Genomic DNA, 72,089 nt, shown 5'->3' on the forward strand with positions numbered 1-72,089 from the left:
CATTAGAAATGTTTTATGAACGTTGGAAAAATGTTGAAATGAAATTACTTGGCTCTTGTAAAAATGTTTAAAGAATTAGGTAAAAAGGTAATGGTTATGAGAAGATGGTAAAAATAAGATTTAAGTATTAAGTTTTAAGGTTTTTTATAAGATAAGATGAAAATAGAGTAAGGTAATGTAATGACAGAATATTATGAATTATGGAAAGGATTTGCTGTGACAATTATTAATCAAGACACAAGAGATGGGAGGAGGAGGAGGTCATGGAAAGAAGGTAAGGAAAGTGGAGAATTTGAAAATGATGGTTTTATTTTTTCTTTTTCTGTCTTTTTTCTTTGTAATTTAAAAAAAATATCATTTTTTTAAAAAAGAAACTAGAGTGCATGGAAACGCCGTTTACCTTCCCGCTGCTGTGGTACCTATTTATCTACTTGCACTGGTGTGCTTTCGAACTGCTAGGTTGGCAGGAGCTGGGACAGAGCAACAGGAGCTCACTCCGTCATGGGGATTCAAACTGTTGACCTTTTGATCAGCAAGCCCAAGAGGCTCAGTGGTTTAGACCACAGCGCCACCCATGCCCCTTTACCAATATTGTTCTAAGACACGGGAAACATGTGGCATGTAGTCCAGTCCAAAGCCCTTTCTTCCTAGAACAGCCATTGGTCAGGCAGCAGAAGGAGACAGGCACTGGGGTGGGCAAAACTGTAAACTTCCATTTATTTCATTTTCCCACTCTTAACTTCAGTTCTCCACATTCATTTGTGAATTTTTGTTGGAAAATGGTTCTCATGAAAATTCAGCAGCATTTTAGTACAATTTTCTCCTAATGGACACATTTTTGTATTTGTTTTTTTCTTAATGTATGTAATTTTGCAAGGCCATTTTCTCTTATCCAATGCTTTGTGTGTTATTTTCACGAATATATGCCTCTATATGCAGATTTTATGCTCGGCTACGTGCATTTTGGTACACACTACTTGGCTGGAGAATTGCAATGCAAAATTAAGAGAAATGCAGATTTTTGGCTGTATCTCAGTTCTCTTGCCGTTTCATGAAGTGTGAATTGGGTAAGCTCACCTTTATTATGAGAATAGAATCAGATTCCTTCCCCATATCTACAAAGCACTTGCCACCCATATGACTGTAACTTGACTTCTTAGCTCTAAGGATCTTTTCTTTCCAGAAAGGCAAGCCCAGCTATGATGTATCCTCTTACCTGGAACCATTAAAAAGATTAGAAAGTAATTTTGACCATTTGGGGGCTGCTAGGGACAAGTACGCAGATATTACAAAATACAAACCAAGCCATAATTCCATCGTTTAAGAATTGCTTGAACTTCAGTGCATTTGTTTTGAATTAAATGCCACTGATACTTCCCTGCAGTAGCATTTTCGTATGCCACATTGCCCTGTGGATGGTAAGTGACCTGAAACTAATAAGGTAACTCACGAAAGCTGACTTTCAGTTACTTTGAACAGTAAACACATTTTAGGTTGTTGGCACAACAGCCAGGCAGTGATCTTAAACATGATTGATTCTTAGTGCAGAAGAGACATAATTTTAATTTTTAAACTGATATTGTTAAAATCTTGTTGTGTGTATATATATGTATATGTGTGTGTGTGTGTGTGTGTGTGTGAGAGAGAGAGAGAGAGAGAGAGAGAGAGAGAGAGAGACCCTTTTTTTACACTGGAGTCTCACTTTCCAGATGTTAAATGCATTTCTAAACGTGCTCATCAAAATATCCATGAATTATAAATAATTATTTTAATTTTGCAGCTCATAACTCCCGGTTGTCTGGTAGTTTTGGAATCACTAATTCATTAATACTAGAACACATATGCCACAAATTTCAGTAACATAATACGTAGCCTAGCAATTCTGTGTTTAAAAATTCATTAAATGCATTTTTAGATTGGAGCAAAATTGGTTTAGCATCCAGCAACAGGGGCTTAATCTGAAAAGAAAGCTTTTCATTTTCTGGGTTGTGCATCGGCAGCGATTGTGAATAACTAATAACATCAAGCAGATAGAGCCAAATGTTGGTCTTGGCTAAATTTGGGCCTTGAATATAGTGATGGAATGATACTAATTATGTTGCAGGGCAAACAGAATAGAATAGCTGCTGCCAATTTAATGTTGAAACACATGCAAAAATACAAATGTAATCATAATTTAATAAATAGAGAAAATGCCCATGAGGAAGATAGATGGAGGGAACTTTCCCAGATCCCTAGTCCATCATCTAAACCGTAATGAGGATGGAATAAGTCCAAGGCTAGAACTGTCCTAGCTTGCCCTACAGCTGTGGCCTGGATAATGAACAACAAAGGAAGGAGGGGACAGTTCCCATTCTTATATTCGACAGACTGTTATGAGATAGGGAGCTGCCTTACATTGATGTCAGGCAATTTGCCTATTAGTCTCAGCATTTTTACTGGTAGGCAGTGCTTGTCCAGGGTTTCATTTTTTTTAAATAAAATATTTATTGCAGATTTTGAACAAAAAACAAACCAACAAACATATACAATACCATCACCATACAACGAAACAAAGAAAACAGAAGAAATTTAGAGAATAAACATAAAATAGAAAGAAAAAAGTACAACAAAGTCAATTTATCCTTAAATCATATTTTCATAATCTTTGGACTTCCTCACATCACCTCTTCCTGCGTTCTCAGTCATATAGTTATAAGCAGCAATTTATTACCTTATTTCAATTCTTATTTTGTAGTTCTCGAATATTATGTCCCAAATTTTCAATATTTTTATCATATAGACAGGAGTCCTTCCACACCTGACCTGGAGATAGCAAAGACTGAACCTGAAACTTCCTGCATGTAGAATATTCACTCTACAACCAAGCTTCTCCTTAATAAATTGTGTGTGGTCTGTATTTCAAGGATAATACCATTCTGCTAAGTGCATGTACACACACACATGCTGTCAGATGGCTGTTGCGGTTGCTCGAGAGTAACCAGGCAGGACTCCAACCTGTCTTTTATAGGCTTTATTTTGGTGCAAACTATTTACAGTGAAGCTCATGTCTGGCTCAATTGCTTGCAGAATCCGGGAGTGGCCGTCTTTTGGACCTCCCCCAACATAAGAGTTTCATTACCGCCAGCTTTCTCTTCCCCTCTTTGCGCCTTAGACTACTGCGCAGGATGGGCAATGGCAAGGGCGTGTTTCCCTCCTGTCCAGCTTCCCCAGGAGCGGTGTTAAGGCTCCCACTAGCACCCTCTGGTCCTTGCACCTCTTCCCCACTGGAGGTGGGGCTTTCCTACTCCCTGGAAGAGGAACTGCTTCGCATGATTTTCAGAGGCTCCCTGTAACACAACTGCCCTTCTATTTCTCATCTCTGAGCTGATGGCAGTTCCCTGACACACACACACACACACACACACACACACACACACACACACACTGGATCACATCAAAATACAGCATAATGAGAGAAGACCCTTGAAATCAAAGGACTTATGCTTGCCATGGCTAACGTAAGACCATTTATTTCCATGGGTCTGCTCTGCATATGACTTAGTTGCATACGACCCTAAATCTTCATCACAGAGAGTACACAACCCATCAACCCACCTACAAATGCAATGTTATGGTTGCGCTGGTGCTAAAGCTTTCTATGGCTGTGGAGAGGGACCCTGTTTGGGTTTTTTTGTATGTTGTATGAAAAAACAACATGTGTGATTGGTTTCTTTTTCTATGGTATAATGTAACTGCATTTCTGTTTTTAAATGTTAGTCATTTGGAGACTATTTTAGGAAACAAGGTATTATCATCATCGGCCTCGGTTCAGTATATTTGAAAAAGCGTCTCCACCCCCATCGTTCTACCCAGACACTGAGGTCCAGCGCCGAGGGCCTTCTGGCAGTTCCCTTGCTGCGAGAAGCCAAGTTACAGGGAACCAGGCAGAGGGCCTTCTCGGTAGTGGCACCCATCCTGTGGAACGTCCTCCCACCAGATGTCAAAGAGAACAACAACTACCAGACTTTTAGAAGACATCTGAAGGCAGCCCTGTTTAGAGAAGATTTTAATGTTTGATGCATTACTGTATTTTAATATTTTGTTGGAAGCCGACCAGAGTGTCTGGGGAAGCCCAGCCAGATGGGCGGGGTATAAATAAATCATTATCATCATCATCATCATCATATTTTATCAAGACATTGCATATGTGTTGTGAATATCTTCTAATGCACTTTTTTCTTATCAGTTCTTAAAGATAATTTAAAGAAAGATAAAGATGGAAGTAAATGTGTTTACCTCTCTTTACATTGCTTAGTTAAGGCTAGATTCAGATATGATTGTAAGTTCGGCAGTTTGAGTCTGCGCAACGAGGTGAGCTCCCATTGCTCTGCCCCAGCTCCTGTCAACCTAGCAGTTTGAAAGCATATCAGTGTGAGTAGATAAATAGGTGTCACTTCAGTCTGCAATCCGCTGTGGATTTTGCCAACAAATCATAAAAGTGAAACTGGCAAAAGATTTTCAAATGCTGTTACTTTCAACATGAGAGACTTAAAAACATGCTTAACTTTTTTCATTGATTTGCTTTAAAATAAAATTTAACATGAACAGCTTTTAGAAATGTTCTCAGCAAAGTTTTCTTTGTCCTTTACACAATGGGTCATTGTGAGTGAGAAACTGCAAACCAAAGTATGAGCTTTGTTTCAACCATATAGGTTAAATACTCTTAACTTGAAGTTTGATTCTATAATTGGGTTTCTCACAAGTTCAAAGGTGAAGAGACCTGAGAACTCACCTGTGTAGAAATTTGCTTGTAGCCAGTTTCCACACAGGAGTGCTACTGTCAGTCACATCAGCTAATACAGAATATCCCAAAGTTGAATAGGAAAATACTGTAGTTTTCAGGTGAATGGTAGAGATTGCACTCATATATATTCTTATAAACCTTTTCGTTTGGCTCAGTAAACTAGGAGAATAGATTTTATACCCTACTTTGTTTGTTTGTTTTGTATGGTGCTTATCCCTTTGTTAGGTTTCTGTTATGCCACTGTGCAGTTCTTGGAGTCACAAGACTCTGTTGACATTCCAGATTGTTGGAAGTCTCACGAGAGATGGGAGATGGATGGTGAAGTTACTGGTTTCCTGTTTCTGTGTCCTGTTGTTTTCTGTCTCTCACAGAGAGCAGACGCATATTCTTTTCTGTCTTGCATAGTTAGAAATAAAGTAGCAATGTAGCACATATTTCTGGCTCCTTCTGCTGCTGTCTGAGTACTCTGCGCAATGGAAAACGTGCCTGAAGTCTCATTCAAAGGCTTAGGTCATTAATCACCATCGGAGGAGAGCCTAGATGGGGTTCCGAAGATATGGCCGGAGGAGTAGCTATTACAGCTTGGTCGTACGGAGGCTTTGACACCCTTATGGGTGTGTGTGTGTTTGTGTGTTTATATATATGAATTCATATGACTTCATATATTCATATATATTCATATATGAATTCATATATATGAATTGGTGAAAGGGTTGAGTACATTAGGTCACAACAGTTTATTGGGTGATAGCTGAAGTAAATGTTGAACAACCATCGTCTGACAAGAGGCGCAGTAATAGCGCATCATTCAGTATCACAAAGTCAGAAAAAAGTTACCTTCTCGAGCCACTTCTGCCTGGTTTTAGCTTAAAGGTTATGTCGAAATCAGGTGAGTCAGCAAAATGGAAAATAAGTTCCAACACAAGCAAATGGAAATTCATCCATACATTTGGGCAGAATCTCCCAAACTAACATACTGTTAAGAAAGTTGGGTGCCACCCCTAACCTTTGCCAAGCGATTGCAAGATTCTAGGGGGGTTCCGGGTGCTCATCAGGGTCTGTGTTCCTTTCAGAATCAAGATGCAGCAGAATCTAAATGCAGGGTGTCCGAATGGAGTCCAAGGCATTTCTTTCGGCTGGCCAAAGATGGATCTCTCTCTCTGTTCTCCAGCTATCCCAAGCCTTGTGCCACAGGCCCCCAAACTCTTCATAACCAGTTACCCTGGCAACCTCCCAATTCTCCTGTCTCTCTTCACACCTCAGGGCAGGGGGGGACGACAGTTCTCTTGCATTGCCAATGACCCTCAGTAGCTCTGTATTGTTTCTTAATGACCCAAGCTCAGCCAGGTCTTTTGCATAGGCTAGACCAGAAATTCCTGAGCAGCTTGCATTTCCCCTTTGTATCCCTAATAATCAAAATCCTACCATTTATTAATTTATAGGGTTTGGGATCGTGTGTTCCTCCCCCCAGTCCCCCCCAGATCTTTATTGAAACATAACATATATACATAATAACCAAAATCCCCAATGATTCCCTCACATAAAATATAATATCTAAATTACAACAGCTGCATAATTATACACTTAATTATAAAACCCACCACCAACCCTCTACTTCCCTCCACAGCAATTTGAATTCTTTATATTTCTACCTTTCCCCCCTTGCATTCTATAATAAATTATTTTTGTTTAATTCTGATTTTTCCTTCTTTCTTTATTGGTTTTGTTATTGCTTGCATTTTTTATTCTAAGCCTATTAGCATGCCATTTTTAGAACAATATTTTGACATATAAACTTCGAAATACTTACAACAATACTATAAGGGGATCTGCTGGTGATGACAAACCAGTCTTGGGATCACAGTAGTGAAAATTCCCTGTTAGAGACTGCTGACATTCAATGAAACAGAGCGGAAAACTCCCGCAGAACGACACAGCCATTCTGTCCACATACTATCTCAGTGAGGACCACAACACTCTGAATGGTTACTAAACAACATTTCAATCATCCCCTCTTTGTTTAGTTGACATTAACACTGATATAATTAACCCTTAACTTACAAACTGAATGATCCCCACTGTTGCACTTTCAGCAGGTTGTTCACATTACAATAAAATATCACAAGTTCAGCGTGCCATTAAAACACAGCGTATCAAATAAAACAAAGGAATGCAGAAAGTCGTAATGCACAATAAAACAGCTACCCTGAAAAAGTGCACCAGCAGCCAAGACTTCAGTTCTATAAATCAACCACCCCCTAAGCAAAGAAGAAGAAAGTCCTATTTTGTTCAGTGGGATTTACTCCCAGAAAGGCTGCCTGGGATTTCAGCCTAGGAATATTTTTGTACACTGAAGAAAGGGAAGGGATAACTTGACAGATTAATAGGTGATCCTCACTTTCTAAGTAATCAGGGAACTCATTACTCATTACTTTATATTTCCTATCTGATGTATGCATTATTTAACTAGCATTTCTGTGAATAATTCTACATGCTAAAACTGATTCCCATTGTGAAAGAAAAGTTCATATTTATTTTGTGTACATCAACATATTTAACATTTATTTAACGGCTTAATATAAATTCACAGAAGGCAAAGAAGTCATAATGTATTAACATATGGAAATGCTCAACTTTTTTTCTGAGATGAAGTAAGGACAGCTTGTGATTTAAGAATGTTCAATTCACAAGATGAACTCAAATTATCTGCAACAAAAATGCTTAGGTTCTTACCTTAAATCAAATTAATGCAAGGAGAAAAGAGTGCTATTATTTTAATATATCTTTTGCACTGGAAGAAAGTGTGCATATTGAGCGAGGAAAAGTTTTTAAAGTTCAGCAATACTGGTATGATTGAATTTCATTGTTAATGGAATTTTCTTCTAGTAAATTAAACAGAAATTGCTGAATTAAAATGACTTTTTGTCCTTTATTTTCATATTTCTTTCCTGCTTGGCATACATCATACATCGGGAAAGCTAAAAATAAAAATGTTTCTAATCAGTTGCTGAGCGTTCTTGCCTTTTCCTTATTGAACAAAGATATGAGCAACAGGGGCAGAATCCATAAGTATTTAACATTATTTCCAAGACTTTTCTCTCTCCTCAACCCCATTTTGGGCTTAGAAATATACTTTTCCACTTCCCTTTCTTCCCTAGTATCATATTTTCATGCATATAAATGTTGAGTCATCACAGCATCTCCTGACAGGTGGTAGTTGTATAATAAATTGGCACTCCTTGCAACTGCCTTCATAAAATAAGTTAGAAGTAAAAACTGAAAATGCAAGGTCACAAAAGAGATGTGTTTCAGCTGTCTTTGAAAAACACGAGAGCCAAAAACAGACAAAAAGTAATGCTGTTTCTCAGTCCACAAATGTGGCTAGGTAACAGCTATATCTACTCAAGGGTTAAAGAAAAACATACTTCTGAACCCTAAACACTATCTAAAGCACAGGTATCAGTTTGTTACACATGAGGGCAATGGAACCCTTTTGGGAATGGGTGCCCTCACCCAGGTGGTGACAGTGGTCCAAAGTGCTGAAGGAGGATATTGGCAGCATGGCACTCTCTCACACTTCCTCTTTCATCTCTGTGCCCTTTTCAAGGCTCAGGTTAATTGTATTGGATCTGACTTCTATCCAGGTACTAAAACTGTGTCTTTCTGTCTCTTAGGAGGGCTGTGTCCTTGAAATTCTACTCAATGTTGATCCAGAGTAGATTCCAATGTATAGTTAGCAGAGTAACAACTTAAACACATTGCAGGATTCCCAAAAAACAGACCAGAGGCAATGAAAATTTCATCCAGCAGAGCTTTACTGCCACTGAAGGCAAATGAGCATAATGGTCACAAATCCAATACAGTCAGGACTGGCACTGTCCATAAGAAATCCAGTTGCAGCAGACTTAACTTAAACTTACAATAACTTATAATAAGTCTAAATCCTTAACACTAAGCATACTGTGTACAGAACACCACACCAGAAGGAAAAGAGATAGAAAAGAATGTGAAACCCAGGCTCCTTCTGGCCCTACTTTTATAGTCAGCAGGACCTTGACAGAAAGAGATAACAGAACCAGTTTAAACCAGCTGTACTCAGCTTCTCTGAAGGATCCCACCCATCCATCAGGAACCTTCTGCTTGCTTCTTTTACACAGAGAAGCTTCCAGAATTAAGTAGAATAGGAAAGATCGCTACACATCAGATCAATACTTTCTGCACTTAGAAATGCAAACTGTGAGGCTTATCCAGGAGAGTGACTCACTCAAAAACCCAAATGTCCCAATGGGCCTAAAGTGATTGTCCGCTCCTGATCTAGAAAATACCTGCCCCTTGGTAATACAGTGGTACCTTGGGTTACATACGCTTCAGGTTACATACGCTTCAGGTTACAGACTCTGCTAACCCAGAAATAGTGTTTCAGGTTAAGAACTTTGTTTCAGGATAAGAACAGAAATCGTGCTCTGGCGGCGCGGCAGCAGCAGGAGGCCCCATTAGCTAAAGTGATGCTTCAGTTAAGAACAGTTTCAGGTTAAGAACGGACCTCTGGAACGAATTAAGTACTTAAGCTGAGGTACCACTGTACAAAAGTTTGTCATGCTTGATCTAGGACCTACCCAAAATAACAAATTAAAAAGTGCATGGAGCTACATTTGAAAACTGCTTGCTACAGGCCTCTTGTTCCATTCCATTGAAGGGATTTCTAGCACTCAGTACAGGGTTTTTCCAAGAGCTGCAACTTACGTATTGTAACTCCAGCTTCTTTCCACCTGAATAATTCCTTCTTTCTGGTTACCTTCCAGTTTTATTTCACACTGGAAATTGCTAATAATATGGCATGGATGTAAACATTGCAAGCTGTTTCACGCGAGACAGGAATAGGAAAGATTGCATTTTTTTCAACATTCAACCTCATATTCTCTCCGCAACTGAGGTGAAGCTCAGTTAATAAGTCTGAGAGAGCTCCTAGCTGTGCAGGTAAACCTTTGTTGTTGTTGGGGGATATTACAGAATTATAGAGTTGGTGTCAAGAACTCATCCTACACTTGAGTAGGACCCTGGAAGAGATACATGCCCGACTGGCATGTTCTCTCCCTCCTGGTCAATCGTTCGGGAGCTTCAAAAGCTTTCTTCAGCCCGAACATCACAGCGACTGATGCCAACAGACATCAGCACGCTTAGGGATCCGCAGAGTCTTCGCAGCTGTAACAGACCTCAGCAACTCAGCATTTTGGCTAATCTACTTTTATTTACATATAAACACACACGGAGCACTGCAACATGGCTCCCTCTCTCTCTAGCATCAGACAGCAAAGAGAAAAAGACAAAGGACAATAGTCCCACTTCACGGAACACAGGAACACAAACATCCTGTCTCCGTCACTTCCCACTTTGTGGAGTCAAAACAAACACTGTCATGTGACAGACAACAATCCCATGACTGCAACACAGAGCAGGAATTCTAACAGTTGGAAGGGACCCGAAGAGTCATTGAGTCCAGCCCCCTGCAATGAAGGAATCTCAGCTAAAGCATCCATGACAGATGGCCATCCAACCCCTGCTTAAAAACCTCTATGGAAGGAAAGTTCACAACCTTCCCAGCGAGACAGTTTCACTGTTGAACAGCAGTTACAGTCAGAAAGTTCTTCCTGATGTTTAGTCAGAATCCCCTTTTTTATAGCATGAAGCCATTGGTTTCAATCCTATCCTCCAGAGCAGGAGAAAACAAACTTGTCCCCTCTTCCATGTGACAGACCTTGAGATATTTGAAGTTGGTTGTCATATCTCTTCTCAGTTTCCTCTTTTCCAGGCTAAACATACCGAGCTTCTTCAACCATCTCAATGGAGATGGACTGTGAAGATTATTGGTGATTCTGAATGGCTAAACAACCTGAATTAGTCCAGGGGTATCCAATGTTCTGCCTTTTAGAGGTTGCTGAACTGTGACCCCCATCCTCTTTGATCATTGGCCATGCTGGCCATTGTTGATGGGAGTTCTAGTACAACAACATCTAGAGTGCACCACATTGGTTTCTGCTTTGAAAATTTGTTTAGGCTTCAAAAGAAGGGTACAGCAGCTGCTTTCAGACAACCGCAAATGGACTTGTAGAAAAAGAACTGAGCTTCACCTAACTTTTGCTATTTTAACGTCTCAGTGTGATATCTCAAACAGCACAGGCATGGTGCCAAGTTGCTGCAGTGTGTGGGAAGAGAATCAGACCAACAGATTGTCGCAGTTATCAATATAGCTGATAGGAAAAGCTGAGCAAATCCCAGTGTTCTGCTGTAATATTCTTGCACAAAGGAGGTCAGCACTGTGGCTTAATCAATAAATGGCACTTAAACCCAACTGTGGCACTTCAAAACTCAGTTGCATCCATTTAAGTTAATTCTGTGTGCTCGTCTGGTCAAAGTCAGGGCACACCCAAATGGCTGTACAGTGCACATACGTAGACTCAATATTTGAGATTGGTTTCCTTCCCTGGAGAGTTCCCACATAAGTCAAGCTTCAAGGCAGGCAAGCAAGCAAGCAAGCAAGCAAGCAAGCAAGAAAGAAAGAAAGAAGGAAAGAAAGTGTTATGTACCGAGTTGAATGGGATACAGCGGTCTGATTGGTCCTAGAACAATAGGATCCAGAATGCAGCAGTCTGATTGATTCATAGGAGCCACCCAATCCAGCTCCAGGTGGAAGTGAATCCACAACCTGATTGGCCTACAGGAGAATCGTGGAATTAGCTAATCACATGGGGCCCATTGTGTAAATAATGTATATAAAGCAGACATTCTGGGGGAACTTCCATTCTTCCTCACCACTATGAGCTGAATAAAGAGCATGAAATCCACTCTTGACTCCGAGTATATTTAAGAAAGAAAGAAAGAAAGAAAGAAAGAAAGAAAGAAAGAAAGAAACTAGCTGTCTGCATGGTTAACTCCCTATAGTGAGCATGAAATTGTCCTGAGGGAACAGACTCCTGTGTTATTTTGCTGAAGAACCTGTATAATTCATCCAATACTGAGCAACAAACATCAACTCTTCTTGTTTGGTTCAGTTCATAATGGTCCTTTCTTCAAGGTCAGAAGCTGTCATAAGCTGTATGCACACAATAGCCTTTTCAACACATTCAACTGATGGCTATAGTTCTGGGACATACCTGTGGGTGGAGTTTCCCTCCCTCTTTTATGTGTTTAACAAAAGAGGCAGAATGAATAAAAATGAATTGCTGGAAGGTACTTGATCCATGTTAGCTGAAAGACTGGTATACTTAGAATCATAGAGTCATAGACTTGTGGACTCATAGGACTCAGTGAGACTGGTAAAGAAAAAGCGATTTATATGCGTTGCATATGCGATATAACATTGTGCCACCAGATGGCGATGTGGGGTCCCGTTTTTCTCTACCTGTTTTCCCTGTTTAAATTTACAACGCTTTAGACTGAAACGCTTCTTTGATGTGTCTAGATCCAGCCATAGAGTCATAGAATTGTAGATTTGGAAGGGACTCCAAGGATCATCTAGTCCAACCCCCTGGAATGCAGGAATCTCAGCTCAAGCATCCATGACAGATGGCCACCCAAGCTCTGCTTAAAAACCTCCAAGGAGAGTCCACTATCTTCTGAGGAAGTCTCTTCCACTGTAGAACAAAGTTCTTCCTGATGTTTAGTCAGAATCTCCTTTCTTGTAACTTGAATCTATGTTGTTTTATGTACAAGTGAAACCTTAAAAGGTAAAGGTAAAGGGACCCCTGAACATTAGGTCCAGTCGTGGCCGACTCTGGGGTTGCAGCGCTCATCTTGCTTTATTGGCCGAGGGAGCCAGCATACAGCTTCTGGGTCATGTGGCCAGCATGACTAAGCCGCTTCTGGCGAACCAGAGCAGCGCACAGAAACGCTGTTTACCTTCCCGCCGGAGCGGTACCTATTTATCTACTTGCACTTTGACGTGCTTTCGAACTGCTAGGTTGGCAGGAGCAGGGACTGAGCAACGGGAGCTCAGCCCGTCGCGGGGATTCGAACCGCCGACCTTCTGATCGGCAAGTCCTAGGCTCTGTGGTTTAACCCACAGCGACACCCGCATCCCTAGGTGAAACCTTACCTTTATGTCATTTAAACATCACATAGGATCTAAATAGTTTTCTGAGGGAGTCTGAATCTTTATGATGACTGTAAGAAAAGACTGTACTTAACATACCATACAAACACTTAGCAGTAGCAATGACTTTCCCCCATAAATTTTCGTGTGCATTGTGGTTTGTTTGTTTTTGAAAGAGTGATGAGTGAGAACAGATTTCAAGATACTTTTAATTTAGGCATTCTGGTATTGTGATTGGTTACATTCCAGCCCAATGGGCCTAAATATTAAGATCCACGCACCTTGAATTTGATGAGCTGCTTCAGTTGCCGAGCAACTAGTTTCATGAGTGTGGCAATTCTGCTGTCCGTCTAATATTGAAGACTAGAGAGCACTGTTATCTCGAGAGTGAGTGACAAATATAGGAAGGAATACAGGCATACATATAATGGCATATGGGATGCCTTCCTAGAATACTTTGATTACAACAATATTGCCACCAAACATCAACTGCTGAGACTTGATGCTCTGACTTGATGCTCACACAGAAAAACATATTCTTATTCATCCCATTCTGTCCATTTCATGTTTCCCTTTTATCTTCACTGTCTTAGGATTCGCATATGCTCCCATTTACTCTGCATCTTGTGCCCTCCCATTGCTGGTTTGGAACAAGATGTAGACATGATGTTAGCTTAAATCCACACCTATTCTGTACATACTCTGTTGTTTTTCCAGGAAACACAGTGGTATCTTGGTTGTTGAACTTAATCTGTTCTGGGAGTCCGTTCAACTCCTGGAACCATTTGAAAACCAAGGCGCGGCTTCCGATTGGCTGCAGGACTTTCCTGCACTCAATCGGGAGCCGCAGAAGCCGCATCGGACGTTTGGCTTCCAAAAAATGTTTGCAAACTGGAACACTCACTTCCGGGTTTGTGGTGTTCGGGATCCGATTTCTTCAGGAGCAAAGCCATTTGACAACCAAGGTACCACTGTACCGCATTTTGATGAGCTTTCCCCTAAACCATGTACAATCCAAATAGAGAAAAAGAACAGCCCAGCTGTGTTTTATGCTGGTAATGTGTGCATAGCCTTATTCCTAATCTTCATACATATATGTTTGATTGCAAACAGAGCAATCAAAGGTTTCCAGTAATTCTTCAGAGTGCCAAGATTGTAAATTTATTAATTTAGTACTTTTCTCCCCAATAGCTTTGTGCCATTCAAAGAGATGATAATATATCTATTTTTTTTAAAAAATCATTTACAGAGGCAGTGCTTTAGGTTCAATGGGTGGGTATCAGGACCTGCTTTCCCTAAGCCTACCTAGGGGTGGGTTAGAGGCTATCAGAAAGGCCAATATACCTGTAGAAAAGCCTCTTCAGTGGAAATGTATAAAGAGAAAGTCTGCTTCCTGGGATCCACTTGTTTTTGCCCATGGATGCAAAGGAGCAGCTGTAGTAGCTTAAGGCAGCAGAGATGCATCTAAAAATAACACAAGCATCCTGGCTGTGTTCTTGTCAATGTCTTCATAAAGCACACCCCCCCCCAACACTTTATATAAACTCAAAGAATCAGGCAGGGAGAAGAGGGAAGGTTGTTGATCATTTCTTCACTTTTCCCAAACTGCTTGTAAAATTGTTCAGAATGTCCTGTTTAATCACCGTAATCAGTGTAATATATATGCCAGCTTTATAGGGGGAAATACACAGATGCTTCCTAGTAGGGCATCACCACCGTTGTGCCAAGTGGTTTAATCGGGTTCTTCCTCTTCACAGTGGCATCTTTTACTTGTGGCAACAGACAAATGACCTGCCATCAATTTGCTCTGCTGGGAAAAGGTTTTTGCCACCTTTGGCCTTTGGCCCCCAAAGTGATTTCTAGAGCAAGCATAAGACTATGCAACAATGTCTCCAAACCCACTTCTTTACCTAGGTATAACCTGCTTAGGAGACATAGAATGTTTGCTTTTATTTTGATGTAATGGAAAGTGAATGTAACTCAACCTAGTACTGTTATTTATTTTCCTCTTCACCCCACCCTCTCCCCTCATTTATGCATTATTTTTTTGGATTGCTAGCTGTTGGGTTGTAACTGGGACCTCTCTGTTTTATTCTTTGTACAGTGGTACCTTGGGTTAAGTACTTAATTCATTCCGGAGGTCCGTTCTTAACCTGATACTGTTATTAACCTGAAGCACCACTTTAGCTAATGGGGCCTCCTCCTGCTGCTGCCGCCGCACGATTTCTGTTCTCATCCTGAAGCAAAGTTCTTAACCTGAAGCACTATTTCTGGGTTAGCGGAGTCTGTAACCTGAAGCGTATGTAACCTGAAGCGTATGTAACCCGAGGTACCACTGTATAGCTGTTAGGATGTTGTCAGTGGCTACCGGCTGGTTGCCCAGGAAAATATAAAGGCAAGGAAAAGTTTCTTACCATCCTTTTTTTATTTCAAACTTTACAGAGAGAGGCTATAGAACCCAGCTTCTTGGATAATGGCGTCCCTAGTGAATCTCCACCCCACCCTCTCCAACTTCATCATCTTTTCTACGGATGTTGCTGTGCTCTCTGTCTTTGAGCGCTTTGCTCTCCTACTTTTAAGGTTCACCGGGTTCTGGGAGATGGCGAGTCTGCAAAGCTTTCTAATGACAACATGTCAGCCAGCTGCTGCTCTGGCTCTCCCATTATTTCCAAACTTTCCCCCTCGTCTGTCTCTGGGCTGTGACCTCCCTCAAACCCCTGTTGTAAATGGATACTGTCTTCCTCTTCCTCCTTCCTGGAAAGGTCAGGATGGGGAGGTTATCTCTACCACTCCTCCTGCTCCTCTGACCAGCCCCTGACATCAGCTTGTATTAATTTTAAGCACTATAGTATCATATGCCCATGACTTCTGTGAAATGCTTGCATCATGTAACTGTAGTAAGAAATACCACAACCCCACAACTGGATCATCATCACATCATCATCATCATTTTATACACTGCCCATCTGGCTGGATTTCCCCAGTCATTCTGGCTTTGGGAGACTATTTTTAGGGATGGATAAAGCTCCCATCTGACACCTCAGAGAGCTGCTGTCAGCCAAAGGGTACAATACTGAGCCAGATGGACCAACACAGTATAAGAGTTCCTAACACCCCAGAGGACAGGATCACACTTCAAAACGACCTTGACAGATTAGAGAACTGGGCCAAAACAAACAAGATGATTTTTAACAGGGAGAAATGTAAAGTATTGCACTTGTGCAAAAAAAAATGAGAGGCACAAATACAAGATGGGTGACACCTGGCTTGAGAGCAGTACATGTGAAAAGGATCTAGGAGTCTTGGTTGACCACAAACTTGACATGAGCCAACAGTGTGACGCGGCAGCTAAAAAAGCCAATGCAATTCTGGGCTGCATCAATAGGAGTATAGCATCTAGATCAAGGGAAGTAATAGTGCCACTGTATTCTGCTCTGGTCAGACCTCACCTGGAGTACTGTGTCCAGTTCTGGGCACCACAGTTCAAGTAGGACACTGACAAACTGGAACATGTCCAGAGGAGGGCAACCAAAATGGTCAAAGGCCTGGAAACGATGCCTTATGAGGAACGGCTAAGGGAGCTAGGCATGTTTAGCCTGGAGAAGAGGAGGTTAAGGGGTGATATGATAGCCATGTTCAAATATATAAAAGGATGTCATATAGAGGAGGGAGAAAGGTTGTTTTCTGCTGCTCCAGAGAAGCGGACACGGAGCAATGGATCCAAACTACAAGAAAGAAGATTCCACCTAAACATTAGGAAGAACTTCCTGATAGTAAGAGCTGTTCGACAGTGGAATTTGCTGCCAAGGAGTGTGGTGGAGTCTCCTACTTTGGAGGTCTTTAAGCAGAGGCTTGACAACCATATGTCAGGAGTGCTCTGATGGTGTTTCCTGCTTGGCAGGGGGTTGGACTCGATGGCCCTTGTGGTCTCTTCCAACTATATGATTCTATGATTCTAATTCAGTTGTGTATGGCTCCTAGCTCAGTCTGCTCATTCACACAGATGCCTGTAACTTTTCAGAGACAGTAGCGCACTGGTCTGTGTAACCCATATTTTATCCATTCCAGTTAGGCTACAGTGACTTCAGTGGGGTTTATGTGCCCAAAGATAAATCCTCATGTTGCATCATTCATACTATATCTTCCAGCTAATAGCCTGAATGTGTGGAACTGCCTCATAATGAGGCAGATTGTCATATTGAGGCAAACAACATGGGCAGAGTCAGATCCTGACATAGCTACAAACCCTGAGGGAATTACCCAGGTAGTGGCGAGGATGATGTGAAGAAACTTTATGCCAACCTTTTTCAACATGATGCCTTCCAGACATGCTGATTGCGGCAAATGGGTGCTGTAGTCAAAGGGATGTGGTCAGCACAAGTGGAAGGGGAGGAAATCTGAAGGAGAATGAGAGAGAGAGAGAGAGAGAGAGAGAGAGAGAGAGAGAGAGAGAGAGAGAAATCCCCTCTTCCCACCCAACCTTCAGAAGAAGCTGGTTAGACTTTGTATTCAGTAGTGCAGCTAGGTAATGTTTGATGTTACTCCGTGGTCTTATGGAAAGGTCTCTGTTGGTGGCTCCCCATAGCTCAGATGCATGATTCATAACAGCTAGAAGCCATGCATTCAGTACTGTGAAATTATTTCTCCCAGTGTTAGAATGCATCACTCTATGCTACTTCATTTGCCATTTTACCATCCATTCACTCAGTACAGAGAGGAGCTCTTCGCAATCTCTTTTTGTTTTAATGATCCTGAAAAAATTAGCATTGTCGGCAAACTTGGCCACTGTCAGGGAACTGTCATCAGCTCAGAGGCGAGAGGTGGAAGGGCAGCTGGGTTACAGGAAGCCTCCAAAGATCGTGGGAAGCAGCACTTCCTCCGCAGAGGAGGGAAGCCCCGCCTCTAGTAAGGAAGAGATGCTGGGCTCGGAGGATGCAAAAGAGACAAGATACCGTGCATGAGCAAAGCGGGGGGGGGAGGGGGAAGGCAGGTCCCCCTTTACCCACGCCCTCTCTGCACAGTAGGTTTACGCGCAGAGAGGGGAGGCGTCGGATGGGGGTCAAGAGACTACTCTGCTGGGGAAAGTATAAGGACCGCCCACTCTCAGATTCTGCTAGTGACTGAGCAAGACATGGAATTGAGACGTTCTGCACTGTAAATGTTTTTGCACCAATAATAAAGCCTTTGAAAAAGACCAGTGGGGATCTTGCCTGTTCGCTCTCGAGCAACCACGCCAGTGGGCGTAACAGCCACCTCATTGCTCATTCCTAAATCTAGGTCCTTTATAAACAATTTAAAAAGATTTTTCCAGTATCGGTCCTCGAAGGACTGAATTTTCTACATCTCTGAATCCATAGAAATGCCTATTTTATTGCTACTCTTTGATTTCTGCAACATGACCAATTCATGATTCACAAGAGAATCACGGCAACCAGTGTCAGCCCAGGTGGGCATTGGCATGTCCATTATGACCCAGGTACAGATGCTAGTAAGCTCTGTTTACTGCTGACCCCAATATGAGCTGCTTTTTGGATGATCATTTGGATTCCCTGTAGGCGATGGGGCTATGGTCTTTGTCCCCCTGCTCCAACCCTAGCTGCAACACTCTTTAGGGAAGCAAGAGGCTGAGAGGTCCAGCAGACCGGGCATCTATCCTTGCCCTGGGCAAGGGACCAGGCATCACTATTGGTCAGTTGGTCTCACACCCAGGAGAACACCCTCTAAATTCCTGCCGCCATTGGCCACTTTGGTGGCAGAAGGATGATCTGGCCTGCAATAGGCTGGTTCCCAGAAGAGGCCTGGGGCCTATCCGCAAAGCTACCCAAGAAGGGCAAATGGGCTTCTCCTATCAGAACTGAAGCCTAGCTTGGTTTTTTTTGTAAACATGTGCTATTTAATGCATTTTAGGACTGTAAAAAAAAAGTAATTAGAACTGGTGCATTTCCATGCTGCCCGCCTTATTTAGGGATGTGCATATTCTAACAGATTTTTTTTTATATAAAAAAGAGGCAAACAATAGCAAGGTCCACAGCCTACCTATTACATTTTTATCTGTTCTGATCTAAAGCGTGAAATCAGTCAGAGTTCTGATTAATTTAAGCATGCTTGGAAGGTGATCCTGATTGGTTTTCAAAAATTAACCGCTCTGGGATTGTCAAGCGGAAGGCTATAAAGCTTTCACTTGGCAATCACTGTATATGATACTTTAATGTGTAAGCTTGGGGAGATAAGAGTAGCTGAGGTGCAGGATGTGTCTCCACCCGTTCAAGTTTTATTTCTCATTTTACTGCTGCAGATGCCTCACAATATCTAAACAACTGACAAGTTCTGTTATCAGCTAAGCTGAAATTAGAGCTGCAAGCTTTTTAAGGCGAGAAAACCACACTTTGTTCTCAACTTGCAAAGTGCAAGTGCCTTCACGATCAGTCAGATAACTGTTTTGGGGAGGAGTTGAGGTTGAATGTCTGCAATAGTTTGCAGTCAACCATGTCAACCCTTTCCTTTCTATGGCAATGGTGAAATTAACATTAAGATAACATTAGCTTATCTTAAAGTGTCAGAAAAGAGCTTGGTATTTGTTATTATCTGTGCTCCTGAGAATGTTGCTTTTTCCTGGGAGATAACACATTTCCTTTTATTTATGGCTCCACATGGGGTGTTTTACAGTTGCTATGCATTGTTCAAGCTCAGGATACTACCACGTCCTTTTTATGACATTCTCTCTCATGTGAAGTTTCAGAAGTGGTGAGTCCAGTGGCATTTTCCATCACATGTTACCCAGGCTGTCTTGCAAACATGTGATGTTAGCTGCAAAGATTCCAAAAAAGTTCCAGCTAGCGAAGAATGAAAAACAAAAGTCAAATGCACTTGATGAAATATGAAGTAGTTTAAAAGAAAATGTGAAGACGTTTGGATTATTTAGATTAATGTTTTGAAGGGTAAAACTACTTTAGTTGAGATTCACTTACATCTAGAACATTTGAAAGCCAGTAATTACTCTTAAAGTATCTAGTATAGTTCAAAAATTGTCGCACTGTTTTGCCTTCAGTGTAATCTTGTTATGCAGAAGAGATATTTCTCTTTAGACCATGGGTAGGCAAACTAAGGCCCAGTGGCCGGATGCGGCCCAATCGCCTTCTAAATCCGGCCTGCGGACTGTCCGGGAATCAGCGTGTTTTTACATGAATAGAATGTTCCCTTTTATGTAAAATATGCATCTCTGGGTTATTTGTGGGGCCTGCCTGGTGTTTTTACATGAGTAGAATGTGTGCTTTTATTTAAAATGCATCTCTGGGTTATTTGTGGGGCATAGGAATTCATTCATCCCCCCCTCCAAATATAGTCCGGCCCCCCACAAGGTCTGAGGGACAGTGGACCAGCCTCCTGCTGAAAAAGTTTGCTGACCCGTGCTTTAGACTGTGCGGCATTATGGAACCAATCCAAAATGCCAGTTTGTCAGGATCTCAGTTAAGTGATCCTGCCTCTTTTACTTTGTATCTAATTCTAATTTAACAGTAATGAAAATGGAGGGGGAACAACAGGACAAATGAATTCATAGGATAGGCTAAGACTAGGTGGCTGGCTCAAGGTTGTCACCAGGGAGATTTGTGCTTGCATGGCGATTTGAAGCTGGGGCTCATCTGTCCAAGTCTGGCTTTGCAACTGGTGCTCCACACTGACTCTCTACAGAGCCACAGGTTTCTCAGAAAGAGCGCTGTGCAAAATTCCTCTGCACTAGAAATCACTAGATCACACATTGCTGAGTCATGAAGCAAAGATGTATAGGTCTTGTCTATAAGTGTATGAAAGATTTGTGACTCTATCCTGCAGGGACCAAGTTCCAAACCATCTGGTCATGACAAAGAAGCCAAATAGCCGTGACTATTACAGAGACACAAACATATGTATCCTAGTGATTATCTCTAAATCTGAAAGCCAGTTTTAAAGCATGGATGCAGATGCTTATTTGGCATTCATCTAAACTGCAAGGCAAAACAAAATGTGTTTTTGTATATGCCTTGCTTCAAAGGTCCTGTTTTGTTAAACAGCATACCGTATTTTTCGCCCCATAGGACGCTCCGTCCCATAGGACGCACCTAGTTTTTTTGGGGGGAAATAAAAGAAAAAAAATTCCCTTTATTTCCCCCCCCCAAAGCAGGTCGGGGAAACAGAACCAGGTCGAGGAACAGCGGGATGGCAGCGCTGCACCTCCCTGCTGTCCCCCGAGCTTGTGGGGCTAGCCGATGTCTGCCCCGCGCGAGGGGCGCTCTGAATCAGGCCGTCCCCCCCTGCGGGGCGGCAGGCTGCTATCTGCAGCGTGGGGAGCCTTGCCGGGAACTCCTGCAAAGCTCCCCACGCTGCGGATGTCTGCCTGGCGTGGGGGGCGCTCTGCTTCAGGGCGCCCCTCGAGCCGGGCAGCAGGCTGCTATCCGCAGCGTGGGGAGCCTTGCCGGGAACTCCTGCAAGGCTCCCCACGCTGCGGATGTCTGCCTGGCGCGGGGGGCGCTCTGCTTCAGGCGCCCCGCCCGCTGAGCGGCAGGCTGCTATCCGCAGCCTAGACATCCCTACCGGACCTCCCGTAGGGCTGCCTAGGCTGCGGATGTGTTCCTGAAGCCTGGAGAGCGAGAGGGGTCAGTGCGCACCGACCCCTCTCGCTCTCCAAGCTTCAGCAAAAGCCTGCATTCGCCCCATAGGACACACCCACATTTCCCCTTCATTTTTGGAGGGGGAAAAGTGCGTCCTATAGGGCAAAAAATACGGTAATAAAAACAGCACACACTGTGAAATGATTTCACTGTCTTGGGCCTGATTGGTGTCTGATTGACAAGGATATTACTTGGAGGTCATGTTGTGCTGACCCAGAATTTCAGTGTCCGCTACCTACAGTCCCAAGATGCGTGGCTTTAGGGTTCTCAGATGGCCTTCCTCCTGTTACAGCATTCTCTGACACCATAGGTTCAGAGTGTCAGTGGCTGCTTAATGTGTTAGAAAGGGGGACTAACGGATTCATTCAGTTTTGTTTCGAGCCACTTGGCAAGCAATGGTTTCTTTTTTCAGAACCCCCCCCCAAAAAAAACCCCAAACATATTTGGGTTGAACTTGCTTATGCATGACATTTTCACCTGGGATTTTATATATGTTGATTGTTTTCATAAGGCATCAAGATGCTTTACCAAACAGCTTCCAATGTTTATTCCTAGTAGCATAAGTAAAAGCAGATCACAGGCTTTTTAATGCAAAGCATTGCTTTCAAAGAGGGACGCAGGGGGTGCTGTGGGTTAAACCACAGAGCCTAGGACTTGCCGATCAGAAGGTCGGCGGTTCGAATCCCCGTGACGGGGTGAGCTCCCGTTGCTCAGTCCCTGCTCCTGCCAACCTAGCAGTTCGAAAGCACACTAAAAAGTGCAAGTAGATAAATAGGTACCGCTCTGACGGGAAGGTAAACGGCATTTCCGTGTGCTGCTCATGACCCGGAAGCGAGATGAGCGTCACAATCCCAGAGTCGGTCACGACTGGACCTAATGGTCAGGGGTTCCTTTACCTTTACCTTTACTATTGCTTTCAACAAATATTGCTAGTGACTGTGCTGTGATGTGAACTTTCACAGCTTGGATGACAATCTTCTTCTTCTTCTTTGGTGATCACTCGTAGCCGAGTAAGATTGCCTTCCATAAACACAGTTTTAACAATGAGTCCGTAAGTGACTGTGGAGGCCAATTCTGGATCCACACGTCCTTCCACAGTGGGGACATTTGTTTCCAGGTAGGAGTTGATCATGGTGTGGATATGCCAAGCGTGCCTTCCTCTTAGCACATTTCTCCCTTGCGTCCTGAGTTCCAGTGTCTTCAAAGCCCATGACACCTTTGGCAATAGCTGTTCTCCAATTGGAGCGCTCGCAGGCAAGTGTTTCCCAATTGTTAGTGTTTATACTACATTTTTTTAGATTTGCCTTGGGACAGTCCTTAAACCTCTTTTGTTGACCACCAGCATTACACTTTCCATTTTTAAGTTCGGAATAGAGTAGTTGCTTTGGAAGACGATAATCAGGCATCCACACAACATTTCCAGTCCAACGAAGTTGATGTTGAAGAATCATTGCTTCGACACTGGTGATCTTTGCTTCTTCCAATACACTGGTATTACTTCACCTGTCTTCCCATTTGATTTGTATTTTTTTGTGGAGACACTGTTGATGGAATCTTTCAAGGAGTTGGATAACAATGGGCCATTATCAACTAAGTCAAAACCCTTCCAAAATTTTGAATGAGCCTAGCCTAGTGCTAGCAGTCTCTCCCCTGTTTTTTTTTAGAGAGGTTCTTTTATGTGGGAAGCGTGTGTACAGTAGCAAAAATCTCATTTAAAGCCTAGGTTGTTGTACAGAGCATTCAGTGGGGCAGTCCAGGAAATGGAAGGTTCCTGTGTACAGGAGACTGGACAATTTCCTGTTCTGGATGGGGTTGCACTCTTTCAGAGCAAGAACAGGTTTGGAATTTAGGGTTGCTCCAGGATTCACATGGAAGTTCAAGTGGCCTCAGTGGCTAGGAGTGCCTTTTACCTACTTTTTACCATATGTGGTGGGAATGTAAAAAAGTGAAGGACTTCTGGGAAATGATTTATAATGAATTGAAAAGAAATGTTGAAATATACATTTGTTAAAAAACCAGAAGCCCTTCTATTGGGTATTGTGGATACAGAAATTCAGATGAATGATAAAAAAATGTTTTTATATGTGATAACTGCAGCAAGGATATTGTTAGCCCAAAGATGGAAGCAAGAAGAAATGCCAATGAAAGAAGAGTGGCAAGAGAAATTGATGAACTATGCAGAGATGGCGAAATTAATTGGGAAAATTCGAAACCAGCAGGACCAGACTTTCCTAAAGGAATGGAAGAAGTTTTCGATATATTTGGAAAGCAACTGTAACCAATTGACATCACTTGTAGGGTTAAAAGGAGTTTTGTAAGGAGCGATATATAAATTATAGTGAAAAGAATTAAGAATAGGTATTAAGATTTGAATTTATAGCAATAACTATAGTAACAAAATGCATAATTAGAAAAGATTTTAGAAAACCATCAGTTGAGGTTGAAAGAAGTCTTAGGCTGTGACAGCCAAAGATTTTGAAATGATGTTTAAAAGAATGATATGCTAGAAAATATGTGTAAAAACCAAAAAAAAATTATAAGGAGTGTCTTTTACCAGCAATGGTCAAGCAATGATGGTGATGATGATGATGATTTATTCCTTATACCCTTATACCCTGCCCATCTGGCCGGGCCTCCCCAGCCACTCTGGGCAGCTTCAGACAGAATATTAAAAACACAACAAAACATCAAACATTTAAAACTTCCCAAAACAGGGCTGCCTTCATATGTCTTCTAAAAGTCAGATAGTTGCTTATTTCCTTGACATCTGATGGGACGACATTCCACAGGGCGGGCACCACTACTGAGAAGGCCCTCTGCCTGGTTTCTCGTAACCTCACTTCTTGCAGTGAAGGCCCTCGGAGTTGGACCTCAGTGTCTGGGCAGAACGATGGGGGTGGAGATAGTTTGGGTGGATAGTTTGGCCCTGGTGATCCTGCATTGGTAATTTCCTCCCTCCCTTCCCAACAGGTGGGCGGGCTTTGCGACACTGAGTGGGATTACCTGGTCTGGTGCCTCCCACCTGGGTTAGGGTGGCTATCATCCTGCCCCTAGCCTGGGAGGACAATGGACGGCTGGTGGGGGGTGGGGCAAAGGCCAGGGGAAAGAGGCTGACCCCTTCAGCCAAAGCTCACTTTGTTTTCTCCTCTTGTAGGTTCAGGACGTGTTCCGGTGAGCAACCAGGTTGAGGTAAGTTTCTTTTGTTTGTTGGGCTACAGGCTGCTTGCCAGCCTTTTTTATTGTTTTTCAGCAGCATCGGCGCTGGGGAGGGGGCACAAGGCCCCTCCACTGCTGCCGCTCACTGTGGGGCGACTCACTGCCACACAGCGATGTCTGCGGGGCCCGTTAAAGGGTTGATTGCGGGAGTCTCTGGCCCTAGAGCGGCAGCATGTAGGTCAAACTCCCAGCTGAGGGAAGGTTGGAGGGCACGCTGTGTAAGTTTGTGTTTTACAGTTCTCTCCCACTGCACCTCAGTGCCCTGCACATCCTCAGTCCCGGATAGGCTGAGAGGGTTACATGCCAAGGCCTATGCCAAGTTCCCCACATTCTGAAGTTAAATAAAGTTGTGGCCTATTTGAACCCATACTTCGGTCTCTGGTCTCATTCTTTGGGGGGTAGGCTCCATGGACAGGGTTCAGCCGTGTGCTCGCAACTTGAAGATTCGATTATTGCAATGTGTCCTTGGGCCAGGTCTGGAGTCTCCAGCTGGTGTAAAACACTACAGCTGGACTGTGGGAAAATTTAAAGAGCAGATAAGAATGCTACATTTCCCACTCTCTCTTCTTGCCCCTTCTTGCACTGAATGCAGAAATATCCGCTGAGCATTTTCAGGTTGGGGGAGTTCTAAAGAGCAAAATGTTTCTTTGGTGCTGACCTTTAAAGCTCTAAACGGCCTCAGTCCTGTATACCTGAAGGAGTGTCTCCACCCCCATCGTTCAGCCCGGACACTGAGATCCAGCGCCGAGGGCCTTCTGGCAGTTCCCTCATTGCGAGAAGTGAGGTTACAGGGAACCAGACAGAGGGCCTTCTCGGTAGTGGCGCCCACCCTGTGGAACACCCTCCCTTCAGATGTGAAGGAAATAAGCAGCTATCTTCTCTTTAAAAGGCATCTGAAGGCAGCCCTGTTCAGGGAAGTTTTTAATATTTAACGCTGTACTGTTTTTAACACTTAACTGGGAGCCACCCAGAGTGGCTGGGGAGACTCAGCCAGATGGGCGAGGTATAAATAATAAATTATTATTATTACTATTATTATTAATATATCATTGCTGAGGAGCCATTAATCAACTGTCTTGAGTTTGCATCTCCTATTGTGAAGGAACAGGACCAGTTGATCTATGTTGTCCATAGTTTGGTTTGCTTATTATGGGGTCGATTGGTTTTTGGATGGGTTAAAATCAAATGTCAAAAGTTTTGCTAATGTTCTAAAGCCTAATGAAAAAGACACCACAGAGTCTGGTCTAGAGGGAGAATGTGTTTCATTTCTGCAGAAGGAAAACTTAGTAGAGGGGAAAGGTGAGATTTCTTGTTTCAGGCTTGTGAAAGGAGATGTTAAATTCTATGCTGGATCAGAGATGCTGCTGACTGCTGGAGGTCCTGGAATATCTGGTTTGAAGACATCGCTTTAAAGAACTTAAAATAAGGGACAGTCTAGAAAGGGTGCATTTATCCTGGTTATTTTCTTACTCTTTTGCTCTTGCGGTTTTGTGTGAATTGTTGCAATGTACAATCCAACTCATGTTCAAAGTTCATAGCCTGCTGCCTGAGCTCATGCATGGCCAAGAACAGCACTATAGGGCTTGAAGAGGGCATGGACATTCCAGGTCCCTAAGGTGTCACAGATAATGTCATATAAAAATTGATCCCCTTAACAATACTCCAGCTCTACATTCCTATAAAACATCCTTTGCCAACCCAGATGTTCCTTCCAGATGTTTTGGATCGCAACTTCCATTAGCCATGCTACGTGGACCTGATGGGAGTGTAGTCTAAAACATCTGGAGGCAGTGGTGGACTTTGGCCTCTCAGATTTCAGTGGTACCATGTTGTTGTTGTTGTTTAGTCCTTTAGTCGTGTCCGACTCTTCATGACCCCATGGACCAGAGCATGCCAGGCACTCCTGTCTTCCACTGCCTCCCGCAGTTCGGTCAAACTCATGCTGGTAGCTTCAAGAACACAGTCCAACCATCTCGTCCTCTGCCGTCCCCTCCTCCTTGTGCCCTCAATCTTTCCCAACATCAGGGACTTTTCCAGGGAGTCTTCTCTTCTCATGAGGTGGCCAAAGTATTGGAGCCTCAGCTTCACGATCTGTCCTTCCAGTAAGCACTCAGGGCTGATTCCCTTAAGAATGGATTGGTTTGATCTTCTTGCAGTCCATGGGACTCTCAAGAGTCTCCTCCAGCACCATAATTCAAAAGCATCCATTCTTTGGCGATCAGCCTTCTTTATGGTCCAGCTCTCACTTCCATACATCACTACTGGGAAAACCATAGCTTTTACTATATGGACCTTTGTTGGCAAGGTGATGTCTCTGCTTTTTAAGATGTTGTCTAGGTTTGCCATTGCTTTTCTCCCAAGAAGCAGGTGTGACCCCCCCCCACTTCTGCTGCTCCATTCTACGGCATTGTTGTAGTTCCCCCTGCAATGTGGCACTCCGTGCGACTGAACTGGTCGTGTTACCCTAAAGCAGCCTGTGGAGGGGATCAGGGTGGTGAAGGTTGCTAAAGAGAAATGCAGGAAAATTAGGTAGCAGGCAAAGATGCTTATGAGGCAACAACCTTTTGTGATCTTCCTTTTTATCACATTTTTAGTGACTTGCTTTAGGATCAATGGCACAGATTTGCTACATTTGGCCAATTAATTAGAGATATCTGGCATTTCAAATATGTGGTGAGTCATCAGTGTACCTTTTCTTCTCTTGTGAATTGTATGTACATTTGGGTTGTGAAAAATAACATGTCAAGCAGCTTTTTGTGGCTCAACTACATAAATAAGCAGCAAGGGTATGATAATGAAAATGCTGGCACAACCATCTAATAAATCTACAGGCATTCATTATCGTAATAGTCTTTGGATGAAAAAGAAACTTTATTTCCCAAAGACTGCATGTTTCAGTTGTGTTGAATGATTTGAAAATATTTATGCAAATCACTCGGCTATGCATATAATTTCATTCCAAATTTTAAAAGTTCCAAATTTTATTCCTTTATCTTGCCTTTCAGTGGATAATTACTTGTATTTAAAAGTTACTTGTGCTCTTGATCCATCCATAATCATCTCAGATCTGAAAGGCAGTTAAAAATGTGTTTTTAAAAACTGCTTATTAACATATAAATTATATGAATAAAAACATTTATTCCTAAATGGATTGGAAGAGTGAAGTTGCAATTTAATTTAATTTTTTATTATTTCACCATCTAGATTACTTTTAGGATTTAAGGGCTGGAGTTTAACAATGAAAAATGGTGACAAGAATGTGTAATCTCTTTCCTACAACAACAGCTGCTTCATGATTGCATGTGAATTTTTCATAAAGACACCGTTGTCTAAGAATGATTACAAAATAAGGTCAGTGTAAGGGGGTGGTTGTGTGAGCTATCAGGGGTTCCCCTGGTGGATAGGCTAAAGGATGTTAATGCATTACTTCCTTCTTACATTTCTCTTTGGAATCTTTCGTTCCTAGCTTCTGAATCGGGAACCAACTGTAGAGGATATTTGGTCCTCTTTCTACTGATAATTTCCACAGTTCTTGACAGGGAGCTTCATTTTACTTCATAAATGCATCGCCTCCCCTAGAATACTGTTATACTCATGGACAGCCACCAACTGTCAGGCTGCTGCCAGCGACTCCCATGGCCGGTTGCCCAGGAACGTACAAAGACAAGGAATGTTCTTATCGTCTGCTTTTTATTCAGTATTTACAGAGAGGCTTTAGAACCCAGCATCTTGGATAATGGTGCTGTCCCGAGTGTCTCTCCCACTTCCTCATTCATCCTCATCTCTACTGGCGCTGCTAGGTGCCCTCCGTCTTTGAGCTCTTTGCTCTCCTACTTTCAAGGCTTGCCAGGTTCTGGGAAACTGTGGGTCTGGAATGCTTTCTAAAGACACTGTGTCTGTCAGCTGTTGTCACCCTGGGAACCAGGGTGCTTCCTCTTCCTCCTCCTCCTCTCCCATTATTTCACAGCTTTCCCCCTCATCTGTCTCTGAGCTGTGATCTCCCTCAGACCCTTGTTGTAATTCTGAACTGTCTTCCTCTTCTCTGGAAGGGTCAGGCTGGGGAGGTGGTCTCCACCATTCCTCTTCTGCCCAGTCCCTGACACCAACTATTCCTTTGTTATGGAAATTGCTGGTTGATAGTCCAGAATGTTCTTTTGATGGCAGCTAATGATCAGGAAATTTTTCCATTACAATGAACGAAAACACATGCACCTGAAAGATACAACTGGTGCAACATGTAGTCTCAAACCCCTAGAACGTCAGTGGAGAACCTTCAGCCTACCAGTGTGTCTAGGCCTGCAAGATCCCCCCATTTAACCTGTGAGGACATTTTGGCCAGGCCAAATCTACCTCTCCTGAAATGTCCTGGGAACACATTGAGGGAACGAGAGGGCTTAGGAACATAGGAAACTGCCATAAACCAAGTTAGACCTCTGGTCCACCTTCCTTAGTATCTACACTGACTTCCAGAAGTTATCCACAATTTCAGATGGGGCTGTCTCCTAGTCCTACTTGGGGACACCAGAAACTGAACCTAGGACATTTTGCATGCAAAATGTGGTCTATCACTGAGTTAAGGCTCTCTCCTGAATCATTAAAACGGGGGGGTACTTTGGGGGACAGTCTGCAAAAACTTTTTGTTTCTGCTCAGCTTTTGTTTCAGGCCAGGTACTTGTATAAATGAGAATGAAAGTCACAATGACAGATTCCTCTCTCTCATCAGCTAATACTTGGGCTTCATGATTTATCACTGCAGGAAGAAGATATAGTTTCTTTTAAGAAGAGGAGATAGAAAGGAGACAAAGACCAAACAGAGCAACAGAAGCCATCTGGATTCTGTTTATCATTTACCCAACATGACCTTGGGAAAACCACAACTGTGATAAATTACTGTTATGTATTCAGTGGTCTGTGTTTGCCTGAGCTTGAGTCTGGACTAAAGATTCTGAGCCCCTGTGTTCTGATTCGATACATGATATCCAACCACAGGACATTTCAGGATTGAGGCCTCTGTCATTGACCCTTAAACTCTGAGTCATGATTCGCAGCTTGGAAGTTTAGACAGCCAATCATGTTGGGAGTGGCCAAGGCCTTCAGAAATTTATATAAGCTGTTGCTTTGCCCCTGTTGTCTAGTTCTGTTGGTTCAATAAAGATTCTTGCTGTTATCACTGTGTCTTGCCTTGTGGGAACCCACCTACACTTCACTACTACTACTCTCTGTTAGCAAAAGTTATCTTTCTGTTGTAGAATAATAGAATAATAGAATTGTAGAGTTGGCAGGGACCCCAGAGGGTTATTCAGTCCATCCTTTGCAATCCCCAGTGGTCACCCAGTGCAAATCTCCGGCTCCAATCACAGCAAGCTTCTCCAGCAAATGCATGGAATAACTTTCCTGCGTACTGTATCAGTGGTCAAAGACTTACCCTTATTGACTTTAAATTCTTCTGTAAGCCTGTGCTATGATTTCTCAGTACCACAATGGAGGAGGCAAGTGGAATTGCCATTTCGCTAACTGCTGTACACAGATGGTGTAATCTTCTTACACATATAAATTTATCAGTCATTGGGTAATAGGAAAACATTAGACAATGGCAATTCTCATATTCAAGGGTAAAAGCATAACCAAATGCTACATTATCACAAAGTACAACTATACCAATCGAAAATGACATTTGACCCTGAATGACAGGACAATTGGCAAGAAAGGAAGTGTGCTGGAAGGACGCAAGAAAAAACAATGTAAGTCCATGCCTGGTGACTGGCGGAAGTATGTAGAACTGGAGCCTTAGAAGTTCAGATAAGCTTTTGATTGTCGTGGGATATCCTGCTTAGTTTCTCACTGTGTTTTAAGGTCATACTGTGACCTGAAACAGGAATTGACATTCAAACCAAGAGCCATGCCTTGGACCAATTTTTACAAGTAGATTGCAATCCTTAACATGTCCACTAGTGGGTAAGCTCCATTGAACACAGGAACATAAGAAGATGCAGTGGCGTAGCGTGGGTTGTCAGCACCCGGGGCAAGGCAAGTAATTTGCGCCCCCTAACCCGTGGATTTGCGCCCCCTAACCCGTGGATTTGCGCCCCCTAGCCCGTGGATTTGCGCCCCCTAACCCTAACTCCCAGATGTTGCGCCCGGTGCGCCCGGCCCCCCCTGCACCCCCCACGCTACGCCACTGAGAAGATGATTTCTATTTTTGAGTAAACATTCATAGGACTGAACTGAGATAATACATGAATTTGGATAGAACCTGTACATATCTTCTGTGCTGGGTTTACATCTTGTAGTTATTCTTGCCTGACAACACTACCCAGCTCCCAACAATCCTGGTTAACTCAATACTCTATGTTAGAAATCCCGAATACTTACTTGTGATGTTTGGGTGGACATCTGTGCCCGGCAGAAAATGAGATGGTTAGCATGCCTCATCTAGCAAGGGAAGATGGAACCTGATCTTAACATATGGACTCCATTTTTGGATGGGGATTTACATGCAGAGCAGAATATCTGTATCCAGAAATCATTGTTTCATATTGTTGAGGTGCTACATACAGTCTCAAACAAAAGGTTAAGGTCGTCAGCATGAGCAGTGCCAGTTACTGTTTGGGGTTAATGGAAATCTGATCTCTCTCTCTCTCTCTCTCTCTCTCTCTCTCTCCCACACACACACACACACACACACCACCTCTATGGTAAAGGAGGGTAGGAGACTGGTGTATGGGAAACAAAAATTCAGGGCTTCACTCTTCCCAAACAAGTGATCACTGCTTTAATGGCATTACACATGGATTTCTTAATCAATGCATAAGGTAAAGGTAAAGGGACCCCTGACCATTAGGCCCAGTCGTGACCAACTCTGGGGTTGTGGCGCTCATCTCGCTTTATTGGCCGAGGGAGCCGGCGTACAGCTTCTGGGTCATGTGGCCAGCATGACTAAGCCGCTTCTGGCGAACCAGAGCAGTGCACGGAAACGCCGTTTATCTTCCCGCCGGAGCTGTACCTATTTATCTACTTGCACTTTGATGTGTTTTTGAACTGCTAGGTTGGCAGCCTTTGGTACTAAAATCTGGGACAACAAAATCAGTCCAATCATGGGACAGCTTCACATTTTTGCTTACTCACAGTTACAGGAACAGAAAATTCTGCTTTTGTAATCTTCTGTCAGATATATGGAAGGTCAGTATGGTTATTTCCCACAGAATTGCATCATCTGTATGCGCTAGTAAAGTTCCTCTTGCTTCATTGGCATAAAATGGCAAATTAAGCTTCCGTTTCTTTGTTGTGCAAAAATTTCCCATAAAGCTGCATTTGCCATTCAGGCTGGTAAATGCTGTTCATAATAAGCAAAACTAATGAAGTTAAACTTTTAACAGTTGGCTATACATTAGCAAGAGTGACTGAGCAAAATGAAGCTGGGATGCATTGTGTTCGAAAAGCGTTGGAGGGCAAAGTCTTTCAGAGCACTGCTAAGAGTTATTGGCTCGTCTTGCTCCATCTGAATTACCATACAGTGTGTTTTGTTCAGTCAAGGAAGAATTAATTAAAGCATTTTTATAGAGAGGCTTTTATATAGTTAAAAGTACTCCCCATTTTATGTTCTACATTCATACTGCAACAGCATGACAGTCACCAGTGCTCCCCCCCCCGGGGGTACTTTAAGGGTACGCAGTATCAGCACCTCTTTTTTGTTGTTAAAAAGTGTGGCACGTACGGTAACAACTTCATGATGGGTACCGGCACCTATTTTTCTAGAAAAAAAGCACTGACAGTCACCCAGAACAAACTTATAACACAGTTGCTAACCTTTAAGGCACCTGTGCATTGATGGCAGCCTATAAACAACGTAATTTTCTTCAATATAAACTCAGAAAAGGGCTGTTTGTGTCAAATGCTGAAGAGTAAACAAGGCATGTAAGCTGAGCTCTGATGTACGTGGCTCTCAGTACGTTTCTGAGCACAATTCAAAGTGTTGGTGCTGACCTTTAAAGCCCTAAACGGCCTCGGTCCAGTATACCTGAAGGAGCGTCTCCACCCCTATCATTCAGCCCGGACACTTAGGTCTAGCTCCGAGGGCCTTCTGGCGGTTCCCTCATTGCGAGAACTGAGGTTACAGGGAACCAGGCGGAGGGCCTTCTCGGTAGTGGCGCCCGCCCTGTGGAACGCCCTCCCATCAGATGTCAAGGAAATAAACAACTATCCTATTTTTAATAGACATCTGAAGTCAGTCCTGTTTAGGGAACTTTTTAATATTTAATGCTGTATTGTTTTTAACACTTGATTGGAAGCCACCTAGAGTGTCTGGGGAAACTCAGCCAGATGGGCGAGGTATAAATAATAAATTATTATTATTATTATTGTTGTTGTTGTTGTTGTTGTTATTATTATTATTATTATTATTATTATTATAATGTTATAACTGTGCTACAAAATTCTGATGAAATCCTTTGATAGTCAAGGATGGCGACTTTTACTATGAAGCCTGGCGACCCCTAAATCTCCAGTTGCTATTAAAGGGCTTGGATTTGTTTATTGTTTTTTTGCTGTGAAATTCAACTCACTAAAGAATTGGCTTGGCCTTTGCCTTTTCTATAGACAATAACACCTTTTCAAATAAAGTGATTTGAGCATACAACTATAAAAAGTTAATCTCTAACACTTCAGTTTCTGGCTAAAGTAGTCACCCGTGTAAAAGAAATCCCCATAAACCATTTTACGCTATTCCTTTTGCCATTTTATTTCCATGGGACTTCTTCTGGCAATATACCAGATGAATGGTGCCCAGTTTTCAAAGGAGAAGTGGAGGCAAAGAATGAGCTCAGGCATGATAAATGAGGAAGATAGTTAGAAGCCAGCACCTGGCAGTGTTAAACAGACTATAAAACAACTGCTTCATCACAGTGACTTTATCGGCTTGCATGTGTATCTCAGGGGTTGGATGAGCTTAGCTCTCCATTGGAGGGATCTATTTCTCCTTTGCTTTGGCCTCCTGCAGGTGGTATGGACCAAAACCCAAAGGCTTGGCAGAAGGGATGGTTTCTCCCGTATCAGTTACTACCCTCCAACATCAATAATAACAGTAATCAACAACCTCAAAAATAATAACAATATTTTCTCCAGAGATTGTGAATTTTGGTGTGTTATATACCATTAATTTAGAGACTCTTGATTACATTAAGAAAAATAAATGTTATTTAAAAAATCTTCCCACTTGTTAACAAGCACCATCAAACACATTATCTTTTTTTCCTGTTTACCTTAGCCTTTGACACCAGTGTTTTGTTTATTTGTTTATTGCGTTTCTATCCCACAATTTTTCTCCAAGGAGCTCAAATTGGCAATCAAACACATTATCAAGGAAAGGTCACAGACACTCCCATCTGCTGAGCTTGCCTTAGTGAAAAGAAAACATGCAAAGACATTGCCTTTTGGCTTTAATAATAATTTAAATTCAAATGCGAATTGGAGAGAAATTAATAAAAACACTAGACAATATAATTTAAAATGTTGACATCAAAGCTCCTGCTATTTTTGAAAACTCTAATTAATGATGCTAAGTTAAAGTTTCCCTTTATCCTGCTATATATTGCCTTATCATCTTGCTCTTTTAAAGTCTTTTGAAGATAAATTATTCCAACCTGCAAGAAACCAGCACCTAATTATTATCCTCAGAGATTCTACCCAATCATATATTAGTGACTGCTGTTTTCAAGTGAAGAACAGAAATTCAGCACTGAAACAGAGACAAATAGATTGGGATTATCAAGATAAAAGTGATATTAGTGTTATGTAATACTCTTGAGGGACCTTTCCTGTTCTTTGCAAACTGGCTAGCATTTGGCAGCTTTGAATTTTGGCTAATCAGTTGATTGGGGGTAGCTGTCAAGCCTGCTGGGTTTGGCTGTCCTCAAGAGTTCCTGTAAGGAACTTCCAAGTACAACTGATCGCTGCAGAAAGTGAGATTTGCAGCCAGCACCAATCAGTTGAGTGCAAATCAAGCACAAAGAAGAAGAAGAGTTTGGATTTGATATCCCACTTTATCACTACCCGAAGGAGTCTCAAAGCGACTAACATTCTCCTTTCCCTTCCTCCCCCACAACAAACACTCTGTGAGGTGAGTGGGGCTAAGAGACTTCAGAGAAGTGTGACTAGTCCAAGGTCACCGAGCAGCTGCATGTGGAGGAGTGGAGATGCGAACCCGGTTCACCAGATTACGAGACTACCACTCTTAACCACTACACCACACTGGCTGGAAGATAGCAAAGAATTGGGAGCACACTTACAACAGTTGCAGTTGGGTCACCTGTCTTTACGGTGACATCAAATGATTGACATTTAGGTGGCCCACCCACTTGTCAACATGTCACATGGATTGTGTGGGAGATCAGGATACAGCCCACTGACCAGATCCTGTTCTCTATCCCTGGTGTCGAACAAGAATAGCAGGATTTATGTGCAGCAAATGCTATCTTATTTATTTGTCAGGTTTGGCCAACTTCATAAACAACATTTCGAATGTAGCTTGTAAACATAGCATCAGTTCAATATAGCCTTAATAACAACAGATGCTATTAGATGAAAAGATTAAAATTGTGTGGTGGTATTCAAGTACATTTTTGCACTAGAGCAAGGTTGCACGTGGAGATCCCCCCCCCAATTCTCCCCTGTGTGCACAATGTCCCATCCCCAAATCTTTTCTAGATTCTAGAACAGACTGAGGAGGCACACGGGTGAGGAGTATACCATCCCATTGTGAGAACTATGAATACAACCAGGGGTGGGTGACCTGCTCAGAGATTATTTTTGTGATGTTGAGATTTGATGTGGAGATTTATTATTGAACTGTACTTATTGCATGAACCAGGACTCAGCTCCAGTACCTCTCAGGTGGGCTCCATTGCCATTGTAAGAGAGGTTCGTGGTGAGCTTCTAGAAAAATAGCAATGGCATCAACCATAGCATATTTGCAGCAATCAAGTAGATGCCACCTTCCCATGTATTTTGCATCTGTCAACCGTCACCTTGAAAATGCCTCTGGAGAATCAGACGTGCATGTATTTGAGCATGAGATGTAGAATTATCTTATCATGAAAATAGACACCAAATTTCATCTCAGTGTCTCAGTTCAAGGCTGATACTAAATTACAAGTGAGCAAGAAGAGAATGTTAAGTAGATGACTTAAAGCAGACATGGCTAAACGTGGCCCTCCAGCTGTTTTTGGGACTACAATTCCCATCATCCCTGGCCACTGGTCCTGTTAGCTAGGGATGATGGGAGTTGTAGTTCTAAAACAGCTGGAGGGCCAAGTTTGGCCATACCTGAATTAAAGCAAAGGCCTCCCTTCACTTGGCCAAAAATAGAAACATAATAGAAGGAGCATCAGATAGCCAACTGTGGGGAAAGCAGACAGCGTCCCCCATGGGCAGTACTGGAGAAGTAAGAAAGAGATGGTTCTGCTCAAGCCCCCACATGAAAAAAGTTACAGTGTATGTGTTCCTAATTTGCTGAAAGCAGGACATCTACTTGAAAGCTCTACTCCCTTACTTGTTATCCAAGAACAGTATGAAATCTTTGTTGTTCTTGCATCCCCCCCAAAAGGGTCTGGTGTGTTTGTGTGTGTAGAAACATTAGCTATGTAGGTTTAGGTTTATTTTTGTTCAGTGTGTGGCAAAATTGCCATTTGCTTTCTTTTTAGTACTTCCTTCATTATTCTGGTAATGATGATGATGATGAATTTATTTCTTGTACCCCGCCCAATTTATGAGGAGATTTCACCCCTCCCATACCCAAGAATCGCCTGACCATCTCCTGATGGTCTCTGCTGACTCTCCAGAGAGAAGGAGGCGTGTCCTGCCTATTTAATTATTCTGCCCAGCAACATATCTGTGTGTGTGTGTGTGAGAGAGAGAGTCAGTCAGTCAGTGTATCGGAGAGAGTGAGAGTGTTAGAGATCCTAGAGATAATATTGCTGCTAAGAGCAGCTGCAGACTCTCAGTGTAGCATTGCTTTATGCTCAGAATATTCAGCTCTGTATATAGTTTTGTATCATAGTTGTAGTTACAGAATAAAAGGAAGATATTCTACAGAGCCGCTCTCCGAGTGGTTTATACTCTGCAAGACTCTGCAAAACTCTGCTGCGCAACGACTGTAGTATTGAGACAGTGAATCCGGTGCTCTCAGCTCTAAGCTGTGAGTCCACAGCACTGTGACCTGTTCCTGCGAGAAGGAGGTCTCTGGCGGTGCTACCCAGCTCGCCTAGCCCAGTCGGGGTTGAGGTGCATGAGTCCAGTTGGCGCACTGGCTCTAGGGCGATGCTGACATCGGTTATGGGCCCAGTCGTTGTTCCAGTCGTCTGACCTGGCGTTGTTCCAGTCATCCCAGGCGTCCCAGTCATCCCAGTCGCCAGAGGTTTCTGTTGCTGATTGCCGGACGGTGGAACGGACGCTGCGTGCTGGACTGATTTGCGGTGCCCAGAAGCAGAGCTGTTTTGGAGCAGAGTATTCAAGCTGCCGCTGTTGCTGTTGCTGCTGCTTGATTTATGGAGGTATGTTGCTGACTGCCAAAGGAAGAAGATAGCATCCCTGTTTGCCTGTTAATTGCGCTCTGAGTGGGAAAGAGAGTGGCTGAAGGAGTCAAGGCTTTATCTGTGTTGCACGAGGGAAGTGTCTTGCTCTAAGTAATAGCAGACATGGCCTGTGCACATTCTGGCCAGATGGCTCTGTCCTTTCCCCTCCTTACGCCTGAAACTTGTGGAGTTTGGCAAGTAAAGATGAAAGCGCTTTAACAGAGGGAAAAGCTATTTCACACGATAGAAGATGACCCTCCAGATGAGGATGATGATGATTGGGCTGAATGGCATGCTGCAGACATGAAAGCCCGAGGGACAATTATTTTGAGTGTTTCAGACCACTTGCTGGTGAACTTAGAGGGTCAAGAGACTGCACAAGCTGTTTGGCATAAGTTGAGAGAGATGCATCTGAGACAAAATGCTGGTTCCAGTGTGATTTTCTTTAAGAAGCTGTGCAGGCTGCAGTTGGAGAAAGGTGGTGATTTGCCTAGCCATCTATCTCAATTAAAGCGTCTCAGACAGGACCTTGTTCAGCGAGACCTGGCTATTTCAGAGGCTGTATTTGCAATGCTAATGATCAATAGCCTAGATGAGTCTTATGATGGAATAGCTGCCCAGATTTCTACAATGCCTTCTGACCGGCTAACAGAAGATTATGTGTCTAGCGTGCTCCTGAATGAGTGGGATCGCAGACAGGCTGTTAGAGAAAGCCGGGACTGTGCTGTTAAAAATGTGCTTGAAAATGTGCCTGAGTCTTCAGCAGGGGAAAGTGAAAGTGAAACTGCTGCTGTTAAAGCTTTGAAATTGAAGCGGTGCTTTTCATGTGGAGCACAACGCCATTTGAGTTTCCAGTGTAAGAAGTCTTCAAAGAAGAAGGGAAACTTCAGAGGCAGAGGGGGAGGAGGAAGAAATCCCCAAGCACCTGCTATTTCAAAGGCCTTGATCTCTCGCTGTTCCAGTCAACGTGGGTGGAGTTTCTTCGTGGTCGACTCTGGCTGTTCAAACCACATGGCCAAAGATAAGAATCTCTTTGTTCAGCTTGAGAAGCAAGAGAAAGAAATCCATCAAGCAGATGGGACAGTTCTCACGAGTGTGGCTCAGGGAACTGTGTTCTTAAAGAGCCTGAATGCAACTATTAAGAATGTCCTGTATGCACCTGATATTCAGGACAATTTGTTGAGTGTTTCCCAGCTTGATCGTCAAGGGTTTAAGGTGGTGTTTGCTAAATCTCGCTGTGAAATTCTTAGAGATGGCAAGCTCATTCTGTATGCAAAATGTGTAAATGGATTGTACCAATTGCCTTTTGTTTCAGGTACAGGCACTGCAGAAGCAACTGAGAAAGAGTGTTGCAATTTGTCTGTAGATAAGAATGAGAAGTTGCATGACCAATGTATTCATTATTATCACCGTATTTATGCTCATCTGAATTTCCAGGCTGTGGCAAAAATGCCTGATATGGTTCAGGGTATGAGGTTGAAAGAATGTCCCTACCACATGAAATGTGTTTCTTGTGCTGAGAGTAAGGCAAGGCAAGCTCCCAAAGGTACAGAGTCTGGGAGAGAGGCCAAGAAACCATATGAAGTCATTCATGCAGACTTAGTGGGGCCTCTAGCGCTCTCTAGAGGCAATTCAAGGTTTTTCATGGTTCTGATAGACTCCTATTCAAAATATGTTTGGATCTATATGCTGCAGAAAAAGTCTGAAGCCTTTACCAAGTTTCGCCAGTTTTGTAAATGGCTTAGAAATGTACATAATGAGAATGTACATTTTCTTTTCACAGACAGGGGTGGAGAGTTTTGTTCAGAAGAGTTTGAGAGTTTTCTTTCTGAACAGGGCATTGAGCATAGGACGGCCACGCCCAGATCACCCTGGCAGAATGGTTTATGTGAGAGAGTAAACCAGACCCTGCAGCAAGGAATCAGAACGCTGTTACATGATTCAGGGCTGCCCAATCCCTATTGGGCTGAAGCTCTTTCGTTTTTCTGTCACGTGTATAACAGGAGGTACCAGTCTAGTGTAAATTGCACCCCATATGAGATGCTTCACGGAAGAAAGCCATGTGTAAAGCATTTTAAAATTTTTGGTTCGGAGGTTTGGGTGCACACCTCGCATGGTGACAAACTGAGCAAGCATGGAGAACATGGTATTTTCCTAGGATATGAGAAAGGGTCTTATCGTGTTCTGATCACAGACACGAAAACCATAAGGCTGACCAGGAGTATTGATGACAATCCACAATGGGACAGAGTTGGCGTTTTTCAGTGCCATCCCATTTGTGATGATGGTGCAAAAGGGGCAAAGAAAGTTAAGAGGGAGGCAAGTTCTGATGTGAGTGATAATCCTGATGCCAATGTAGTTCCAGATGATGGCACAGATTATCAGAGCCCAAAAGCCTCAGGTGAGTCTGACGCTGACTCAGACTTAGCAGCTTCATATACTTTAGCTCCCCATTCTCCCAAAGAGGAGGAAGCACCAGAACAAGAGGATCAGAGAGTTTTGCGCAGATCCGAGAGAACAACCAAGGGTGTACCACCGAAAAGGTTTTCTGAAGAGTTTGCAAAGACTGCGGTCACGAGCAACTCTGGTGGGGTTTTCAAACCCAGCATGAAGTGTGCTGAGAGTAGTAGCACAAAACGCTTTATTTATTTCCTTACCTGATATTTGAAGGAAAGCGTGTATTTGAGTTCTGAAAATGGTTTGTTCAAATCTGCCTAATTAGAAATGTCAATTTGTATCTGAGAGGAAGAAATGTGTATGAAGATTTTTCCAGAAGCTGCTTATTCATTTGTATTGTCACAATGTGTTATATGCCGGGAAAGAGATACCTGCAGATATGTTAACCAAGGTTGTAAGCAAAGAACAACTTTTGGAGTGTATGTGTAAATTGCAGTTATGTTAAAGATTCTTGAAATGGTCGGATGAAATGGGGGAGGATGAGGAGATTTCACCCCTCCCATACCCAAGAATCTCCTGACCATCTCCTGATGGTCTCTGCTGACTCTCCAGAGAGAAGGAGGCGTGTCCTGCCTATTTACTTATTCTGCCCAGCAACATATCTGTGTGTGTGTGAGAGAGAGAGTCAGTCAGTCAGTGTATCGGAGAGAGTGAGAGTGTTAGAGATCCTAGAGATAATATTGCTGCTAAGAGCAGCTGCAGACTCTCAGTGTAGCATTGCTTTATGCTCAGAATATTCAGCTCTGTATATAGTTTTGTATCATAGTTGTAGTTACAGAATAAAAGGAAGATATTCTACAGAGCCACTCTCCGAGTGGTTTATACTCTGCAAGACTCTGCAAAACTCTGCTGCACAACGACTGTAGTATTGAGACAGTGAATCCGGTGCTCTCAGCTCTAAGCTGTGAGTCCACAGCACTGTGACCTGTTCCTGCGAGAAGGAGGTCTCTGGCGGTGCTACCCAGCTCGCCTAGCCCAGTTGGGGTTGAGGTGCATGAGTCTAGTTGGCGCACTGGCTCTAGGGCGATGCTGACAATTTACTGGGTTGCCCCAGCTGCCCTGGGTGGCTTCCGACAGAATACAAAAACACTGTGAAATATCAGACATTAATAACTTCCTGATGCAGGGATGCCTTCAGATGTCTATGGACATTTGTTTACAGTGGTACCTCGGGTTACAGATGCTTCAGGTTTCAGACTCAGCTAACCCAGAAATAGTACCTTGGGTTAAGAACTTTGCTTCAGGGTGAGAACAGAAATTGCGTGGCGGCGGTGCAGCGGTCCCATTAGCTAAAGTGGTGTCTCAGGTTAAGAACAGTTTCAGGTTAAGAACGGACCTCCAGAAAAAATTAAGTTCTTAACCCGAGGGACCACAGTAGTTGTTTATCTCTTTGACATCTGATGGGAGGGCCTTCCACAGGGCAAGCACCCCAACCGTTTTATACAATGGGAAGTAATTTTACAGAAATCAACACTCCCACCCTTGAGTTATGTTCTAGGCTAAGATGGAATCATTACCTCTAGACTAGCAAAGCATACGATCATACAAACAGGGAAGTATCAAAATTCATAGACTAGTGGGATGCTACTAATACAAGGATGGCTTCTTCACCATACTGTGCCAGTTTTTCAGATTGAAGAAATTGCACAGCAAGCTAAAGGGAACAACAGGATTATCTCTTTTTTTTTGCCCAGGGTGTTCAAATACCTAAGTGGAGAACACAAAATTGTTTGGCGGAATTGGCACTATTGCAGGTGCCACATAATACCTCTTCTACATTCATAAGAACTTGATTAGTGTGGCAGAAAATACACTTTGGAATGTCCTGATTACTGAGATCAAGCAGGTGCCTTCACTGCCCTGAGATCTTTGGATGAAGGGCGGTATATAATTATAATAAAAAATAAAGTAATGTTGGGCATAGATGGTATGTTGTCTTGCCAAAGGCAAGGTGGTACTTTACAAATGAGATTCAGAAGCAATGCAAAATACACAAGTGAGTGAGAAGATTAGAGATTTTATTCCAAAACAGCAAGCAATGTATACATACCAAGCAAGCACTTCAATCTGCCACTTGGAAGCCCTCAAGAAGCGACAAAGTGACTCCTCTAGGTAGCCTCAGTTTGCACAGCCCTGCAGCCGATCAGTCCATGCACAAGCTTCAAAGAAACTCTGCCCAAACCATTTGATTTTATAGATAGCCTATGTGGCTTCCAAGACTGGCTACGTGCAGATCATCCACTAGCCACCCCCTCCCAATGCCTCACTTTCTCAAAACAATGTCCAACATCAAAGAAGTTACCCAGCATTATTCTCCACAACTGATGAGGCATCTCTATGTGTGTGGCTTTACCACCTCCCAATGTTCTCAAAACATCTACGACTGTTCTCACACCATCAAGAAGCTTAACAAGAGCGGGGGGGGGGGGGAAGGAACAGAGGCAGGAAGGACTCTGTGGCAGATCACTAACTCCTCGATACATTTTCTTTTCTGGATGCATTTACCAAACAGGTGTAGGTGATACTGAGCTTGATGAGTCAGTGCTCTGACTTAGTGTATGGCAGTGCCCTATGACCAGTTGCCCTACATCAGGGATCCCCAACCTGCGGCCCATGGACCGGAAGCAGCTCATGGAGGCCATTTATCAGCCCATGAGCTGCCCCCAAACCGAGCCGCCCACTCAGTGAGTCCCCCATGCGCTGTGCTAAACCGGTGCAGCGCGGCATGGGGACTCTCTTCCGTGGTTCCGGTAATCATTTCTGCACATGCCCAGACACTGGAAATCATGTCTGTACATGTCCGCAGTGCAGAAAATTGATTCTGTGCATGCCCAGATGCCAAAAATCGCTTCTGAGCAGGTGCAATTTTCGGTGTCTGGGCATGTGCAGAAGCAATTTCCAGCGCCGCAGACATGCGCAGGCATGACTTCTGGCGTTGCGCTGCACCGGCCCGGCCCACGGGGGATTTCTGCGGGAGTGATCCGGCCCATGCCCGGTAAGCCTTGCCGACCCCGGCCCTACATGCATAATCATACTACTTATAAACTCATATAGCATATTTTGCCACAGTTTCAAACACTGTCTCTTTTTTTATTTGTTTTGATTTTCTTCACCTCTTTCTCTTTATCTCTCTACAGAAAAAAATTAATAACATATTAATATTAAAAAATGAACTGAATACACACTTCCTTTGAAAGCGAGTATTAGGCTTCCATAACAGTTCCCATCGTGTGGTGCTTCTCAGTTGATGTAGAAAGGATTCCTTTTAGACAGGAAGTTTGAAAACTACTGTCCTAAAAGTGTAACAGCAGCTTCTGAAAGAATAGAGGGGTCTTTTGCCTCAAGGACTTCTGGAACTGTTAGAAATAATGAATCCTATTTACTTCACCGTGAATTTTGGCATATTCTTAAGGTTCAAAGAAGAAACCTGTGAATTACATAAAAACTTTCAATAAATATCTATTAATGACTAGAAATTGTGGAATAAGATGATACTATGTCTATCCATTCTCTCAAGGTCTAAAGCAAGTAAAAACATTTATAATAAAATTATATTATACCAATTAAATGTCTAAGCAGCATTTTAAATTGAATGTGGAAAAGCATTCCTGCATTAAGAATGTAATTATACATGTATTGTGAGGTAATTTGACTTAGTGACTTTGCTTATCTCTTGCATTCATTCTAAATCTCAATAAGTGCTTTTTAGTGATCAATATTTAATTAACTTACAATAAAGTTGCTTTTTAAGATGCAAATTAAATACTTGTTTGAGACACTTTAGGAAGAATAATGGATGTGCTAAATGAGGAGGGCGGTGGTGGAGGGAGGAACTGTATAATTGCCAACTAAGACATGTTACTTCTTCACCAATGATGTCAACAGGATTGATACTTGCCATCGAAGCAAGTCATCAAGATCAGTAGATAGCTTGAAATGCCCCCAAGGAGTTTAGTTAGGCAGGCTAGTATCCTGGGAGGGTTTCTATGCATGGTTAAGGGACAAGAAGGTATTTATTTATTTTACAGAAGCAGTTATACATCATTATCTCCTAAAATATCTGAGTGGCGCATAACAATATGTGTACAATAAAACACCATTAAAAACAGGTAGGTAGCAGAACATTCAGTACAGGATCTCAAAGCGGCTGTCTTATTACAAAATAATTTCAGAAATAGTCTTGAAAGAGAAGTTGCTGAATTACAACTCATTACCATACTGACGCGGGTGATGCTGTGGTCTAAACCACTGAGCTTCTTGAGCTTGCTGGTCAAAACGTCGGCGGTTCGAATCCCCGCGACGGGGTGAACTCCTGTTGCTCGGTCCCTGCTCCTACCAACCTAGCAGTTCGAAAGCATGCCAAAAAAGTGCAAGTAGATAAATTGGTGCAGGAAGGTAAACAGTGTTTCCATGTGCTGCTCTGGTTTCACCAGAAGCAGCTTAGTCATGCTGGCCACATGACCCGGAAAAACTGTCTGCGGACAAACGCCAGCACCCTCGGCTTGTAAAGCGAGATGACTGCCGCAACCCCAGAGTTGTCTGCGATTGGACTTAACTGTCAGGGGCCTTTTACCTTTACCTTTTTTACTAAACTGAAAACCATGGAGAGACCTGGTCTGAATAGAGATATTGGATTCTTGTCTTATTACATATGTGACAGCTATTTTTGGTCATCTGCATACTATCCCTTGCTTTTTCCTGTAGGACTAATTGCAGTCGTCAACAGTCGTCAACGAGTTTACATACCCATTGAGTCAATCACCCATCTCCTACGACCCTTCTGAGAAAAACCCCACCCTCCCACTATATATAAGCGTCTGGTGACTTCTGTTTCAGTGTATCTGAAGAGGTGTGCATGCACACGAAAGCTCACACCAATAACAAACTTAGTTGGTCTCTAAGGTGCTACTGGACAATTTTTATTTTTATTTTTTTTATTTCGACAATTAAAAACAGTACAAAATCATTATTAATCAACGTTGGCCAGTCAAGAAAGTTTTTTGTCTATGTGTTCTCAGAATACAATACAGTATTCTCTTCATATCTTGGGTCTTCCTGCTGTTTATGCCCTGTTATCTAGGGACCCACATTGTTGCTTACACTTCATCCTGTGCTACAGATTGTGAGAAAGCTCAGCTGCAGCAATTTCTCTTCCCTGGACCAGGCCGTTAGTTGCCTGAACAGTGACTCACAGAATTGGGCCCCAAATGGTTTACAAAACCGTATCATGGTGTGAGAAATTGTTATTTAAAACTGAACCCTATCTTTCCAGATGAAGAACGCCGTGTAAGATTACACATATTCCTTTGACTCCAAGGGAATGCTGATCTCTATCTTTATCTGTCATTGTGCTACTAAATCCTCTAATAATCTCAAATCCACAATGCATACCAAGTTAAAGTAGAGCTATCGGGAGGTGTGGGAGGAAGTATCTTTTCAATGGATACATGTAATTTTTGCTTTCCTCTTGCAGTAGGATGTTTTCGTTTCCCTTGGTTTTACATTTCTTATCATGCTTCGGAAAAACATACCCACTGGAAAACATTACATGTAAAGTAGAGCATTTGCCTTGACATATAAATTGTTGATTATAAATAGAAGAACATATGTGCAGGAGAGAAATTGTGAGCTGCAGTATATTTCTTAGATATTTGTCGACACCCTTAATATATAAATGTATATAGTTCCTGCTAGAGATAGGAGCAGGCTGTACAAGACGGGCAAGAAGGACTTCAAGTGTGCAAGGTCTAGTTTGCTCCCCACCCCCAGGATGCCAAGGGTACCAGCTGGAGGAGCCAATTGTGAAATAGTGACCTCAAAAGAGGCCTTACATGACTCAGGACCGCAATGCCTCTCCCCATATAAACCATCCTGAACTCTGCGTTCATCATCTGAGTCCCTTCTTTGCGTGTGTCCTTCATGAAAGGTTCTCTGTAGTGGCTCCCCATTTGTGGAATGCGGTCCCAAGGGAGGTTCGCCCAGCGCCTTCATTATATATATTTTTGGCACCTGGTGAAAATGTTCCTCTTCAACCAGGCCTTGGACTGGTTGACATCTGATGCCCTTTTAAAATGTGTCGTGGAAGCAAGGCTTGTTGGGTTGTTTTTATTCTACAGCCTTTTCAATGTTGGAGGGGGAGGTTGTTTTGCTGTTTCGCTTTACTTATTTCCTTGTTTTTATCTTGTATTTTATTCTGCAAATCACCCTGAGATCCTATGATGTATATAAAATAAGCAGATAAACAAATAATACACTTAGAATGAAGAAAGATAGCACTTCTGAACAGCAGTGGAAGAATAATATGTCAATTCCTTTTCCAATCTTAAATTTGGGTTGCCACATTTCCAGTTTTCCGGTTTTTCTTTCAAGGGTTCTCATGAAAATTCGCCAGCATTTTAGTGTGAATTTTCCCTAATATACACATTTCCCCTAATTTGGCTAAATATACACATTTTTGCAAAGCCATATTCCCTCATATAATGTACCGTATTTTTTGCACCATAACACTCACTTTTTTCCTCCTAGAAAGTAAGGGGAAATGTCTGTGCGTGTTATGGAGCAAATGCCTACGGATGGCGGGGGGATCTGCAGCAGTCGTGAGCAGAGGATCCATGGTTCCCCTTCCTTCCCTCCTCCGTGGCTCGCTTTGAAACAGCAAAGCGGGAGAAGAGCTGGTGAGTGGGGAGGAGAGAGGGACAGAGAGCCTGCTTCTTTAAAGGAGCAAAGCGGGAGAGGAGAGGAGCCTTCTCCCCTTATACCCCTCTTCTGCATTATTAGAAGCATCCTTCTCCACACACCGCACACGTGTTCCTTGTCCCTTGAGTGCTTTTCCTTCCCTGCCCACTTAAAACATGGTTACAAAGCACGGATCCACATTGAACCTCAGGATTTTTGCACTGGGTCACCCCAAATTCACCATCAGATCACATAGCATGTCCATGGCTACATCTTGCACCAAAAAAATCACGCACCCACTGTTGCCTGGGGCCGCAGTGGTGCAAAAACGTGGTTACAAAGCATGGATCCACATGGATCCTCAGGATTTTTGTATTGGGCTACTCCAAACTCACTGTCAGATCACATGTCTGTGGCCACAGCATGAACCACAAAAATCATACATCCACTGTTTCGTTTAGAATATTTTTTTTCTTGTTTTCCTCCTCTAAAAACTACGTGTGTGTTATGGTCGGATGCGTGTTATAGAGCGAAAAATACGGTATGTCATTTTTACTGATATATGCATGTATATCAATATTTTACTGTAATACATGAACATAAGAATAGCCATGCTGGATCAGGCCAGCGGTTCATCTTAGACCAGCATCCTGTTCTCACAGTGGCCAACTTGAAACCTACGGGAAGCATCTAACCAGGACCTGAGAGTAACAGCATTGTTTCCTGCGGTTTCTAGCAACTGGTATTCAGATGCATTGATGCCTCCAATAGTGGAACTTAAACATAGCCATCATGGTTGGTAAGCCACTGATAACCAAATCCATGGGTAGGCAAACTAAGGCCTGGGGGCCGGATCCAGCCCAATCACCTTCTAAATCTGGTCTGGGAATCAGCATGTTTTTACATGAGTAGAATGTGTGCTTTTATTTAAAATGCATCTCTGGGCTATTTGTGGGGCATAGCAATTCGTTCATATTTTTCCCCATAATATAGTCTGGCCCCCCACAAGGTCTGAGACACAGTGGACCAGCCCCCTACTGAAAAAGTTTGCTGACCCTTGACCAAATCCATTGATGTGGATTTTGCATTGCAAAATTCAGAGAAGCGTAAATTTTGAAGGATGACTTTGTTTCAATTTTCAGTGTTTTGGAAAATGCCAGATGACATTAGTTTGCATTTTAATGTGAACTGAAATAAATTTCTCCTCCATCCTTACTTCTGAGAGCATCTCAGTCCAGGAATTTGTTTTCAATATCAGATCAGAGCACATAGACGTTACACCTGAAAATCTGTTCCTGGTTTCCCCAGCAGTGCCCTTCATTTCAGCCGCCCAATTTGGGGAAACGCTGCTATTATTAAATGATTGGGAGTAAAAAATACTTGGTGATCAACTATAAATCATCTTGCTGCTTGCTCCTGCTGTCTTCATGCTGCCAGAGAGATGGAGAGGTGGGGGCCATAAATCCAGTTCTTCCTACTCTCACATGGGATGGGTGGTTGTGAAAACCAATTGAACCAGTCTACTGCATGCCCATATTCATTCATTCATTCATTCATTCATTTCCATCAATAACGAGTTGAGGAGGGAAGAAAACAAAATACATAGGGTACATGTTTATACACAATGTTAGCCACAATCCTTATCTATTTTTAAAGGAAATCCTGTGTTTAGATGCATTTCTCTCCAAAACCAGTTTTGATCTGAATTGAGAAAAAGAATGACCTAGCTGCATTTTAAGCCAGCAATGTATGTACAACATTTGTTGGCATTTTTATAATTGAGAAAATTGTCAGGTGGGAGTTGAATGGGGGTGAGATGGAAAAATACGCTTGCTAACTTCTTACGTTGTTGAGTTTCTGTTCATAGCATGGACAGGTCACTTTTCTCTTGCTCGTTCATTACTCTTATGGCCAGGAATTTATGCTGGATAACAAAATTTAAAGCTTTCATAACTACCAGGTACACAGTATTTTCCCATAGACTTTTAATTCTTTTATCTCTACATCATGTTTTATTTCTAGGGCTTTTAGAAGGTTGAAAGATTTAAAGGTTCTGTGAAGGTAAATGTTGCCCATCTCATAACACTACACTAATATAATATACTCTGCCATTAAGGGAGTGAGAACGTCCCATTAAGCTTAATTGGAATTAAGTGAGCACAGCCAACATCAGATCAGCTAAATATCTGCACTTACTACACTCTTCAGGCATGCCTTCCCAAATGGGGAGGGGACTATCCTTGCCCTGCTTAACTTATATTAGTTTCAATGGAGCCCGATCCAAAAGCGAACTGGGTGGACTGGACCCATGAACAACAAAATAATACAGAAATTATAAACGAGAACAAAAATTGCTCCCAAAATTGAGCAGAACAAATTGTATCAGCCATTCTATACACCCATTCATGCTGTGCATTAAGGACTTTCTTTCTTTCTTTCTTTCTTTCTTTCTTTCTTTCTTTCTTTCTTTCTTTCTTTCTTTCTTTCTCTCTCTCTCTCTCTCTCTCTCTCTCTCTCTCTCTCTCTCTCTCTCTCCCACCCACCCACAAAAAGAGAGAACATGCCTCCTAGCCTTGCTCTAAACATCACTCATCTCAGCATAGGAGTCAACTACCAGCCAAGGTCCCTTCAGCCCCCCCCCCGCCCAATAAAATATTTGAGGTGGCCGGGGCCCCCAAAGTTAAAGGGCATTGCCATTCAAATGATGCCTGTGCACCCCTTCATGTGTTCGATGATGCAGGGTGGGGATTACCTGGTCCCTCCCAATATTTTATTCAGGTTGGTACTCCTGCTGCCGACTATCCCCACAATTGTCTGCATATTGGGTGCAAGTCTGAATGAGGATTTGGTTCTACATGTGTGGCAGTGTCTTTAACATGATCAATATCTGATTAGGACATGGGTGAGGAGCTTTTTTCATCTTAAGGGCGGCATTGCCTTCTGGGTAAAAGAAGGCAAAAGAGGGAGGAGAATGTAAATTCTAATGTTGTACAGTAGGCTAGTTTCTTCATCCTCTCCTCTATCCCCCCACCCCAGGCAAGCAAGACACATTATTGCAGCCTGGCAAAAACATTCAGGGTGAGGAGCAGGGGGCAGAAAGGGGAGTGGCCTAGGGAGAGTTTCAAAGGCTGAATAGGCATTTGGCTCCAGGCTTGAGGTTCCCCACTCCTGGGTTAGGAGTAGGATAGGCCTGGGTGATGTATCAATGCACTGTCCAGGACCAGTTTGAGGGCCAAAGTGCAATGGCGCCTTCACCTAAGAGGTATATCGCAGGTGAAAATGTTGTTGTACTCTGGCCTTCAAACCGAGGGAGAAACGAGTCGCAAGGGGCTGAAGCCAATGCAGCTCATTCTCTCATATATATATATATATATATATATATATATATATATATATATATTGCTCAATATATATATATAGTGCTATATATATATAGTGCTCAACTGCTGCTTTTTAATGTAGTTAATAGTTTAATATTTGTCTTTTGATCAAATGAAATCCACAACAGTTAACAACAGAAGTAGAACAAAATATAAAGCAATTTAAACAATTTAATTCAGCAGCAGAGTAGCATCCCCATAATGAGAACATGAAATGAACTTTTATCTTGCGCCCCAAAAAGTGAATCAGTTGTCAGGCGAACCTATCTGGGGAAACTTGTTTCACATTCAGGTGCCCACAAGCAAAATAAATAATGTGTTTGTCTCTTATGCTGAAGGCAGTTATATCTTCAACACGGCTGGTGACTTGTAATGATGATGAATCGATGCAGAATTGTAGACATTTATGTAGCCACCTGCAGACAGATGCCTACATTCAAACAAAGAACAAAGTAAGGACTTTTGTTCTCTTAAAAAAAAATGAAGACAGAACACAGGCGATATAGGATGTGTCACCTTTTTCAGTTGACAAAGTCTTACCACATGCCAGGTAGGAAATTGTTCCTTTTATTACAGCTGTGCAAGAGGAATGGCAAGAGCTCTTCCTTTGTTTGCTGTCATTCTGCAATGATATTTTTGAAACATCTGTGCTCAGGTGGAGAGCAAAGCCTATACCAGGTTTTTTGGGGTGAGTTATGGGTGTCGGTTGGGAGTCTTCAAGCCGTGCAGGCAAACTTTCCTTTCAATAGGCTAAAGAATCCAGCCAAAATGGATCAAAATCTACCTCTAACAATACAGCTTTATACTTTATGTATGTCCAGAGAACTAAGTCTGGCAAAATTCAACATGATTTGTATTCAAGGGGTTTAAATTTGGAGCCTTAAGGAAGCCCAACTCAGGTGTTCCCATGTGGTTTCAAAGCAAACTGTGTTTTACCATTGAAGCAAAGTGCGCACCCACAGCCAACCAACATACCAGCAAAGGAGAAATCAGAAACTCACTATAAGCTCCCTGTTGTTCTTTGTAGGCAACAGCCTGACCCACACCTAATGTCAGGTGTAAAGCTGATGGGGTGATGTGCAGGGAATGGTCTCGCAGTTTAGTGGGGGACCCCTGCTGGGCAAATTGCAACCCAAAGGTTGAAGTTCTACCACCCTGTATTTTAACTCGCTACAGATCTCCATTCTAAAAAAACAAAATGGCTTCAATTGCTGCTGTATTCTTTTTTACAAAAAATATTTTTATTAACCAATTTCAACATAACAATTTGTCAGTCCTCGTAATCAATTACATTATTTCCCCCTTTTATTCCCCTCCCTGCCCTCCACCAAAGACTTCCCTCAGCTCCCATCCCTGATTTTTTTTTTACATATCTTGTTTTCTGCATGTTATTGTTGTTGTTGTTTAGTTGTTTAGTCGTGTCCGACTCTTCATGACCCCATGGACCAGAGCACCCCAAGCACTCCTGTCTTCCACTGCCTCCTGCAGTTTAGTTTAGCTGGTAGCTTCGACAACACTGTCCAACCATCTCGTCCTCTGTCGTCCCCTCCTCCTTGTGCCCTCCATCTTTCCCAACATCAGTGTCTTTTCCAGGGAGTCTTCTCTTCCCATGAGGTGGCCAAAGTATTGGAGCCTCAGCTTCAGGATCTGTCCTTCCAGTGAGCACTCAGGGCTGATTTCCTTAAGAATGGATAGGTTTGATCTTCTTGCAGTCCATGGGACTCTCAAGAGTCTCCTCCAGCCCCATAATTCAAAATATCCTTGCTTTGTCTATCATAGGTTCAACTAATAAATGTGAGAATGTTTATTCAAAACCTGCCAAAGAGTCCAGTTCATTTTGTTGTCTTTCTAGATAGTTTGTAAAAAGTTCCCATTCTTCATTGATGTCACAGTTGTCCTTTTCATGCAGTTTATATGTCAATTTGGCCAGTTCTGCATAACTCATCCATTCTTCTTGCCACTGTTCTTTTGTTGGGAGTTCCTCATTCTTCCATCCTTGTGCTAACAAAATTCTTGCCGCTGTTGTAGCAATTGCTGCTGTATTCTTTTGACCCCCCACCACTTTCTACTGCTGTCCTTTCGAATGCCAGCTCCAATTGCTCCTCCGTCATATCAGAGAGAATGGCTGAGTGCTAGCACAAGAAATGCTGAGATAATTGTGTTCTTTCCTCAGCCTGGTCAATCTTTTTTCTTTTCACTTTAAAGATAAGCAGGGCCGCTCATCGCACTAATCAGGTTTAGGGCCTCCGTATCAACCTTCAGCAATTTTCTGTCCTTAAATCAACACATCAATTCTATTCTAAAATATTGTCATTTTTGTTCAGCATTGCCCAAAGTTGCCAATATACTATTTCTTGTCATTAGCTACTATCAGGGCACTGATCTATCCCTTTCTGGGCTTCTAATGAGTCCAAACCACTCTTTCTTATCTTTTCTCCCTAAATTGTGTCCAAAATACAGAGGCTTACTTAATTTGCTTCGCTTGTGATCGCATCTCCCCTTTGAGTCTTTTTTCCACTTTTCCTGTTTTCTACCACATTCAAATTAGAATTTTAACCTCTAATACCTCTGAGTAATTTTCCTTCTGTCTATCCCCTGTCTTATGACAGTTTTCTCCAGTTCCCTCTAGATGTTCCTGGACTATGAATCTCATCAGCCCCAGTCAGCACTGCCAATGATCAGTGATGATGGGAGTTGTAGTCCAACAACACATGAGGGTACCAGGTTCATGAAGCCTGTTTTATGCTATTATTCTGCGCACAGGAGTATAAATCTTGAAAAGGTTTGTGTGAGAGGCAGCGATTCCTGAGATATGCTAGTTCCAGGACATTAAGGACTGCAAAGACCAAAGGCAGCATCTTGCATTGAGCCAGGAAATAAATTGGAAGCTGATGAAGGTGGCATGAAATTGCCTTAATGTTGTCCATCCTGACAAGCTTTTAATAGCCTCAGAAGCGACATTCTTATTTTGCCTCTCATTCAAACCAATTAGAAAAGAAATTTCAAATGAAACAGCTACCGTAGAGCCAAAAAAAAACTAAGTAAAATTTTTTAAAAGATGAACTCCCTCCCGTTTCTCCTTGGCCTGCGTAGAAAAAAAATGAGAAAAATTATACATATCAGACCCTATAATAACCCTGCTAATAAGCTCCCACTGCCACAATTTAACTTGAAAATAAACACATAATCTCACTTCTTTTTCTAGTGCTTCTGCTAATATAGTGTAGGCGTGAGATTCACACCTGACATAGCATGAAAGCAAGAACCAAATGAATGTATTTATTATAAGGAATAATGTATGTACAAATGGGCTTAATTTAAAGATATTTAGATAATACAGGCCTTTTTTTCAGCTGGAACTCACCAGAACGTAGTGCTAGCACCTCTTAGGTGGATGCCATTGCCAATATAAGTTCTTTGTGGGGACTAGTGTGGTGAGTTCTGGTACCTCTTTTTCTAAAAAAATATCACTGGGATAATATAATGTTGTGACATAAAATGTTACACTTTCAAATGCTTTACCTGATTTGAACTGCTTCAAACTAAGAAACGTGGGAGTCATTTTTGTCTAGTTAGCACCTTTCATCATTTCTCATAAAATATCAGGGTAGTTTACAACATGAAAACATAACATGACTGCACAATCAGGCAGTTGAGCAGGGTTGAGGTAGAAAAAAACAAACAAAAAGGAAAGGGAAACTAAGGTCACATTCACAATATACATTTAAAGCGCTATGAGACCATGCTATAGGTAAAGGTAAAGGACCCCTGGACAGTTAAGTCCAGTCAAAGGCAACTATGGGGTGTGGCGTCCATCTCACTTTCAGGCCAAGGAAGCCAGTGTTTGTCTGCAGACAGCTTTCTAGGTCATGTGGCCAGCATGACTAAACCACTTCTGGTGCAACAGAACACCTTGATGGAAGCCAGAGTGTATGGAAAGGCCATTTACCTTCCCGCCACAGCGGTACCTACTTATCTACTTGCACTGGTGTGCTTTTGAACTGCTAAGTTGGCAGAAGCTGGGACAGAGCAACGGGAGCTCACCTCATCATGTGGATTCGAACCGCTGACCTTATAATCAGCAAGCCCAAGAGGCTCGGTGGTTTAGACCACAGTGCTACCCGCATCCATTTACCATGTTATACAAGCATGGCTTTCCCCAAATAATTCTGGTAGCTGTGATTTGTTAAAGGTGTGGAGAGTTGTTAGGAGATCCCTGCTTCCCCTTCCAGAGCTACAATTCCCAGAGTTCCTTGGTGTCAGGGGTTGGGCAGAGGAGGAGGAGTGGTGGAGACCGCCTCCACATCCTAACCCTTCCAGGGAGGAGAAAGACAATTTAGATTTACAACAGGGGTTTGCGGGAGATCACAGCTCAGAGGCAGATGAGGGGAAAAGTCAGGAAATAATGGGAGAATAGGAGCAGGCAGAGCCAGATCAGCAACTGGCTGACATTCTCACTAGAAAGCATTCCAGACCCACCATCTTCCATAACTGCTATCTCTAACCATGTTTATTTCACAGGGTGTCATATTTTTCTGTGTATGTTGTTGTTTAGTCATTTAGTCGTGTCCGACTCTTCGTGACCCTATGGACGAGAGCACGCCAGGCACTCCTGTCTTCCACTGCCTCCCGCAGTTTGGTCAAACTCATGCTGGTAGCTTCGAGAACACTGTCCAACCATCTCGTCCTCTGTCATCCCCTTCTCCTTGTGCCCTCAATCTTTCCCAACATCAGTGTTCTTTTCCAGGGAGTCTTCTCTTCTCATGAGGTGGCCAAAGTATTGGAGCCTCAGCTTCACAATCTGTCCTTCCAGTGAGCACTCAGGGCTGATTTCCTTCAGAATGGATAGGTTTGATCTTCTTGCAGTACATGGGACTGGTCTTCCATAACTAGGCAAGCCTTAAAAGTAGGAGAGCAAAGAACTTGAAGACAGAGGGCAGTTAGTGGCACCCGCAGAGGAGGTGATGATGAAGACGAATGAGGAAGTGGGAGAGAAGGGGGGGGGGTTAGAGATTCATTTGGGACAGCGCCATTATCCAAGCGGCTGGGTTCTATAACCTCTCTCTGTAAACTTTGAAATAACCAAAGGACCCTAAGAAACTTTTCCTTGTCTTTCTGCTTTCCTGGGCAACCAGCCGGGAGCCGCTGACAGCATCCTGACACCTGGGGGAAAGGGACTGGTGGTTAAACCACACTGAGAATTATAGCTCCCCACCCTATAGAATGGCTTTGTGAATGTGGCATTGCGTTTAGGAAGTTGAATCTAACCCTCGATAAATATGACTGCATGGAAAGTGTGCAGCTATGGTAGAGAGAGATGCCTTCTGTTCTCAAGACACAGCTGGAGGACACAACATATTACAAGTGTTGCATTGATATTTGTCAGATACAGCACGGTCGCTTCATCATCTTTTTATCCAAGGATTGAGCATGCCAAGGAGAAAGCTTATAGGTTTTATGGAATTCGTTAACTGCATTTATTTATGAGACCCTACACTTCACCAACTGATACTTGCCAGGAAAACCGGAACCTGACTTCAACCAAACTAGAGGAGATCCCATTTATGCAATTGCCGGGGGGGGGGGCACAAATAGATGCTGGTGTGTGTGTGTGTGTGTGTGTGTGGAGTAGATAGAAGGATTTTAACCCTTTGTTCCTGACTGTGATTCCTGATCCAGATTGGGGGCTCTGTGTCTCCTGTTTGCTTTGGAATTAAAACTTCTTCGGCACAAAGGACTAAGACTCTTTCCACCCCTCAAGTCCAGATTTGGGCTGTGTTTCCTGTGCCTGGCATTTGCTTTTTAAATACCCATGTCATCAGGCATCATGGGTAGTTTTCCCCTTAGTATCATTTTCACACACAGAGAGAGAAAAAGCTCACCACATCATACTACATAAACTTCCTTTATCCCATATGGCATTTTAAAGAATCTCTATACTCAGATGCTATTCTCTCAGTCTTTCTTCACCCTTTCCATAGACTTTGTAAGAAAAAAAGAAGGCTGTAATTCGCTCCTGAGCAGCTGTGAACTCCACACGAACACACAAAACTACTCTAGTCAGACAAACTTAGGAAAACATGACAGGGACGCTTTGTGCTGTTCCTAGTTCCAGTTGCCCATTTGCCTGCTGAGGTGAGAGCTGCTTACATCCTCCCTGCAGGAACCTTGGAATTTGGATGCAGCCCACCTTACTATCAACCGCTATGCCAGACTTTTCTGCTGAACGATACCGAGGAGAAAAGCCCCACAGTGAAGTCAATCTTCTCAACTCACAGAAAACTCTCCGATCTTTGCTCAGGCCATAAAACAGATGTCCCCAGAACATCAAGAGTAAGGTCTAAAGGCAGATGAGCCTCTGAATTGTTAATAACACACATGCACAAACACAAACTGATGAAAGCAATTTGTTTTGTTTTTCTTAGGCAAGTCTATCAAGACTTGTAATATTGACCCATAACTTTATTTTATTATGTACATTTTTAAAGAAACCTGCTGATTCTGCTTAAGTTTTGATTTTTTTAAAAGTCAACTTTTTAACATCTGATTTTATTGGTACTTTTAATGTATATTTTATAATGTTTGGCATAAGCTGCTTAGAGCTTTGGTTGACGAAGCAGTAGATAAATCCTGTTAAATAACTGCCATCCCTTTAAAGCCTTGTTCCATTCCCAATAAGCATGGGACGCCTTTGCCCGATGGTGCCATGGCTCATAGATTGCAGCAAAATACTGGGAAAGGTTTTGCCAAATGTCTTCTTTGTGCGATGGGCTAATGGGGGAAAAAACTGTCCCATGAGCCCTTGCAAAACCTATATAAGGCTCCTTCTGCTGGAGCTCAGCACCATTTTGCCTTGAGAGCTTGCCACCGACCAATCATTGCGTTAGAGCCTTCACGGAGCAATTTTGGGTTGCTGGTTGACAGGGTCAGAAAGGATTCCCCCCTCAACCTTATTGGCACTTGGTTGGGGCCCCCCCCCCACTTTCCCTCAGTGAAACGATGGCCTTCCTTTGTTTGGTGGAAGAACATTGTTAGCATGAGGGTGGAATTGGCATTGGGAAGGATCAACATGGTATAGGGGGGCTTCCGTTAGGGACCTGAGGGGATGATTGACCACGACAAACCCAAGCTCAGGTTCAGTATCTGCCGGGCTGAAATCTGCGCCTTGGTCCCCAGTGAGACCTTGCTTGCTTGGCTTGCACTGTAACAAAGATCAGCACTGGCCATAGGAGCCAACTCCTAATGGCCACAGGGTTTTTGGCCCCACAATCAAATATTTGAGGGGCCCCTACAAAGTTGATGGGCATTCCCATTCAAATGGTAATAATAATAATTAAAAACTTCCCTTAACAGTTGTCTTTTAAAAGTAAAATAGTTGTTTATTGCTGGGAGGGCGTTCCACAGTGCAGGTGTCACTACCAAGAAGGCCCTCTGCTTGGTTCCCTGTAACTTCACTTCTCTCAGTGAGGGAACTGCCAGAAGGCCCTCGGAGCTGGACCTCAGTGGGGGTGGAGACGCTCCTTCTGGTATACTGGGCAGAGGCCGTTTAGGGCTTTAAAGGTCAGCACCAACACCGGTGTGCGCACTGCGTCATGAGATCGATTATGTGGGGCTGAACTTACCTGGGCCCCCACAATTTTCTATTCAAGTAGGCACCCCGGCACTGGCTGACTCCCATGGTACAGGTTTGGGGCAGTCCAGATCTATTCCATTTACATACAGCCTGGATAGCTGAGTTGGTTAGAGTACGGTCCTGATAAAGCCAAGGTTGCAGGTTCAATGGGACAGCTGCATATTCCTTCCTTGCTGGGGGTTGGACTAGATGATTCCCAGGGTCCCTTCCAACTCTACAATTCTATAAGTTTATGATCAGTGTGGGGCTTGTGGAATGATGAACTGATCCTGGGACCCAATGCCATTCCAATCCTTACCCTGCTTGCTACTGTCAATAAAGATTTGGCCTGCTTTTATCCCAGTCTGGTTATTTTTGCTGCTCCAACGGGTCACATAATGCTCCTGCCTGGGCAGTTATGGATTATGAAATGGGAGTGTAGGCCCAGCTTCAGGTTAAATGAATGGGGAAATTTAGACACAGCTTCTCAGACACTGGAGATATAAGAACAGCACCCTCCTTTCCAAACAAGCCGTGGATTTAATAACCATTCATTCTTTGTTTTAAAATGGGTGCTAGGAAAAGAACCCCAGTGCCTATCATTTCCTTTAAAAAATGATATCAATGCTTGTTCAACTTCACAGGACAAAGATTTTTGAATCATGAGTCAGAATACCAGTTGCTGAATACCAGTTTGAACAACTGTGTGAGAGAACTGTTCTCTTGCATTCTGTTTCTGGCCCTAGTTGGTCACTGTGGGAAGCAGAATGCTGGACAAGATAGGCCTTTGATCTGTTCCAGCAGGGTTCTTATCTTATTATGAGTCTTCTGTTTCACAAGTCAGTAACTGCAGGCTAGGGGCTGGAAGCAGCAGGTCTTTCCCCTTCAGCAAAATTTAGCTCAAAGTGAAACCACGGAGTGACAGTTTTAACAGCCCAGTGAAATCCACACACTGAAAGTAAGCGATCAGAACTTCATACGTGCAGCTAAGCCTCTGAACGAAATAGGATTCTCAGTGTATTAGTGAAGCCCAAATATTCAATGGAATATCTGCTAGAACTTCTGTTAAAGTCTCAGTCAAAGCATTAAGCCAGTTCAATGCCTAGAAGAATGTGAAGCAGTTCATCACAGTGTTCAGTTGCAGCTGTAGGCAAATTTCACCTTTGACGTCAGCAGTCAAACTAGAGTTGAAAAGAGACCCTGAAGTTGGGCAATGTTAATCTGAGCTCTGCTGTGTGGGGTTTGGAGGAAACCATGCAATGGTTCTGCCCTAAAACTTTGAAGCAGCAGAAGTTAGGAAGCTTCAATATCTGTATTTATTTGTGAACAACAGATCGACACCTCAGCATAGCGGGTAGGATTTGCTACATAGGTAAAAACCAAGGTTTCTTCCAATCAATTTCAACTGAACTGTAGGTACCAGGGAAAACAGTTTCCATTACAGACCAGGCATCTTTCCTTAAGTGACAGGTGACACACACTACATAAGGAATCAGTAGCTTGAGCAAACAGTGGAGCAGTCCTGCTTGATCAAAATGGATGACAAGTTCATCTACGTGCCACTTTTGTGGAAGCTGCTTGGAACGTTTGCTGACTCTTAGGAACAGTCATGAGACCTTGGCACTGGGGTGATGATAAGATTAAAGACAACATTACGTCGTCAGCATAAATAGAATGTTGCTTGCCTTTTGAAAGGATGAATGAATGAAACTTTATTTGCCATTGGCCATAGCAACAAAAGAAGATTGTGGTGCTCATGAACACAAAGGGAAGAACAACAGCTTCACAATATATGTAGCGTTATAAACATTGTCTGAATGTTTCAAAGGAATGTTCTGGTAAAGCAGGGGTCCCAAGTGTTCTTTCGTCCAGATAAGTGATGGCAATCCATGGTTATATCTCATGTACCTAAACTAATGCTAAGGACATGCAATTCCATTCTCCTGATGCAATTCATGGACAATTTAAAAGGTGTTCAAAGAATCATTTGTCCGCTTGCTCGCTCTACCTGCTCCCTTCTTCACATGTTCTCATCCAGTTGAAGACCATAGTATGCTAGACTACAGCTCTGCTTGCATAACTATGAATCCCCCCCACCCCAGTGCTTAGTGTACTAGGAAACTTAGGAATTAGGATATGCTATGGAACTAGGTTCATTAGATGAAGTTAGAAAGAGGAAAAATTTTCAATTATGAGAGGAAGTCTGATTGATTGCATTGCCAGTGAAACGATATTATTCATAGTATTCAATAAATAGAGTCATACCTTGGATCTCAAAGCCTTGGCTCCTGAACAAATCGGCTCCCAAACGATCGAAACCCAGAAGTGAGTGTTCCGGTTTTCAAACGTTCTTTTGGAAGCTGAACATCCGACGGGGCTTTTGCGGCTTCCAATTGGCTGCAGGCGCTTCCCAAAGCCAACCAGAAGCTGTGCTTTGGTTTTCAAACATTTTGAAAGTCAAACGGACTTCTGGAAGGGATTCCATTTGACTTTCAAGGTACAAGGGTATACTATATTGCTATGTTGCTTTAAGATTCTTTATTTTCTACAAATTTTATAATATCATTACCGTCTGTATTTTGATATCTCATAATATAATTATCTTCTATATACTGATATCTCACCACATTTTTATATTCTACGTTGGATTGCAGCTTCCATCATCACAGATCATAGACCATCTTGGCTGAAGGTATTGCAAGTTGGTGTCCAGCAACTTCTGATGGTTCCTCATACCCAATTTATTCCCTATCCCAATGAGTTGCTGAGCAAATTCAAACCCAAGTTAAATAACCCAATTAAATGGCTGCATTGGGCAAGAATTGGTGAGAAGACACTAAAATGGATTGCCCCCCCCAAATTAACTGCAACTCCACATCACAATTGCTGGTGATTATTATTCTCTGCATTTTGCATCTTCTGATATACCAGTCATCTGTGCTTGGGTTCACTGTTGATAGTTTTGTCTCCACTTGCACTGCGCTGTCTTTGCGGAGGCTGACAACGTCCCCTGTGTGCTTTTGAGCATGTATCTCCAGAGGTTTTCTGGTACAGTGGAACTATGATAGGAACTGGTCTTTTTTTCAGCTCATTGGAACTCAGTTCCAGCACCTCTCAGGTGGGCGCCATTGCCATTGTAAGAAAACAAGGTAGGCGTTTATGGTGAGTTCCAGCACCTCTTTTTTTTCTAGAAAAAGAGCACCGGATAGGAGCATACTTTTAAATCTGCTGGGAAATAACGGGAAATTTCCAGTCTATCAGATGGAAGAATTTCTAGAATCTGACTATAGAAACATTACAGGCAAGGATTACTGGCATTCATTAAAGTTTTATATGTCAAATGTGGTTTAACTGCAATATAAACATTTGGTTCATGTTCTTATAAAGACTCTTCCATCTATTCCTTTTGTTCTATTCTAAAGAAGCATGGCATGTCAGTGAGAGATTGTTCATATTACAGTGTAAGACTTAGGGTGCATTCAAATGTGAGGTTTATTGTGTTATGTTTCCTGATTGTAATGCTAGCTGATTTTAATGAAGACACATTTTTCTGACATTCCTTTCATACTGTTGCATTATGGAACTGTGGCTTTTTTACCTATATAGTGTCATGTCCCATGGACTGCAAGAAGATCAAACCTATCCATTCTGAAGGAAATCAGCCTTGAGTGCTCACTGGAAGGACAGATCCTGAAGCTGAGACTCCAGTACTTTGGCTGCCTCATGAGAAGAGAAGACTCCCTGGAAACTTCCCTGATGTTGGGAAGGATTGAGGGCCCAAGGAGAAGGGGACAACAGAGGATGAGATGGTTGGACAGTGTTCTCGAAACATGAGTTTGACCAAACTGCGGGAGGCAGTGGAAGACAGGAGTGCCTGGCGTGCTCTGGTCCATGGGGTCACGAAGAGTCGGACATGACTAAAAACAACAACAACAACTGTCATGTCCTGCTCAGTTTCATTCACACCAGTGGGCATGATGTAATACAACCATGAATGTCATAGGACATACTGTCACCCTTTATTAACATGTGTGCTTTTGTTCCCCCATGACTCACCCATGAAAATGGCAGGAAAGAACTGTATGCCAGAATACTTTTCTAGATTTCATCACATGACATGATCCCTGAAAATGGTGGCAAAATTACACCACAAAATCCCTGTGATTTGGGGGGGGGGGTTTAAGGGGACCGCAAACAGATATTTTTAAACAGAAGCGTATAACATGGATATAAGATGTAAATTTCCACTGTATTCCACTAGACTTCCATTAGTGAAGGAACAAATTCAATGTGAAAATTACCATAACAGGCAGGCAAATGTCAGGAAGACAGAATAAGCTGCCATGTGAATGCAACCTTAGTCTTCGTAGCTCCCATGCAACATACCAAAATAATTATTCTGACAGAGCTGCACTAAGAATTTTATATAATCCTGTGTAGAAAACATGCTAAATTAATTTGGGCTACAAAGCTTCTATTTTTGTTGAACAACACATGAAAAGGCAGTAGTAGAATACTCAGATGTATGAGGCAACATTTAGATAGGACTGGTATTTGGCAGGCTATATTTTCTGGGAAGGCACTGCAAAATTCAGTTCTAGTTATTAAAATGTGTAGAAGTTGAGGAAAGAGCATCAAAATCTTGGGTTGCTGTCTTAGTCACAGTATGCTGATTCAACATGTCTGTGAGAAACATACAATTTGCCCACTTATCTGAGAGTAAAAAAGGTAAAGGACCCCTGGATGGTTAAGTCCAGTCAAAAGCGACTATGGGGTTGCGGCACTCATCTCACTTTCAGGCTGAGGGAGCCAGCATTTGTCCACAGACAACTTTCCAGGTCATGTGGCCAGCATAAGTAAACTCCTTGTGGCACAACAGAACACTGTAACAGAAGCCAGAGCGCATGGAAACACCATTTACCTTCCCACTGGAGCAGTACCTATTTATCTACCTGCACTGGTGTGCTTTCAAACTGCTAGGTTGGCAGGAGCTGGGAGAGAGCAATGGGAGCTCACCCCATTGTGGAGATTCGAACCGCTGGCCTTTTGATTGGCAAGCCCAAGAGGCTCAGTGGTTTAGACCACAGCGCCATCCACATCCTAGAGAGTATCTGAAAGTATGCTTCATTGCACTCTGAGTCTTACTTTTGAGTAGACATGTATGGCATTTCATTGGATCTTTGGGGGGAAGACATGGAGGTTTAAAGTGGTAGATGCTGCTTTAAATGCATCTTGCAGATAGGGCCTCAGACAGACAGAAGCAGAACACGTGCTGCTGAACACGCTTTGCCAACTGAGGTGAAGAAGGAAGGGGAGGGGATTTTTGGCTCTGTTCTGTCTTTGCCTTAGGCTTAAGCACCTATCAGGATACATAGTTCTGGGTTGGGGAGTAGGAATTGATTTCTTGGAGACACCAGTTTAAATTTCAACAACACTGAAGCCCAGCCCATACAGTGAAAATTTAGGATATTGTTTCAAATCTAATTATAATTTGTGTCACTAAAAAGAAATGAAAACTCTTGCTGTCTCCTTTGAATTATAATCACTGCTATAAATCTATCAAGTGTGCCGTATGTCAAATATGCAGCGACAGAAACAACTAAACGCAAATTATAGTATTTTCCTTCCCTCCTGATTCCAGAAAGAACAGTTTATGTTTTTGTGTTTTAAAAAAGAAAGCTGTGGTGGTACATTTTTGAGTTATGAAATGGAGGCTGTTAATAATGAATGAGATGCATGTTGGATAGTCACAGTGCGTATAACTGTACTAAGTGTGAAGCTCTTTAAACAATTTATAAACATGCAACCCAATTAGAAGCATGTTCACTCCGAATTCAACCATGGAAGGGCCTTAGAAGTGCAGCTTTAGAGATCCTTCATCATTTTTTTGGGGTGGGGGGTGGGGGGGATAGGTGAGTATAGACACAGCCTGTATGGCTAGTTATAGGGAAAGTGTCCTAAGAACATAAGACAAACTTGCTGAATCAGACCAGTGGCCCATCTACTGTTCTCACAGTGGCCAAATGGATGCTGTGAGAAGCTTGTATGCTGGACATGAGGGCGACACCTGTCATTCCCAGCTACTGGTATTCAGAGGCATACTTCATCTGGCAATGGAAGTAGAACCTAGCCATTTTGACGAGTGGCTGTTGCTGTTAACCTCTATAGTACTGTGAGAACTGTCATGAAATTCTACTCAATATTGATCCAGACTAGACTCCAATGTATAGTTAGCAGAGTAACAACTTAAACACATTGCAGGATTCCACCACCACCCCCCCCCCCCAAAATAGACCAGAGGCAATTGTGTTTCATCCAGCAGCGTTTTACTGCTACGGAAGGCAAATAAACATAATGGTCACAAATCCAATACATTCAGGATTGGCACTGTCCATAAGAAATCCAGGTGCAGCAGGCTTAAACTTACGATAACTTATAATAAGTCTAAACCTTAACACTATATACAGAACACCACACCAGAATGAAGAAAGATAGAAAAAGAAAGTGAAACCCAGGCTCCTTCTGGCCCTAGCTTTATAGTCAGCATGACCTTGACAGAAAGAGATAACAGAACCAGTTTAAACCAGCTGTACTCAGCTTCTCTGAAGGAATAACCCAAACATCATGAACCTTCTGCTTGTTTCTTTCACACAGAGAAGCTTCCAGAACCCTCTTGAATTAATTAGAATAGAGCAGCAGGAACTCATCCCATTGTGGGGATTTGAACTGCTAACTTCTGATCGGCAAGCCCAAGAGCTCATTGGTTTAGACCACAGCGCCACCCTATTAGTAGCTATTGAAAGCCTTTTCCTGTATGAATTTCTCTAGCCCTCTTTGGAAATGATTATGTTTCTATTTGTACAGGAACAGGAGAGAATGTTTCAGTCCTGAACACAATTTTGAACGAGAACACTAAAAGAAATAAAGATATAACCTCTTTCTTGACTTCTGGGCTGCTCTGAGGTGAGGCTTTCTCAAACAAATTCCGTTAACTGGGTAGACAGAATGCAGACCCTGTGGGTGAAATATTTGTGTGTTCCATTAATTCGTATGATTTGCCTCAGTGTATGATTTTAAATGATGCTCTGTAACTTTTTTCTTCCTTAGGGGGATGGATAATTAAGACAAATGCTATATAGCATTCTATTAATTTTCTTTCACACTATTGGAGAATATTCCCTGATAAACAACAAATACAATCTCTGCGGAATGATGAAGGGCATCACCTCAATAAGCAAAAGGCTCTGTAAAGTTAATGCAATGATGGATACAAGAGATAAAATTAGAAGGGGCACACTATGAGAGAGGAAATGACTTACAAGTAAAGTCATTGGGCTAAGCTAGGTCGTTATCCTGATTGTGTGGGAGGATCAGTAAAATCAGTGGGACTTGTCTGCATGAAATTGCCCTAAATGAGAAACTGCTTATGGTTGTAAGCACTCTGATACATGAGAAATGCCTTGGTATATTGGGTCCCGTTACTGATGTGAATGCGGGATAAAGGTAAAGGTAAAGGGACCCCTGACCCTTAGATCCAGTCATGGCAGACTCTGGGGTTGCGGCGCTCATCTCGCTTTATTGGCCAAGGGAGCTGGTGTACAGCTTCCGGGTCATGTGGCCAGCATGACTAAGCCACTTCTGGTGAACCAGGGCAGCGCACGGAAATGCCGTTTACCTTCCCGCCGGAGCGGTACCTATTTATCTACTTGCACTTTGATGTGCTTTCAAACTGCTAGGTTGGCAGGAGCAGGGACCGAGCAACGGGAGCTCACGCCGTCGTGGGGATTCGAACCACCGACCTTCTGATCGGCAAGTCCTAGGCTCTGTGGTTTAACCCACAGCGCCACCCCATGTGCAAAAGAGACTCATCAATGCATCTAGGCATCTTGGATGTGGGCAAATATCTCTAAAATTGCATTGCAAAAGAGAAGGCTTAATCTTGCTTGTTCATAGTCCGCCTCCTCTGTACCAAGCTAAGAAGATTCTCACTGATGCCCATCTCCTCTATTAGGGGCACCATCATTTTTTTGGGGGGGGGCATTGCTCTCTTGGCCTCCCAGCACTGCACATTGCTACCACTTAGAGAGGCAGGGACAAGTTTCAACTTGTGCCATTTCCCCATTTTACAAAAGCTGTCATATTTTAGATGTGCATCATCTCCCAATCTTGGACAATTCCTCTCATACGCCTTCTTTTTTTCCTTTTTTACTTCCATGGCTTTGCAAAATGAATGAGAGAACAAGGAAAGTTGTGATTTGCTTGTTTGCAAACAGCATCTTGCCAAAGTGTTAGCATAAGACCATTCTCTCCTTTAATGTGTGAAAAGGAAAAGGGAACATTTCCCTCCATCGTATTTAAACTATGGGGATAAGCAGCATCGTTCAAAACCCGTTCCTACCTGAAGATGATGTCACTGCTAGGCAAACACTGAATTAGACAGCTTCTGATCATGTCATGCAGGATAATGTTCAGCTCAGGCTGACAGTGACATAATGAGAGATGAATAAAAATAGAAATACTCTGGTTATCAGGCATAGCTTATCTTCTTTATTTTACTGTATATGAAAGCAGCCTTGCTTTGACTGGCACCTCATCCCTCTACATTCTGTAAAATCAGAGTCTTAGTTGCATTTCCCCCCAGCGTATCTTCAAGCCATCATTCTTTTCATGAGATAGCTTGCTTATTGGGATTTTTTAAAATCACAGCTAGAGCTCTTTCATGATGTGCATGGAGTATCTGTCAGTGGAAAGCAAGCTGACTGTGATAAGCACAACACACAGCGATAGCATTTGCTGCTGGAGGAGCTGAGGTGGATCCCTTAAATCTCACCCCAGCCTCAGTCTTTTCACTTCACGTTGAGAACTTGCCCCTTTAACCTCTCTTTCCCGCTACATAGGAAATGGGGGCAAAGTTGACCTATTTCTACAATGTGTTTCCTGAAGTGCAGCAATGCAAGCGGTCATGGCTGGTTTTATAGGAGTCTGACTTTTGCTTCACCTCTAGTTGCAGGCTTGTTCTGATGTGGTGGAGTAAAAGCTGGAGATGGACAAATCAATTTTGGCTTCTCTCGGTTTCTCATTTTTCCACTCTTAAATTCAGTTCTCCGTATCAGTTTGCGTTAAAAAAGAAAAGAAGAAAGTCTGCATGATAATTCACCAGCATTTTATTGTGAATTTCTCCTGATACACATATTTTATATGAAATTTTGCCAAATATACACCTTTTTGCAAGGGAATTTTTTTAATATATCATGCATATTTTGTACGACATTTTCACTAATATATGCACACTTTAGTATACAGTGTGAATCAGTTGCTTGCTCAAAAATGGAAAGAAGCAGAATCCCAGCAAAGGAAGAATGGATACAAAAACTTATGGAATACGCAGAAATGGAGAAACTTACGGGAAGAATAAGGAATCAAGAGAAGGAATCAAGATAATAAACTTTTTATAAAAGAATGGAAATGGTTTATTGAATGTTTACAGATAAATTGTAAACAGATAAGAACATTGGCAGGATTATTCCTCCATCCCTAGTGAAAGCCTTACTTGTATTTATCCCTCCATGCATTATTATGCCAATACTTATTCCTTCCTCTTTTGTTTGTTTAGATAAGTTAATGGTTAATCTGTTCTTGTTGTCTTCCAAGTTCTCTCACCCCTCCCAATAAAAACTAATAATGTTGTTGCTTCAAAGACAGAAGCAAAACCAATATCTCCCTTTTTAAATACAAAACATAGGGAAGCCCAGGGATAACAATCATACTGCAGGTGATCACTTAGGCATCGTCAAAAAAGAAGACACAGATTTGCATGAAATTTGCATATTCATTTATATCTATAGATGCAAATTTAGAGATTATTTCTATAATTAAAATAAAAATATGATACTTCTCACCTAGTGAGGAAGACTGTGGACAGGTGAATTGTCTGTGTGCTTGCTCAGTCAGCTGTACAGGTGCTAACAATTGATGGAAATATTTAACGCTTTAAAAAATAATAATACACTGCTCTGCTTTAACAGCAGCAACAAAATCACCCAGGATTTTCAGGGCTTTGCTGGAACCATTTAGACAGCTTCGCTTCTTGCAAAGCCCATTGATTTAGAGTAGAGAAATGCAAATACATAGCTAACCATATAGATACAGTGCACAGAAAAGCAGAGAGTACAGAAAAACCGAAGAACATGAGGTTTTGTAGGGGGCCTCACCCAACTTGGGGCACTTTGTTGACATTGTGACTCAACTTGGGGAGGAGTAAAAACAACCCCAAATCTCTCCACTTCACATTATATTCAGCCCCAGCCCAGAGTGGTTTCACATTTTTTTATCAACTACTTGGGTTTCAATGTACAAAAACTATAACAGTGTCATATTGGTTGGATTTGATTGTTTTATTATAATTTACCGTATTTTTTGCTCTATAAGACTCACTTCTTCCCTCCTAAAAAGTAAAGGGATATGTGTGTGCGTCTTATGAAGCGAATGCAGGCTGCGCAGCTATCACAGAAGCCAGAACAGCAAGAGGGATCGCTGCTTTCACTGCACAGCAATCCCTCTTGCTGTTCTGGCTTCTGAGAGTCAGAATATATTTTTTTCCTTGTTTTCCTCCTCCAAAAACTAGGTGCGTTTTATGGTCTGGTGTGTCTTATAGAGCGAAAAATACAGTAGTTTGTTATAATCCTGCTAAGCCACAGAGAATGGGTGGCCTACAAACTTTATGTCTGTACAAACCAAATGAATAAATTTGAAAGCATGGAACGTGCAAATCTGCTTCTTTGAACTGCATTATTCTCATCCACAAATTCAAAATTGATTTTCTGCATATTGTCTTAGTTCTATGTGAGATACTGCTACAAAAAAAGACAGTTCTGCCACTGCAGATCACACTAGCATGTTGTTGTTTTTTTGTAGACAGGGCCACGTTACAGCAATGCCAAACAATGAATGAAAAACACCATAACCGAGATGGGTGCATCGCTATCAGTGCTGCTTGCAAGGCACTGTGCCAAAAACAGACGTGAGAAGCCATGCTAACCTCTTTGCAGTGCAGGCACAGCAGGTAATAGAACTGATTCATTGAAAGACGCTTCATTCCTCTTTTGTTTTTCGATAAATTGAAATATCCCTTAAGTAATGCTTACCTCTTCTTCTGTAAATAGAACTGCCACCTTTTAACTGCTCACCAGTCTTCCTCCAGGCCTGCAATTCCAATCTAACTGCCTAGAAAGGTTATTAGAGGGGTATAAAATGAGGTCGATCACTTCATAACAGAATTGGAAGGAAAGGCGCATGATCAGTTTGTGAGATTAAGGGCCAAACTAGACATGGCATTATTTGTGTTGTTTGGCTTTGTGTGGTTGCTGGTTTTTTAAAAAAGCCAGAAAAAGAGCTGCAATGTCAGGGGTGGGAGACTGGACTGGGATTGCAGCATGCAGACCGTAGGACTTTTAACTCTTTGCCGATGACAAAAATCCATTCTGAATCTTGTTCCCCATCCTGTATATGGGAAGAATGGTGTGTTGTGCTTTAAAAGAAACAGTGTGCTTAAGTGAGTTTAATCAGAGACTAAATAATACAGGACATTCAGTCTCAAAGCAGCTGCCTTATTACAAAATAATTTCAGAAATAGACTTGAAAGAGAAGTTGCTGAATTACAACTTATCACTAAACTGAAAACTATGGAGAGACCTGGTCTTAATAGAGATATTGGATTCTTGTCTCATTACATATGCTAATCATCAACGTACTATCCCTTGCTTTTTCCTGTAGGACTAATTGCAGTCGTTAACAGTCGTCAACAGGTTTGCCATACCCATTGAGTCAATCACCCATCTCCTACTACCCTCCTGAGGAAAACCCCACCCCACCCTCCCACTATATATAAGGGTCTGGTGACTTCTGTTTCAGTGTATCTGAAGAGGTGTGCATGCACATGAAAGCTTATACCCAGAAGGTGCTGCTGGAAATTTTAATTTTTTTAAATTATATTTTGACTGCGTCAGACCAACATGGCTACCTACCTGAATCCAGAGATTAAATAGTTTTGAATAGAAGGTATTCTTTAAAGTTTTTGCAATCTCTGCAGGAAACCATCTTTAAGACAGGATTTGGGCACAGTTAGTTAGGACAGTGACAGTAGATCCCACACATTGCTGGAGATGTGGCTCTTGCAAACCTGACATGTTATAAAGCATTTCATAGTGCTGCTGATTGGTTGCATGATTTTGGCAGGTAGAAAAGAGCACACTTCCTGCATTGAAAAAGTACATGTGGTATTCACACTGGGGAGGAGCTGTGCTTGTTCCATCCCAAGCTTCCCATATTGGGGGATCCCTTCATTGGGGCCTCCTACATAGAAGACTCCTTGTGATTGGGAACCTTGATAATACAGGGTTCCTGATTTTGGGTAAGCTTGTAAGCATGTTCAGCTGAATGAACTTAGAAGCCCTCAACCGACCACTCCATTCAGTGTGGGAAGGTTTTGGGTGAGCATGCCTGCTGTGTACGTTGGAGTCGTCATGTCATGTACTTCCTCTGTCCCCAGCTTGTTTGTTCTTTGAAGAATTGAAAGGGACAAAGATCTAATATCACTTTAGTTGCTATCAGTATGGAATGGCTCCTGAAATCCGTGAATGTTTACAGTTAGCCCATAGATCCTAAGATAGCTTGAGCATAATTGTTTAATCTTGGAAGCTAATATCTCACACTTGCCAGATGGCTCCCTTACAATCTCTGCCCTTTGAAATGATTTACAAATTTTAATTAGAATGATTTAATTTTAAATCATGTCAAGCACAATTGGTCTGAAGCTTGTCTCTTGACAAACAAACCCCCTCTGATACGTTTGCGTCCATCACAACTCATGAAAACTCCCCAAGTAGCTTGGCCACCCACCTAAAAGCACTATTTTTGAAAAATTGTCCTAGGCAAATATATATATAGTGCATGCTGTAAATAATGACCTTAGAGTCAAACTCCCCATGTTCAGGAAATGACCCCATGGACTCTGATGAGGTGATGGAGTGGGGGAAGGGAATTATCTTTAACACCGACCTGAGATGGCCGCACTTCCCAGAAGCCTTAGTGACTGAAGATTCCATCCTGTCACCCCCGTCCCTTGTCTGAGGAGATAGCACTGCCATTGCTTCAGAGTCCAACAACTCTATGGTGGATTCATAGTTCTCTCAGTATTATTGTCCCAGAGTGGCTGAGGCAACCCAGTCAGAAGCGTGGGGTATATGTAAAAAATTGTTGCTGTTGTTGCTGTTGCCAATTATTGTAGCAAACAGTTACTAAAGGAGGCAAGGCCCTTTTAATCTCAAGAGGCTTCTCCCAGTTGAAGGAGAGCTAGCCACCCAGACTGAGGTACCATGCTAGCTAAGCCTCAGTGGAGGCTTCTCTGGTGCTGAAACAACAGCCTGCTTTTATGTGAGTCTCCTACAGGCGAGGTCCATTTGGAGCTGTCCAGGGTGCTTCCTTGAACTGGGACTTGAACTGGGATGTGGGTGGCGCTGTGGGTTAAACCACAGAGCCTAGGGCTTGCCGATCTGAAGGCCAGCCGTTCGAATCCCTGCGACAGGGTGAGCTCCCATTGCTTGGTCCCTGCTCCTGCCAACCTAGCAGTTCAAAGCATGAAGTACAAGTAGATAAACAGATACCATTCTTGTGGGAAGGTAAATGGCGTTTCCGTGTGCTGCTCTGGTTCACCAGAAGCGGCTTAGTCATGCTGGCCACATGACCCGGAAGCTATCTGCGGACAAACACCGGTTCCCTCAGCCAGTAAAGCCGCAACCCTAGAGTCGTCCGCGACTGGACCTAATGGTTAGGGGTCCCTTTACCTACAGGCTGAGGTCCATTTGGAGCTGTCCAGGGTGCTGCCTTGAACTGGAATTTGAACCTCTGGAAAAGCTTGAACCACAGTCTGCAATACAACCCTGTACAAATTCATAATAACTGAAGTTCATACCTGGCACCACCATAATGCATGGCTGGACAAATGCTAGGTCCTACACTGCTGGTTATGCTTTTGGGGGACCCACTTTTGCCTAAACCATTATTTCCTGTACTCCCTGTACTCACAGATGCAGCAACCACCCTTATTTTCCTGTTGAGTTCAGTTAGGATTTAATAAGAGGTAAGTGTGCTTAGAATTGCAGCCTGCAGCTAGCAGATAGTGATTTGCCTAATATAAGAGCACCTTAGAGGTGGGCAGGTGGGGAAGATATATATATATATATATATATATATATATATATATATATATATAGGACCCATAAAACAAATGTCATATTTTGAATCTGAATTTTGTGATGTAGACATTTACATGAAAATGATCTTCCTTGTAATTTATTTACTCTTCTTGAAAAGCCAGCAATATAACTGGGATAAAAAAAATGACAATGGTTTCTTTTCTGCTTCCCTTCTGTGCAGCATGGGGCATTTTTTTCCAGAGCCAATTTGCTTTGGATGAGTGAGCACATATGATGTGTTTACACTAACCTGTTTATTTATAAGTGTATGAGCAGTCAGAATAGGAGTACAAGAAAGAAAGGAATTCTAGATTCATGGAACCAGCAGCATCCTTGAAAAAGGAAGCACTCAGTTATCCACACTGCATAATATATGGACTTTGCTGCCATAAGATATTGTGATGATCATAC

This window comes from Podarcis vaucheri (assembly GCF_965113315.1).
Source record: "Podarcis vaucheri genome assembly, chromosome: 11".
In the NCBI taxonomy this organism is placed as follows: domain Eukaryota; kingdom Metazoa; phylum Chordata; class Lepidosauria; order Squamata; family Lacertidae; genus Podarcis; species Podarcis vaucheri.